The 59,431-nt window shown below is 39.4% G+C and overlaps 2 protein-coding genes across 2 annotated transcripts; one reads left to right on the forward strand and one right to left on the reverse strand.

Moving 5' to 3' along the window:
- The first annotated feature begins 5,828 nt into the window (after positions 1-5,828).
- Positions 5,829-8,653, forward strand: LOC121991923 (histone deacetylase 8-like). Its single transcript, XM_042546008.1, has 3 exons — positions 5,829-6,190; positions 7,325-7,905; positions 8,179-8,653. Exons 1-3 carry the CDS (start codon positions 5,905-5,907, stop codon positions 8,479-8,481), a joined length of 1,170 nt encoding a protein of 389 aa, XP_042401942.1. The 5' UTR covers positions 5,829-5,904; the 3' UTR covers positions 8,482-8,653.
- Positions 8,654-11,584: 2,931 nt separating this feature from the next.
- On the reverse strand, positions 11,585-13,987 carry LOC122021197 (probable fatty acyl-CoA reductase 4). Its single transcript, XM_042579315.1, has 10 exons — positions 13,875-13,987; positions 13,645-13,748; positions 13,362-13,564; positions 13,174-13,274; positions 12,838-13,045; positions 12,603-12,764; positions 12,437-12,518; positions 12,111-12,368; positions 11,870-12,000; positions 11,585-11,785 (listed from the first exon to the last, which is right to left on the reverse strand). Exons 1-10 carry the CDS (start codon positions 13,960-13,962, stop codon positions 11,650-11,652), a joined length of 1,473 nt encoding a protein of 490 aa, XP_042435249.1. The 5' UTR covers positions 13,963-13,987; the 3' UTR covers positions 11,585-11,649.
- Positions 13,988-59,431: the final 45,444 nt, after the last annotated feature.

A 59,431-nucleotide genomic window follows, 5' to 3' on the forward strand; every position in this document is an offset into this window, starting at 1 on the left:
TTGCTCCTTTCCTTACTTTTGCTCTTCTGTTTTGGACAGTCATCTTTGATATGTCCTTCTTCGTTGCAATTATAGCAACGAACCACCCTTTTCTTTCACTGGTGCTTTTTCGACTGCAATCTAAATTTGTTAGAATTTACAAATTTATTAAACCGTCTTACCAGTAGTGCCGCTTCGGATTCATCGATCGAAGCTTCGGAATCGGGATCGTCCCTCGCTTGTAGGGCGACGTTGAGGTTTGACTTCACTACTTCTTTAGGCTCTGCAATCCGAGACTCGTGAAGTTCAAAGGTAGAAAACAAACTTTCTAAGGTACTTACCTCAAGGTCCTTAGAGATGTAGTAAGCATCTACTAAGGACGCCCATTCCGGAGTCCTCGGGAAGGCGTTGAGCGCGTATCAGATGGAGTCTCGGTTCGTTACCGTTTCGCCGAGATTCGTCAGTTGCGTTATCAGCTCCTTGATCCGTGCTTGGAGTTGCGCTACCTTCTCGCCGGTGTTCATTCGGAGATTCGTTAGTTGTGTTCGAAGAATGTCGCGCCTCGCTAGCTTTGCTTCCGAGGTGCCTTCGTGGAGCTCTAGGAATTTCTCCCAGAGGTCTTTTGCGGAGTCGTAGCTTCCGATCCGACTTACCTCTTGGGGTGGAAGAACGCTGAGCAAGTGAAACTCAGCTTTTCCGTTTGCCACGAAATCCGCCTGCTCCTTCTTCGTCCATTGGAACTCTTCTTTGTCTTTAGGAGCTGCAAAACTGTATTTCATTGTTAGTAAGATATCGAACTCGATTTTGAAGAATACCTCCATTTTTCGCTTCCATGTAGCGAAATCTCCGTCGAACTTCGGGGGATGGATGTTCGCGCCGGCCATTGTCTTGATCGTAGTGCTTCAGTTGGCGGTTAATCCTTCTGAGGCGATCAGGCTCTGATACCACTTGTTGGCGCAGTGGAGACCGGCAATAGGGGGGTGAATTGCTGAAAACAAAAACAAACTATACCCTCCTCGGATTTCAACTCAGAATTTAAATCAGCAATAAAATAACAACAACTAAATTAATGAAACAGAAAAAGAAATAGGAACAGAAAAGACTCAGGGATTTAACCTGGTTACAACCAAGGAGGTTGTTAATCCAGGACAGTAGAAAAGAGCGCAGTAAGAAAAATCTCCTTCTCTGAAGGCGGAGAAACCTTTTACACTTTTGAAGCTCACTAGTTGCTTAGGAATTGCTTACAGATTGATTGCTTGAGTTGTTGTTGAATTCCTAGCTCCAGGGCCTTTTTTTAGCTCCTGAAAATTCTATCCCGAGGGTCCAAGGCGCCTCCAACTCGGTCAGCGGATAAAACTTTATCCACAGCGTAAACGGTCAAAACAGACCTGTTGAAGGCGCCTTCAACAGGGTTGAAGGCGCCTTCATGATGGAGGCGCCTCCAGCTGGCAGCACTGTTTCCAGCTTGGTTTTTCCAGCTTCTGACGCTCCGTTCTTTTGGGTGATTTCGGCCAACTGGAATAGGGCTCACCCGAACCCAATTCCCGGCCTTCTCCTCGAGCATCCTTCCGTTCCAGCTTAACGTCCCTCGAGCGCCGCGCACGCTCTTCACGCCCACCAGAGTACTCTTCCGCAGCTCTCTCATCCTTCGGACGCACAGAGCCTGTCGGCTCCCTTCCTGTGCCGTCCTTCTCGCTAGCTGCATTTTCCGCTCAACTTCCTGTGTTCCTAAGCTCCTGCACACTCAGACACAGAGATCAAACACAGTAGGACCTAACCAACTTGGTTGATCACACCAAAACTACTACGGGTCCAACAACGCCGACCCTAGGAAAGCAAGATTTACCAAAAACCAAAAGTGGATGGGTGGATGCGAGACTTTATATAGAGACTACAACAGGGACCTAGAGGAGGAATTTGCTTAGGTCTCCTGATGGGCTTGGGCTTCCTGTGTTCAGCCCGAACACTCAACTCAAGTCCATCAATAATAACCCATACCACTAAAGAGTTATTATTGAACTACCGCACCAATCCCATATTACAATATGGGCTCCTTCTTATCATGAGTGTGTTAATCTCCCTGTGTTTAAGATATCGTATGTCTGTTAATTAAATGAGTTACTAACAACTCAATTAATTAACATATGATTCCAAGAGTAGTACCACTCAACTTTATTATCATGTCGGACTAAGTCCACCTGCAGGGTTTACATGATAATCCTTATGAGCTCCTCAAGGAGACATCATCAGCCTAAATAATTAGGACACAGATTCCTTCTATAATCAACAACACACCATATAAATAGTACAATTTCCCAACTCATCGGGCCTATTGATTTAACAAATAAATCTCATCCATTAATAAGTTAAAGAAATAAATAGTAAGTATACGTGCTTGTTATTATATAGGGATTAAGAGGATGCGCATCCATAATAACAGAGGTTCTGTTCTTTTATGTAGTCAGTACAAATCAAACAACCTCAGACGATCATACTTAATACACACATAGGTTAGTAGTGTAATTTTATAATTAAGACAGACTAATACCAAATTACACTACAACTGTTCCAATGGTTTGTCCCAATCCATCTTGGTTGTGAGCTACTATTTATAATTTATAAGGAACCGATAACATGATTTTTTATGTGGCACCACACACCATGTTATCTACAATATAAATTAAATGGACAACTTACATTGACATATATATAAATATAAAATGCAAACATTTAACCAAAGTGATTCTCATTTCAAAATATTTCAAAAACAGATGTTCATACAAAAGATATGCTTATAGTATACATCCCAACAGTAGCCGCTCGGCCAGGACTCCTCCGCTCCATCGATGGTCAGGTCCCGATGTTAGGTAGAGTGGGTAACCGCTCGGCCGGGCTGGGACTCCACTCTGTCAGTCTCAGTTGCTCTTCCCTGCGGTGACTGTGCAGTAGCAGTACTCCTCGTTCGGATAAATTCTCTGGTCTCTTTGGCGTCCTATTGCTCTGCATTGAGCGTTCAATTATTTTATCATATTATCCCAAGCTGGACGGGTGGTCCGCTCGGACATTGTTGGTTAGTCCTAGGAAAACGTACCGGTTCCACTGTATAAAAATTTTTGTACAAGTGTCGAACCTTTCCTTAAATAACCTATTGTGTTCTTTAGAAGTTAAATTAGGAATCGCAGACGGAACTTAATATCATTGATTCCAAATTTAACTTATTTGTTCTTAATGGTTTAAATTTGAATCGCAAGCGAAACTTAACACTATTGATTCAAATCTACCTAAGTTATTAATTTCATAAATATTAATTTCCAAAATTGGCTTCCAGGACTGCATGGCGAGGCACATGACCTTTTTGGATATGAAAGCAACCACCACCGCCTAGGCAAAGCCTTTTAAGGAAAGCTAATATTTATTTCCTTAAATAACTCTAGGTTAACCAAAAAGAACAATCGAATCACAAATTCGAAAAAAAAGAAAACACAAACTCGAAAAATAAATTCGATAAACTAGATCTAATTGCCTATTTTATTTAGAATTCTTACAAAGAAAATAACTAGTATGATGCGGAAGAAAATTACTAGTTATACCTTCTCTTTGTAAGCTAATGACCTCGAGATCTTCTACCGTATTCCTCGCCTCGCCTTGGACGTCGTGTGGGCGACGATCCTCCAAGATGAATACCACCCAAAAGCTTCCTCCTCTTCTTCTAAAATCCGGCCACCACCACCACCAAGAAGAAGAAAGCAAAGGGAAAGGGAGAAGGGAGAGGGCCGACCACCAAGAGATTTCCAAGCAAGAGAATAATAGTTGTGTCTCATGAAGCCCCCTCATCCCTTCTTTTATATTACTTGCCCAAGGCAAATAAGGAAAAACTTTTACAAAAAATAAAATCATCCAAGAGTTTTTCCTTTTCCCTTTAAATTTTTCCTTTTCTTTCCTCTTGATTGAATCAATCACCAAAATTAATTTTTGTGATGATTTTATATTTTTTATTATGGCCGACCCCTTGCTTGGGCACCAAGCAAGGTGGCCGGCCACCTCATCAAGAGGAAAAAGGAATTTATTTTTTATAAAATTTTACAAGAAAAAACTCTTATAAAATTTTACAAGCTCTCTTTCCTAAAGTAAGAGTTAAAAAAGGAAAGTTTCTAAAAATTAAAACCATGTTTTAAAATTTAAAAATTCTCTTATAAAATTTCCTTTTTTAACATGATGATAGAAAATTTTAATTTTAAAACTTATCTCCCTTTTTTTCTTAAACCACGAGGATGGTTAAAAAAGGAAAGTTTTAAAACTTTTAAAACTCTCTATTAAAACATGTGGCCAAATTCAAATAAGGAAAGTTTTAAAAAATTAAAATCTCTCTTTTAAAACTTATAGTTTTCTACAAAGAGAAGATTTTAAAAATTCAAAACAACCCTCCTATTTGAATTAATATTGGCCGGCCCCTACAAGCTTGGTCACCAAGCAATAGGCCCGACCCCTATAAGAGGATGTGGCCGGCCATTGCTTGGTCACCAAGCAATGGTCGGACTCCCTTCTTGGACACCAAGAAGAGCCTTACATTTGGATGGACTTGAGGCTATAATGAGGCTACGATAGGGACCTAGAGGAGAAATTGATTTTGGCCTTCCGATGACCTTGAGTATCCCGTGCTCGTCCCGAACACACAACTCAAGTTCATCGATAATAACTCATTCCACTAGAGAGTTATTATCGCACTACCGCACCAATCCCAAATTACATTATGGGCTCCTTCTTATCATGAGTGTGTTAGTCTCCCTGTGTTTAAGATTACGAACGTCCACTAATTAAGTAAGTTACTGACAACTCACTTAATTAATATCTAGCTCCAAGAGTAGTACCACTCAACTTCATCGTCATGTCGGACTAAGTCTACCTGTAGGGTTTAACATGACAATCCTTATGAGCTCCTCTTGGGGACATTCTCAATCTAGATGACTAGGACACAGATTCCTTCTATAATCAACAACACACACTATAAGTAATATCATTTCCTAACTTATCGGGCATATTGATTTATCGAGCTAAACCTCACCCTTTGATAAGTCAAAGAAATAAATATTAAATATATGTGCTTGTTATTATATTAGGATTAAGAGTACACACTTCCATAATAACTAAAGTCTAGTTATTTTACTAAGTCAGTACAAAAAGAACTTACTTAAATGGTCCTACTCAATACACTTAAAGTGTATCAGTGTAATTTATTAGTTAAGATAAACTAATACTTAATTACAGTACGACTATTCTGATGATTTGTTCCTTTCCATCTTAGTCGTGAGCAACTGTTTATAATTTATAGAGAACCGACAACATGATCTTCTTAGTGTGACACCACACTCCATGTTGTCTACTATATAAATTAATTGAATAATTACATTTAACAAATAAATGCTCATATTGACCAATGTGATTCTTTTATTTCAAAAATAAATGTTTACAAAAGTTAGGCTTTTAGTATACACTCCAACAGACATGTCTCCACCGGTTGAGCACTGACTGTCCCGACTGACCGTTGCAATCGTCCTTCGTTCGACCTTTTGACAGTCTGATGTTGACCATTTGGACTTTGACTTCCACATTAATAATTGATCTTGTGTCAGATGAACCTTCTTATATCGGTGTATCAGATAACTATTAACTATTAGTGGAATTGATAAGATATGGAAAAAAATATGCTGGGACGAGTTGGACCTTATATATCTGAGATAGGATGGTAATCTCCCCGATTAATGGGATAGTAAGGTTAATTATCTAGATTAATGATAAATAATAGAAAAAATAATTTCATAAGACCAACAAAAAAAAAAACACAGTAAATAGGTCCCCTTTCCCTCCTCCCCTCGCGGCCTCCTCACATCTCGTTTACTGTCCCGTGCAATCTATGCCTGAAATCGAATGGAGTCGCCGTCGACTTCTTCGCCGCTTCCGGAGTCTGCGCCGCCCCGCGATGTCATCCACGTCTTCTGGCACGAGGGGATGCTCGACCACGACACTGGCTCTGGCGTCTTCGACACAGGATTCGATCCAGGGTTCCTCGAGGTCCTTGATAAGCACCCGGAGAACGCCGACCGGGTGAGGAACATGGTCTCGATCCTCCGCAAGGGCCCCCTCGCCCCCTTTATCTCATGGCACTCCGGTCGCCTTGCCCATCACTCGGAACTTCACTCCTTTCACACGCCTGGTACTGCTTCTTCTTTACCTAGCTTATTCAGTCACTCGCCCCTGTGAATTATTTCGTATTTTGCATGTTTAGTTTGTCTTCTATTTCTCCTGAAAAACTTAAAAAGGCAGTTCTTTTAGTTAAAAAACGATAACTTGGAGTTTTTTGTTCTGAATATTGGTAGTGCTACAAGAAGAGAGGATTTTTTGTCCTTCATGCCTTTGGATGTATCTGATGACGTTAGCTCGAAACTTTCTTAATGTTTAAATCAAATATCATATTTTATGTTTTTTTAAGTGCATAATCCGAAACTGATAAATCTATGTCGATAATTACTTTTCACATAAAGATTATATTGGATACAAGTATAAAAAGTTGAGTACTCATATCTGGCGAGCAATGTAGTCAACTTCTCGCTTGGCTGTCATCCAAATTGCCTGGCCCTTTCTTGTTGTACACGATAGTAGCTGCTAGTTGATGCATGTTGCATGTTCAACTATCTCCATATGTTTACTACTTTCTAGCGGAAGTTCATTTATCTGATGCTAATGCTCATCTTGTCTATGAAACTATGTACATCACAATTTATTTGAGATGAGATGAAACGTAGTTGCACTCTGAAGGAAAATGAAAAGAACTAAGAAAAAAGATGTAACAGAAGCTGAAGGGGAAAAAAATGCTCGTGGATAAGAAGCCAAGATGCAGAGAATCAGATGTGTGGGTCTAGGAATGATAGCAACCTTTTCTATTCTAATGGTAGTGTTGATCATAGTGCTTAGTGATTGTTTAGCACAAGAAATGCATCCTCTCTACTGTCATGGAGTTTATGAGGTACAGAGAAGTGGAGAGCAGCATTTGCTCATCATCCATAGAATTTTCAGGATTGGAAGTGTTCTATGCTGATTTTATTCTTCTTAGTTGACATATGCTTGATATTCATTAATCTTAGACTAGAAGGGTGATCTGTTTTCTTGTTCATGTTTAACATAAATTAAACTATTTAACTGTTATATTTTTGTTTAAGACGACTTTATCTGTTACAGTGCTACAGATTGGCTAAAGTTATTCCATATAAAAATGACTAGCAAAGTAATTCTTATCAGTCTAGTTTATACACTTGAAATAGTTTTTTTCTTCAATTTCTGTATCCTTTAGAGTACATTGAAGAACTGGTGCAAGCTAATGTAGCTGGACATAAAGAACTCTGTGTGGGCACATTCATGAATCCTGGTTCGTGGGGTGCTGCTCTGTTGGCTGCTGGAACCACATTATCGGCGATGAAGCATATATTAGATGGAAACGCAAACCTCACTTATGCCCTAGTGCGCCCCCCAGGTCACCATGCACAACCTAGTAGAGCAGATGGTTACTGCTTCTTAAACAATGCTGGGCTTGCAGTACAACTTGCTCTAGATTCCGGCTGCAGAAAAATTGCTGTAATTGATATTGACGTGCATTATGGGAATGGTACGGCAGAAGGTTTCTATCACTCAGGCAATGTCCTTACAATCTCCCTTCACATGAATCATGCTTCTTGGGGACCATCACATCCACAGGATGGTTCTATCCATGAGCTAGGTGAAGGAAGTGGGTTTGGCTATAATCTGAACATACCATTGCCCAATGGGACAGGTGATGAGGGCTATGGTTATGCAATGACTGAACTGGTTGTTCCAGCTATTCAAAAATTTGAACCCAATCTTATTGTTCTGGTTGTGGGGCAAGATTCTAGTGCGGTGAGTTGTTGAATGGTGATACTGATGTTAGTAAACTTCATCATCTCCTTTTGCAACTACAACACTATCTACTGGCCTTCTCGATCTTCATGCTACCAATTTGATAATTTACTTATTTGTTATGTCGATTGTATATGAACTATGAACAATAGTGAACTGAAAAAGAAAATTTTCTTCTTGACGTTCATTAGATTAATCCGGGGAAAATTAATTATAGTCTGTTGGGCATATGTGATTTATCATTTTTCACTGATAGCTTCTGTTTTGTTTCAGTTTGATCCAAATGGAAGGCAATGCCTGACAATGGCTGGTTATAGGAAGATTGGTGAAGTAGTACGCATGTTGTCCGAAAGGCATTCAAGGGGACGCATATTAATTGTCCAAGAAGGAGGTTACCATGTCACATACTCAGCATACTGTCTCCATGCGACTTTAGAAGGTGTACTCGGCGTTCAAACCCCTCTACTTTATGATCCAATTGCATATTACCCTGAAGACAAGGCTTTCTCTTTTAAGGTTGTGGATGCGATCAAGCGATACTGGAAAGAATGTATCCCTTTCCTGAATCAATTCTAGCATCGCTTTCATGAACCGATTCTAGCAAGGTAATTAATTTGGCATTGAGCCTACCAAACTTGTGTGTTTCCTGTGAAGGACTGCTAACAGTTATGCTCTTAGTTAGTTTGTCAACCTTAAGCATTTTGTATGTGCTCTTAGTTCTCAGCTATCGATTTCCATATTTGAAGAATTTTCTACTTCCTCGTGGTTGCTTGAGGCCTTTGATAATTATGTTTAACTTTGTTCATGATTATTATTCCATTTACTCAAATTAACAGATCTGTGATATTAATTCTAATCAGCAGGTTGGATTTCACTTACATTTATGACAATGTGATCATTATAGTTACACACTCATGTTGAACAAGTAACACTGAACTAGGATGATCAGTCCGGCTCCACGGTTGTAGTTATGTACTCATGATAAATAGAGCAGAAGTATTTAACAAAATTTTGTCATAAATTAATATTATCTATTAAAATATAGTTTTTGAATATAAACTGTTGTTTTTATTTTTGACAAAATTAAAGATTTTGGCACTCAAGTTCAGTTTTCTAGTGGTGGTTCACTGCATTAGAAGGAGAAACAAAAGATAGCGGTAACAATATATAATGGGTTCTTTCTTCTGATTGGCGGGATCAATAGGTGGAGTAACAAAAATATCATTTGGAGTTATAGAATTACTAAAGTGCCTTTAAATTTTTTTAATCATTTATCATTTTACTCTATAATTCTTGACAATGTTAATTTAACTAACAAAAAATGTCATGCTACTTTTTTGGATTAATTAAAATAATGACATTAGTCGATTATGAGATATAGCCGGAAGTGCTGGAGGAGTTAACTCCGACAAACTGTTCAAGTTCAAGTTCAAATTCAGATTTTGGATCAAAACAGTCAGACCTTGGAGCCACGAGCTCCGTCTTCAAGTTACGTGCAGAAAGATAAATCGTAGAATTAATTTATAGTTGACCATCAAATGGTTAAAGGGTGGGAAGAATTTTTTTTTCTAAGAACATGCACTAAAAATTGATCTCTATCTCATTATAGTAAATTTATCACCCCTAATCATGTAAGGAACATTAATATAAAAGAATGAGAATGAGAATGAGAATACTTGTAGATTCCCTTGATATCCGGTTTAAAAATACAATTAGGAATCACATATGAAGAGAGCGAGAATGAAACAATGTGATATTCACCCATGATCATTTATATAGAGGTAAATTAGGAAATTGTATATGGTCTCATGGGAAGGATATATCCATGGCTTTTGTCAGGATTCAACCATTGCGCAATGTGCCAAGTCTACCGATGGTTACCATATCATTTACGTCTTGGGAACAAGTGAGGATGAAACAATGCAGTAAAAGGTCATGCGTTGATCTCGAACCCCCTCACACGGTTGGCTCTACGTTCGTATGTAGAGAAGTAAATTAGAAAACTATAGATGATCCCCATGGGAAAGGGTATCTATGGCTTTTGCAGGGATTCGAATGAAATAGAAAAAAAAAATGATGAACCATGTAATACCAAACTTGAGGTGGCCGCTAGAGTAAATCGGGAAGTGTGCGATGGACGGTTTAGAAGTCCAACATCCCTTGATTGTGTGCCCAATTTAAAAAAAAAAATTGTTGCAAATACGCTGCAGTTGGGGATTGAGTCGTGAAGTGTCTGGGTGTCAACTTGACGTCCTTCCGCTGCATCATAGCCTCAAATAGGAAGAATGAAACAATTGTAGCAAAAGATGATTATACTCACTCCGGAATCTCTCATAATCTGTTCTCAGATTACGTGAAGAAAGATAAATCAAAAGATCAATTTATAGACGACCGCCTAAGTAGAATACAGGGAGAATGAAATAAGAACTCTATAAGTGAGGAATAGAAAGCAAAAGCAGAAGAATCGTCCTTCACATTTTGTGGATCATTAGTAAAATATATATGGAGTTTTTTTTAGGTTGGAAACTCTTGACATGGTTGAACCAGTGATTGATTTGCCCCCAAAATAGACTATAATCCTCAAATTGATAACTCTGTATCCAACGAATATATCTTCTCCTCCTTCATCTGGTGTAATAATAAAATCTCCTTAGTTGAAGAAGATTTTATTATATGCTTGTTGGATGCAGATTTATCAGCTTGGGTATTATAGTTTATTTCTAGGTGAAAATCAATGTTCTATCATGTTAAGAGTTTTCAAATTTTCTTGGGCGGTCTAGTGGCTAGTGCATGAGATGTTATCACTATGAGATTTGGAATTTGAATCTCGGTATAGTCGAGGTAAATGTCTCCCTCATGCGTCAGTCACTATTTCAAAAATTAATAGTCATTCATGATTTACTTCCTCCTTATTGATCCTGGGATGAATTAACGAGGACATTGGTTTGATTCTTCCCTTCCCACCCATGAATCTATCCGAAAGGTGTTCTTTCTAGGCATGCAAAATTTTAATATTGCAAATGAAACTGTTGATTTTCTAGTCAAGGAATTTTGCTAAGTCTATTGCATGATCATTTGTCAATAGTTATTTGAGTTTGTCCTTCATCTTGCCAAGTAGTTGAGGCTGTTATTGGTGGCGTGATTGAGCTATTTAATGGAGTTATTCTCATTTACTTGCTTAAAATGCATTTTTATTTGCCTCTGTTATTGACTTAAAAATTAGTCTGGTTATGTATGCTTTTGAATTTTTTTTTGATGAAAAAAATTATTTATATGCTAATCACTAAACCGTCCACATGGTGGGCCTCCCACGCAAGCAGCATGGGGCGATTTAAAATTGGAATTTTCAAGTAGAATTCGAATTGAAGCCGAATTCATAATTAATTAATTAATTAATTAATGCATGCCGGGTCCAAACCGGAACTGAATTTTCAAGTGGTTGATGATGACGCAGCACTGGACCATACTTGGTTTAATATTTATATATTTAACTTACCACCGCCGTTTTCAACCTGACATTCCATTCGATAAACCAGTGGGCCAGGCAGACACTTATCCATCGTTGACTCATCATAAAGAAAAAAACAAAAAAAACACCATTTCTGATTCCTCCCACGAGGATTATTATTTTTATTAAAATATATCAGAGTATGCATTACAAAGCTAAAAAATTAATGCATGTGAATATATATAAAAATATATATTTCATAATTAAGATTTATAAATAGTTATAGTCATTTGCATTCATTCGTATTTGAGAATGCCCGGAATATGAATGCCGTGGAGATAAGAGTTCCACTCGATGTGCTTGGAGTCCATCTCAAACATCTCCTCCTTTCCCATCATCGCCCTTAATTTTTCCAAGTTGGCATCATCAAACCTAATTACACCAAAACAAGATCATGCATGCATGTAAACGAATCATATATAATAATTATTGTCGATCGATGAAAACAAAGCATACCGGCCTTTGAAGAAAGTGTATGGCTCAAAAAGATCGATAAGAAGCTTCAAGTATTTATACTTGCGGTTTAGATCATCGTATAGACGCCCAAATATAAACCCACAAGTTATAAAATGAATAAGGCCAAGTACCTAAAACACAGATATAATTACTCCGGGGATATATAGAATAATCTAATCATAATTAAGACTATTTGAGATGCATATATATATATATATATATATATATATATAATCAGTACCTGTAATAAGAACTTGTATACCATAATTAAGAAGGTGGTTCTAATGCTCGGATTCATCTTTCTAGTGATCTTCAGGGGGGTTCCATCCTTCCCTGTACGGGGATATACGGAGAAATAATCGAACCAACACTGCAGTAGAGAATCATAAGTAATAGGGTTTCTTGTGGAGGAGCCAACATGGTAGATGAACTCAGACTGCTGCTTTGAGTGAGCCACCGTGGTAGCCATCATAGCATTCACCACCATGTCTCCTGGTATCTGCATTCACGCATGATCAATTTAATTAATTAATTAATGCATGTATATGTAATTAAACTGATCAGTACCAAATCTACAGTCATCTGAGGGTCTCCTGGAAAACTTTGGAGCTTCCTGTCTGCATAAGCCATCATGAAGATGTCAGTTGTCCTGCACATCGATCGATCGCCAACAATTAATTAATGCACACATGACTCATGCAGATTAATAACTGAGTTGTATTGATTTGACGACCTTATGCCTTCTATCCAACCAGGCAATGGATCTCTGAGGATGCTCGTTATGATACTTGGTCTCACGATGACCAGAGGCAAGTTTCCCCGCGAGTGCCCTAGCACCATCTCACCCATTGCCTTGGTGAAAACGTAAGTGTTGGGCCACCCAAAAAACCTTGCTCTTAATTAGTTTTATAGTCAGTTAATTAGTTATTCAGAAATATTATACATATAGTTTTATTAATTAAATTAACCTTTGCATGCCCAACTCTTTCATGGCGAGTTTTTGGGCTATTGGAGTGAGATTATGATCAGCTTGCAGCTCCACTTTCTTCTTCTCTACCAAATCTATCTCAGCTTCGATGTCCAAATAACAAGAGTTTGATCCTGATCTGAGAGTTTCACCCATTGACAATCTCTTCTCTGGTATGAGTCCACTGCGCTCAGTACCAGATACGTAAGCTGGGGATCGGAGAAGAAATAAATAGATAATATAATGTATTAATTATTAGTTTAGATTAAATGATTAATTTTAGATATATGCACAAAAGAAAACGTAACAATAAGTAAAAATATATCTATATATATACCAGTTGAAACATGAAGAAACATTTCGAGTTTCACACATTGTTTTGCAAACTGCAGCACGTGCTTAGCTCCAAGCACGTTTATGTTCAAAGAAACATCATATCTGCATATATATTAATTAAAGTTGGTTGATTAATATTGATAGCCATTATCCATATATAATTAATTAATTAATTAATTAATTAATTACCTCTCGTAAAAGTTGGTGGTGGCAGCAACGTTGACAATAATTTGCACTTCCTTGAACAATTCATTTACAAGATTAGAATCTTGAATTCCTAAATTCTCATGAACAATGTCTCCAGCCACAGGCCACAATTTGCTCCTCGCAAATGACTGGAATCCGTCTCCATGTTTCTCTTTCAGGGCATTGAATAATTCCTTGCCTAAAATCTGAAAATTGCACCGATCGAGGATATATATCTCATGTCGATATGTATATTAAGATAAATCGTATACGTATACGTACGTACCTCATCTTCAAGGCGTTGCATGGCTGATGCAGCGTCGGCAGCTCTGATGAGGAGGAAGACCCTCTCCACGTCTGCCTGAACCCTCAGCAACTTCTCCACAAATACTAATTGATTCGTTCAAAAAAACAAAGAAAGAGAAAGTTAATTTAATTCTCTAGCTGTTTGCTTGTTTTTTCCTTCTTTTATATATTAATTTCAACTACAGTAGAAATTAATATAAAAATACATACTTTTGGCCAGAAACCCAGTCGATCCAGTGACGAGAATGGTCTTCGCCTTGAAAAACTCCACGATGCTTTTCTCTCTGCTGCTCTCCATCTCACACTTTTTTTTTTTTTTTTGGTTTTTGAAGGTTTATAAAGTGTTGAAGGGAGGTGGTAGTCGTAGTGCCATGTATAAATAGCCCAGCAAAGCTGCCCTCTCACTTTTGTAAAAATAAATAAATAAATAAATTTAATGAAAAGAGGGACAGCTCAGGACAAAAAGGGGGTGACACTCTCACTAAGGGAAGTGCCTTAAGATTTTGGGAGACGAAAGAGGGGACGGCGGGTTGAACTTGAAGGCCACGAGCACATGTTAAGTTAAAATACAGTTTTGTTTTAAAAATGGGCCATGATCATTAATTAAAATTATAATCTTTTGTATTTTTCACGCCAAATACTAACAGTATCATGTTATTACCGCTACTTAAATGATATTAAATAGTTATCATTAATTTTAAAATTGAGATTTTTTTTTTTTGACTATTTTAAAATTCTTTAAAAATTAAAAGATATTTAATTACTGTAAAAAGCATAAGGAAGGACCAGGGGAGTTAAAATATGTTTCAAGGAAAAGAAAAACTTATTCAGATATTTATTATTATTTTTAAAAAATATTGATTTCAGTGGAGTAAATTTTTTAAAAAGTTAAAAGTAATTAGTGGAAAAAGAACCTAAGCCTAATAAAATTGAGAGCAGATACTCTGATCCGTAAATTACGGATTAGGAGATGGTTCATTACATGAGGACCCTTGATTTGGATGGACTCTACCTATTTAAAGATGGGGTCCATCTAAATCAAGAGTCCATATCAATGAATCATCCCCTTATCCACAATTTATGGACTAGAGGATCCTAACGGAATAAAATTGTCATTTTAACAATTAAATAGAGATTATTTTTTACATTCCTATATTCGATTTAAAAACTATTTTATCGTTTAAAAGATTAATAATCATGGTAGCTAGCATTCTTTTGAATTAAGCAAATTGAAAAATAAATGGCAAATTACTAAACCAGGTAGCAGTTTAAGTTTCATATTATCCAAATTGATTTGTAGGTAATTACTTTTAAAATACTCAAATCGCATACACGATATCAATTTTGCACATCAACTCGTTCGCTTATGCTCGTATTGATACAGTATAACAAATAACAAAAATAACAACAACATAATAAAAATTAAATTTTATCCGATGGGTCAGTTATATGGATGATTTTATATCATTGAGATATATCTCCTATTATTTTATCGTCTATATTTAAATAAATTTTATTTTATTTTATTATTACTAACTAAGTCTTTTTTTTATCTTCCTCATTCTCGTTTGATATGTATGTTTGTCATTGTTTCACATTGTCTAACTAAAGCATTATATTTATTGGTCATCTAAGTATATGTCCATACCACTTATTTTTTATTCTGTCAATCTTCGTATTTCCACACATCCACCTTAACATTCTCATATCTACAACTCTCATTTTCTGCTCATGTGCTAGCTCGAGTCATAACTCAACATTCAGTTCCATATAACATAGCAGGTCTAACTACTGTTTTATAAAATTTTTCTTTAAGTTTTATAGGTACTTTATGTAAATACCCCGTGGAGATTTTGATGTGATCAACAAATCAAGTTAGGTCATGTTATTATTTTGATGCATTGTGTCTAACTGTGCAGGAACTTAGGAGCACATAAAGTTGAGCGAAAAACATAGCTAGCGAGAAAGAAGACACGGGAGAGAGTTGACGGGCTCAGTGCGTCTAAGGGATGAGGCGTCGCGGAAGAGTATGCTAGCGGATGAGAAGGATACGCGTAACATTTCCGAGGGACGAGAAGCCGGAGTGGAAGATTGCTCGAGAAGTTCGGAAAATGGGTTCGGGTGAGCCCTATTTTGGATAGTCGAAATCACCCCAACGAGCGGAGCTGAGCGAAAGATCCGGACGAAAAGTCAACTGGAAGTTGAATTTGGTCTGGGTGCTTGGAGCTATTCCATGCGCCCGGAGCTACTCCGAGCGCCCGGACCGGTGTGGTCCAACCGGTGCTCCTTAGCGAGGTGCCCCTGTGCAAAGGTAGTCATGGCACCCGAAACCCTTCCAGTAGGTTGGATCGGAGATTTTATCTAGACCCGTTGCGATGCGATCTATTGAGTTGTAGATAAAATTTTATCCACACTCAGGCACCCGGAACCCTTCCAAGCGCTCAGATCAGATATATAAATACATTCCTGATTTCTGTAGTTAGAACATCACTTGTAAACGAACTCTCCTTCTGTTCTACTACTTTTGTGAGCTATCAACGTTATATAGAGGCTACTCCGCTGAAAGAAGATTTTAGTGAACTTCACTTGTTTAGAATTAGCAATCCTCTGATTGCAAACCTAGTAAACTCTCTTACCTCTGTTTTAAATTTATGCATTTATTTTTTGTTATAATCCAAGTGTTTACCTAACTTAGTTCGAATATCGAGAAAGGGCATTTATATCTTTTTAGGGCTATTCACCCCTCCCCCTTCTAGTCGGTCATCGGGGGACCAACAATTAGTATCAGAACAAGGATGCTTCAGAAGGACTAATCACCAATCGAAGCAAAGAAATCAATGGGCAGACCAAGCCTCATCACACCAAAATTCGAGGGGGAGTTCGCACACTAGAAACGTCGAATGAAGGTTGATCCGGTGATAAGAACGGGGGACCCTCATGGGCGGAGGGTCAAAGACACGTGGAGGTCAACCCCAAGTTCGCACCGAACGGAAGCATGCCGGGCCGAACGGAAGGATGTCGCGCCGAACGGAAGCATGCCGGGCCAAACGGAAGCATGCAGGGCCGAACGGAAGGGTGCCGGGCCGAACGGAAGGATGCCGCGCCGAACGGAAGCATGCGGGCCGAACGGAAGCATGCCGGGCCGAACGGAAGGATGCAGGGCCGAACGGAAGGATGCCGGGCCGAACGGAAGGATGCCAAGCCGACCAGACATTCGGCCAGGAGCTTCCCGGGCCGGACAGAAGACAACCCGACCATGGGCGGGTTTCCGACGCTCATAGTGAAAAGAGTCACCGAGCCGAGCGGATAGCCTGCTCGGCCGAAGCATAAAGCATCGTTGTTGTGGAACACTCTCAGCCGAGCACCCGGTCGGACCGATACCTACGCCCGGTCGGACCTATGCCTGCCGAGCGGCCAAAGGAAACATCGGGGGAACATCTCCTGACAGCGGGTATGTTCAACGACCAGGCCATACGCAAGATCTTACAACAGAGGATCCCGCTGTCCCATCATAGATGTGCTCGGACTGTAGCAGTATGGTGTCAGGTAAGCTCTTCTGATAAGCCCATACCGAGGTATGGACAGAGGACACGTATGTACCTCGGTATGTGTGCCCGAGCCTCTTCACAGCTCTATATAAAGGGTCCTCACCCTTCGCCGGAGGTACGCGTTCTACAATATTTGGAGCCACTTCTTCACTACTCGCTTACCTGACTTGAGCGTCGGAGGGTCGTCGCCGGGAACCCCTTCCCGGCCCGACTTCTGTGCTGGTTCGCCGGAGCGCCGTCCGACCGGCCGAAGATCTACGTTAGCGACAAGGAGAGCGCCACGTGCCCAGCGTCCGTTGATTCAGCTTTCGGACAGGATCAATTTGGCACCGTGTGTGGGAACGCTCCTACATCCAATCGGAAGCAATGGACGAAGCTGGACGACAGCACTCGGTGATGCTCTCCACAGAGGAGCTCGACGCTCTGATCGAGGCAAGAGCGGTTAAACTTGTGGAGCAACAGAAACAGAAGGCGCAAGCCGAGCGGATGGAGCAACAAGCGACGTCAGAGTCAGGAGGCCGAGCGGAAGCCGAGTTTCAACCGGAGAGCATCTCACGAAGTGGCCGAGATAACGATCCGATCGGCATTCAAGGGGAAAGAGGATGGCCGAGCGAACCACCTCCAGCCGTACCGAGCTGGGTGAAAGGTGCGCCGATGTAATTCATTTTATGTATGTCTTGGTCGCCTGTGTCCTTTTAATGCAGGAAGCAAAGTGATAAAACGCATTTTGGAATTATTGGCCGAACGGCCGACTACATGAAGACCACGTGCCGCTCGGACCGTGTTGAAATTAGCCTTGAAGGCCGTCGAGCTCCGACGTTAAAAATTGAGAGACGAGCCGGCGTTTATAAACTCTCCGAGCAGAAGACCGTCGAGCTCCGACGTTAAAAATCGAGAGACGAGCCGGCGTCTATAAACCCTCCGAGCGGAAGACCGTCGAGCTCCGACGTCAAAAATCGAGAGACGAGCCGGCGTCTATAAACCCTCCGAGCGGAAGACCGTCGAGCTCCGACGTTAAATATCGAGAGACGAGCCGGCGTCTATAAACCCTCCGAGCGGAAGACCGTCGAGCTCCGACGTTAAATATCGAGAGACGAGCCGGCGTCTATAAACCCTCCGAGCGGAAGACCGTCGAGCTCCGACGTTAAAAATCGAGAGACGAGCCGGCATCTATAAACCCTCCGAGCGGAAGACCGTCGAGCTCCGACGTTAAAAATCGAGAGACGAGCCGGCGTCTATAAACCCTCCGAGCGGAAGACCGTCGAGCTCCGACGTTAAAAATCGAGAGACGAGCCGGCGTCTATAAACCCTCCGAGCGGAAGACCGTCGAGCTCCGACGTTAAAAATCGAGAGTCGAGCCGGCGACTATAAACCCTCCGAGCGGAAGACCGTCGAGCTCCGACGTTAAAAATCGAGAGTCGAGCCGGCGACTATAAACCCTCCGAGCGAAAGACCGTCGAGCTCCGACGTTAAAAATCGAGACGAGCCGGCGTCTATAAACCCTCCGAGCGGAAGACCGTCGAGCTCCGACGTTAAAAATCGAGAGACGAGCCGGCGCCTATAAACCCTCCGAGCGGAAGACCGTCGAGCTCCGACGTTAAAAATCGAGAGACGAGCCGGCGTCTATAAACCCTCCGAGCGGAAGACCGTCGAGCTCCGACGTTAAAAATCGAGAGACGAGCCGGCGTCTATAAACCCTCCGAGCGGAAGACCGCCGAGCTCCGACGTTAAAAATCTAGAGACGAGACGGCGTCTATAAACCTTCCGAGCGGAAGACCGTCGAGCTCGACGTTAAAAATCGAGAGATGAGCCGCCGTCTAAACCCTCCGAGCGGAAGACCGCCGAGCTCCGACGTTAAAATCGAGAGACGTCTATAAACCTTCCGAGCGGAAGACCGCCGAGCTCGACGTTAAAATCGAGACGAGCCGGCGTCTATAAACCCTCCGAGCGGAAGACCGCCGAGCTCCGGAGTTAAAATCGAGAGACGAGCCGTCTATAAACCCTCCGAGGGAAGACCGTCGAGCCCGACGTTAAATATCGAGACGAGCCGTTTATAAACCCGCCGAGCGGAAGACCGTCGAGCTCCGACGTTAAAAATCGAGAGACGAGCCTGCGTCTATAAACCCTCCGAGCGGAAGACCGTCGAGCTCCGACGTTAAAAATCGAGAGACGATCCGGCGTCTATAAACCCGCCGAGCGGAAGACCGTCGAGCTCTGACGTTAAAAATCGAGAGACGAGTCGGCGTCTATAAACCCTCCGAGCGGAAGACCGTCGAGCTCCGACGTTAAAAATCGAGAGACGAGCCGGCGTCTATAAACCCTCCGAGCGGAAGACCGTCGAGCTCCGACGTTAAAAATCGAGAGATGAGCCGGCGTCTATAAACCCTCCGAGCGGAAGACCGTCGAGCTCCGACGTTAAAAATCGAGAGACGAGCCGGCGTCTATAAACCCTCCGAGCGGAAGACCGTCGAGCTCCGACGTTAAAAATCTAGAGACGAGACGGCGTCTATAAACCTTCCGAGCGGAAGACCGTCGAGCTCTGACGTTAAAAATCGAGAGACGAGCCGGCGTCTATAAACCCTCCGAGCGGAAGACCGTCGAGCTCCGAAGTTAAAAATCGAGAGATGAGCCGGCGTCTATAAACCCTCCGAGCGGAAGACCGTCGAGCTCCGACGTTAAAAATCGAGAGTCGAGCCGGCGACTATAAACCCTCCGAGCGGTCTTAGATATATTCAGCCGAGCAGACTAGCTATACAAAATACTTCGTGAGAAATCCCTTGCAAAACGCAAGAGAGGTGGGATGAGAGGCGATTAACGAGGAGAAGCGGAGGATGGTTTCTTGATGCGCCGCTCGGCACTACGGGCGTCCAGTCAGTCGGACTATGCGCCTCCTTCGACTAGACTTGAAGGGGAGGCATGTGATCCGGTGGTAAGGACGGGGGACCCTCATGGGCAGAGGGTCAAAGACACATGGAGGTCAACCCCAAGTTCGCGCCGAACGGAAGCATGCCGGGCCGAACGGAAGGATGCTGGGCCGAACGGAAGGATGCCGCGCCGAACGGAAGCATGCAAGGCTGAACTGAAGCATGCCGGGCCGAACGGAAGCATGCGGGCCGAACGGAAGCATGTCGAGCCGAACGGAAGCATGCCGGGCCGAACGGAAGCATGCAGGGCCGAACGGAAGGATGCCGAGCCGACCTGACATTCGGCCAGGAGCTTCCCGGGCCGGACAGAAGACAACCCGACCATGGGCGGGTTTCCGACGCTCATAGTGAAAAGAGTCACTGGGCCGAGCGGATAGCCCGCTCGGCCGAAGGATAAAGCATCGTTGTTGTGGAACACTCTCAGCCGAGCACCCGGTCGGACCTATGCCTGCTGAGCGGCTGGCCGCTCGGCGTGGGAACAGAAGAGACAAGGACAAAGGAAACATCGGGGAAACATCTCCTGACAGCGGGTATGTTCAACGGCCAGGCCATACGCAAGATCTTACAACAGAGGATCCCGCTGTCCCATCATAGATGTGCTCGGACTGTAGCAGTATGGTGTCAGGTAAGCTCTTCTGATAAGCCCATACCGAGGTATGGACAGAGGACACGTATGCACCTCGGTATGTGTGCCCGAGCCTCTTCACAACTCTATATAAAAGGTCCTCACCTTTCGCCGGAGGTACGCGTTCTACAATATTTGGAGCCACTTCTTCACTACTCGCTTACCTGACTTGAGCGTCGGAGGGTCGTCGCCGGGAACCCCTTCCCGGCCCGACTTCTGTGCACGTTCGCCGGAGTGCCGTCCGACCGGCCGAAGATCTACGTCAGCGACAAGGAGAGCGCCACGTGCCCAGCGTCCGTTGATTCAGCTTTTGGACAGGATCAGAGGTATTCCTAAAAACTGACTTTGAAATTCTTTTAATAATTATAAGTATGGTTTTGTAGTTCTTAAAGATCAGCAAGGCATAGAGAAAGAAGTGTACCTCTGGACAAAGAAGGAGCAAAGCGATTTTGTATCCAACAGTAGAGCGGAATATCACTTATTAAGTGTATTACTGCCTCAAGAAGTAAATCGCATCGGAAGCTACACGTTGGCCAAAGATCTCTGGATCGGAAGAAGTTCCTGGAACTCCACGAAGGAACATCTAAAGCGAAGCTTGCACGATGAGACATTTTTCGGAGCAAGCTAACGAACATCCGTCTGGAAAAAGGTGATAAGGTAGCCTAACTACACATGAAGATCAAGGAGTTGATCACCGGACTAGTCAACCTCGGTGAAACGGTAACCAACTGGGACTCAGTACGTTACACACTCAATGCTTTTCCTAGAACTCTAGAATGAACTTCGATCATAAGCACCTACTACATCTCGAAGGACCTGGAGGTGAGTACCCTAGAGGAACTTTTTTCAACTTTGGAATTATATGAAACTCGATGTGCAAGTACATCAAAAAAGTCAAGCCAGAATATAGAAGGAGATTAAGAAGCTTACATGGTAAGGAAGTTTAACAAGTTTTTTAGTTCTAATAAATTTAAAGAAATACAGAACAAGAAAAATTCAAAGAATAGAAGAAAGGTTCGATGCTACCAATGTTAAAAAGAAGGACACATAAAAGAGGACTGCCCAAAACTCAAAAGGAAAAAGACAAGATGCCCAAGCAAAACAAGTACAAGAATCTCAAAGCCACTTGGGATGAAAGCTCATCATTAGAGTTAGAAATAAAAGCATACACTGGACTAGCACTGATGGCTAGCCACGAAGAATAAAGCACCTCAGAAGCCAGCATCGATGAAGGAGGAGCGACTTCAGACGAATACATCGAAGCAGGGGGAAAATCAAGCTGCAGATTTGATATGGTAAGTGAGGTATGTCTCTTACCTCCTGATCAACTATATTATTGTATTAAATCAATGTGCCAATTAAAAACTAAAAATAAAAAATTTTAAAATAGAGAATTTAGAAATAAAAAGAATCTTGGCAAAATCTTGCTTAAAAGAGGATCTTGAAAAATTGAAAATGTTAATTTAAAGGAAAAAATAAAAAATTTAAAAAAATTATACATTATCAAATTTTAGAGATTCTCAAAAATTAAATTGGATTATAGATTTCACAAGCACCAAATTAGAAAAGTAATAAAAACATACATCCCTAGAAAATACTTGATCAACCCGGTAAAAAAAATCGGATCCCAAAATCATGTGTAGTTTAAATTGTGTGTATTTCTAATTTTAATTTGGTTGATATTTGCCTTTTTAATTGCCAAGTGTGATAAAATAAGTTTCCTTTTATAATTCTGTTCAAAATTAATAGGTATTAATTATTTCGAAAAAGAGGATTTCATTTCCTATCGAAAAAATTTTTAATTTTTTTTTACTGTTATATATATTTTTTTATTTTTTTTTAAAATGTTATATTTTTTAATTTAAAAATATTTTATAGAGTTATTTTTATAAAGTTTATTTTCTTGTAAAAATTTATAATATTCTATGTCTAAAAAAATATTTTTGAAATTTTTGACTAATATTTAACTTGTTAGGATCGGTTGAGCTAGAGGGGGGTGAATGACTCACTTCGTTTTCTTGATCAATCCAATATTTCGCAGCGGACAATTGAAAGCAATGCTAACTCTTGTATTTACTTGGTATCTACCTCCTCAAGGAGGTGACTAGTCCAAGGATCCACACCACCGTCACCCTTCCATTATCAAACTTCTCCTTCTCGGACTAACACCGAAGGTGGAGAAACCTTACAAGACTTACAAGCCTCCCTTTCCAAGAGAAGAGATCACACTCACTACAATGAAGAAGAAAAGAAATATTACAAACTTGAAATGCTTCTTCCTTGTGGCGTGAATCTTGAAAACGTGGGGAGATGGAGAGCTTGATCTTTGATTCCTTGAGAGATCTTGAGCACTTCAAAGGTTGATGATCCAAGAGCAATAGAACAGTATTTTTCTTAAGTGTGATGTTGTTTCTTTTTCTTCAGCGTTTTTAAACTTTGAGAAAACTAGCCGTTTCTCACATCACCGTCGCCGTGGATCGATTGGGACTATATCTGAATCGATTCACAAGTATCCGTTGGAAGTCATCGCGTCAAGATCAACGGCGTAGATTACTTCACTTGAACTTGAATCGATTGGTGTAGTGCTTGAATCGATTCAGACACACGCTCGTGGAATCCAAAATCGCAGTGCCTCTGTGAATCGATCGGCCGATCGATTGAGTAACCTCAATCGATCGGCTGATCGATTCAGGAGGCTTCTGTGCTTCGCACAGAAGCTTCCTGAAGCACAGAAGCTTCCTGAAGCACAGAAGCTTCCTGGATCGATCGCTCGATCGATAGGTTCCCCAATCGATCGGTTGATCTATCCAGAAGCATTCTGTGCTTCGCACAGAAGCTTCTAGATCGATCGCTCAATCGATTGGATTACCCCAATCGATCGGCTGATCGATCCAGAAGCACTCTGTGCTTCGCGCAGAAACTTCCCGATCGATTGGCCGATCGAATGGCTTCCTTCCAATCGATCGGTTGATCGATTCAAAGGCATTCTGCCTCACAGCCATATCTAAATCGATTTACCAATCGATTTTTGCTAAGTGAGCTTAACACGCATCCAACCTTCTGATTTGCAGGAACTTCTTTCGCCAAGAATCCGGTCCTCGACCTTCTTGGACTTCTCTTGCCTTGCATCCGGTTTTTTGACCTGCAAGGGCTCCTTTGCCAAGAATCCGGTCCTCGACCTTCTTGGACTTCTCTTGCATCCGGTCTTCCGACCTGCAAGAAACTTCTCCTGCAAACTCACAATGCATGTTAGATTTACCGTATTAACCTAAACTTAAACAATTGTCAACACATTGAAACTTCCAGGGCATGATTGTACCAACAATCTCCCTCTTTTTGATGTTTGACAATCTATTTAAGTTTAGGCTAATTTCCAATATACCATAATAATACAATGATAAATAATGATTGCAACTGCGCTGAAATTTTTCTGAATTTAGCATAAGCAGTAAGCATGAACTTCAATTGTAATTAAATTAAACATAAACGTCAACATATCTCCCCCTTTGTCAAAAATTAAAAAAAACAAAGCTCCCCCTTAATACGGGCACTAAGCAACTACGATAAATCCGAGGGGTACTCCCCCTAAATGGATGCAAGAAGCAAAAACAATATACTAGAAGAAGACTCTCCCTTAAACCAAAACATCATAGAGGAATTATGTATACCATAGACTGAAATTAGTTTTGCCAAAACACATATGTTCAACCGGCAAGTCAAACCATGGACACAAAATACAAAATGGTGTCGTAGACGCACACTGACACACAACCAAACATCCATACAGAAAATCGACACTAGATGTCATAACGAAACATAAAACTCAATCATGTCACCCTCAGAAGGAGCAGAAGGATCTGCAACATCAGTAGGAGCAACAGGACTCCTGGAAGAAGCAGCAGGACCAAGGGGCACATCCTCTGTCGGAGGAGGGAGCTGAGGAGAACGACTTGATATCCACGAGCGCACCAGCTCGGTCAAAGACTCAACACTCGTCCGCAGAGTGGCAATCTCAGTGCGCATCTCAGCAACAGCTATGGACAGCTCCTCAAGACGAGTGTCCACAGTCTCCTCAAGCATCTGAATCTGGGTAGCGACAGCAGGATTTGGAGAAGCAGGTGCCTCAATATTCGCCGGAGGATCAGCAGCCTCTGGATCCGGCGCCTGTCCTGCCCCCCGAGGTCGAACTCGTGGTCCCTCACCAAGGGCACGTCCGTCAATCCATCTGATGTCATCCGGTCCAGCCACCATACCAGTCTTCGTGAAAGATCGCGAAGAGATGCGGGAATTCGAAACTGTCATATGCTGTAGCTTCCCTCAGGAGACATTTACCTCCATGGACTCCAACCACTCGGTAATGAGATTGCCAAAAGGCATATGAATGGTTTGCTGCACAGGCTGAGTGAAGTGAATGATGCAGTGAAAGATGTTCAAGGCTATGTTTACATCAAGGCGATGTCGCATGGCGTACAGCAAGAACATGTGAGGAGGTCTCAGAAGGGCTAAAGCACGAGAGACAATAGGCAAAAGACAATTTATAATGACTTTGAATAGGGCATTGTCCAGGGCAGATAACTCAAGAGACGAGAAAGTGGTGATATGTGCAAGTAGACCATCTGGACGAGGACGACCAAAAAGAGCCTGATGCATGGAAGCAATAGTGATATGCTCGAATGGCGGGGGCAAGAGCTCAGGCAGGGTAGGATAAAAGACGAAATCACTCGTGGAAGGGCGACACTCCAAAAACTCCTGAAGAATCTGATATGAGAAATCCAAGCTACGCTTGGCAACACGAGTGCGATAAAGAATTCCATCTGAGGTATGCAAGTTGTTATAGAATTCAGAAACAAGGCTAGGATTGACATTGCGTTCACAATAAACAATGGAGGAAAGTTTATAGTACTCTATCAAGGAAAACACTTCAAAGCAAGAGTCGTGATAGAATTTTTTTATCAATGGAACGAGGAGATATCAACTTGAAAGTGTTTCGGTGAAAGGCCTGCTGCAAGGCAGCATTTGGAAAATGCTGATCAGTAGGAGGCTTAGAACGTGATTGCATTCGAGAGGAACCCTCACCCAACTCTCTAACCTTTTGTTTCTTTCTGAAGAATGAAAAGAGATGCACAAGAACAGAAGCAAACACGATGGAACAGAATGCAAGGAGAAAATAAATGGCCGTGCACATGATGCATGAATGAAATGCACAAAAGAAACAACAGAATTAGCCACAATCAACTGACAGAATTAAAATAGAGAGGAGAAGAAGAAAAAAAAATTGAGGATTTACCTAGGGTTTGAGTTCGCCATCGTGATATGCGACAAGGAGACGAGGAAGACACACAACGAGCCTTAAGGAGCGGAAGTTGAGGAGAAACGGAAGAAAAGGGCACTGAATGCCGGAGACGACCGTCAGAGAGGGCGACCGACAGAGTGGAAGGATCGCCGAAGAAATCACCTAAAGGCGAGAGCACGGAAGGAGTCGGGAGAGACAAGAGGTGGAGTGAGAGAAAACCTAGGTTAATCGGGTTTAATATGGGTTTTAAATTCCCAATCGATCGACCGATCGATTGAGAACAAGTGAATCGATCGGTCGATCGATTCACGACGCTTCTGTGAGATTTTGAACAGGCGTCTCAATCGATCCAGTGATCGATCCAAACGCGCTGAATCGATCCATTGATCGATTCAGATGCCCTCTGGAAAATCGAAAAACGCGGTCCAATTGATCCATTGATCGATTGAAATGGTCTGAATCGATCCATTGATCGATTCAGATGCTCTCTGTGGGAAAACGCCAGCCTCCCAATCGATCAACCGATCGATTGGGAGGTCTGATATTACTGCACTTTCGAAAACTTTCAGATCCAAGTTTCAGAAATACACAAATAATTGCACACAACTCTAAAAATCACGAAATTTTGTGTAGACACTATAGATATCGCATATTATCAAGGAAAAATAAAATTCAACAAAAAGTGACACTCCCTAGACAAGACTTACACAAAATTAAAAATTATCGAAAACATCAATGATTCGAGTGAGTACATATCGAATTATCCAATGATTTGAGTGAGACTTATCAAGGTTTCAAAAATAAGTATTATATGGTGAGTTTAAAAATTTCCAATTATAATCGTAGAGCAACGTGCACATGATTTGTACACGTGCTTTCCCTATGATTGGACAAATGAATGTTTCATATGAACACAATTTTTCTTGACCAAAATAATGCATCATAACAAGCACTATGACCAAGAGAAATATACCTATAAAGTGATCATGGAGGATGTGATTTATTCAATACAACACATTCCTAATTCCCTTCTAAGAAAGCTAAATTCAACTTCGGGAAGAGGTTTAGTGAAGATATCGGCTAAGTTTGATTTCGACCCAACATAATTTAAAATGATGTCACCCCGAGTTACATGATCACAAATAAAATAATGTTTAACCTCTATGTGTTTCGTTCTTGAATGGTGGACGGGATTTTTAGTCAAGTTGATAGTACTCACATTATCACAAAGAACTTGAACATTGTTGTAGGTGAGTTTATAGTCCTCTAAAGTATGGGTCATCCACAATAATTGTGATACACACTTTCCCATGACAATATATTCTGCTTCGGTTGTGGAGAGAGCTACACAATGTTGTTTTCTACTTGACCAACTTACTAGAGAGGATCCCAGAAATTGACAACTACCACTAGTACTCTTGCTATCCAATTTGCATCCGGCATAATCGGAATCGGTATAGCCCACTAGGTCAAAAGTTTTGGTTCTAGGATACCAAAGACTAACATTTTGAGTTCCCTTAAGATATCGGAGAATTCGCTTAACGACACTCAAATGTGACTCCTTGGCACAAGATTGATACCTTGCACATATTCCTACGGTAAAAAGTATGTCGGGTCGACTAGCCGTGAGGTAGAGAAGACTCCCTATAGCACTACGATACACCTTGGAGTCAACCTCTTTCCCCTCAATGTCTTTATTCAATTTAGTACTAGTGGCCATGGGAGTAGATATTTCCTTTGCATTTTCCATTCCAAACTGCTTAAATAGTTCTTTGACATATTTTGATTGATGAATGTAAATGCCCTCTTTAGTTTGCTTAATTTGTAATCGTAGAAAGAATGCCCTACATCCGCCTTAGCGGAGAATTTTCCCAAATGGTCTTTGGTGTTTAGTATATAGACCTTGCATCCAAAAACTCTAAGATGCTTAATTGTAGGTGATTTACCAAACCACAACTCATGAGGTGTTTTTCCTAGAAACCTATGAATTAATGTTCGATTTTGCACATAACATGCCGTATTAATTGCTTCGGCCCATAGGAAACTATGAAGTGAATATTCATTTAACATGCTCCGAGCGGCCTCTTGCAAAACCCTATTTTTCCTCTCAACAACTCCATTTTGTTGAGGAGTACTAGGGGTGGAAAATTCATGTTTATAACCTTTTTCCATACAAAAACTTGTGAATCTATCATTTTCAAATTCACCTCTATGATCACTTCTTATCTTGTTTATCTTATGACTCTTTTCATTTTCTACTCTATTACAAAAAGCAATCAAGGTATCTAGAGTTTGATCCTTATGTTTCAAGAAAAACACTCATGTATATCTAGTGTAATTATCCACAATCACAAGGAAATATCTACTACCATTTAAAGAAATATGTCTACTACTATCAAATAAATCCATGTGAATGAGCTCCAAAGCACTTGAGCTACTTACTATGTTTTTACCTTTATGAGTAGCTTTGGTTTGCTTACCCATTTGACATGCATCACATATTTTGTCTTTTTGAAACTTCAACTTTGGCAATCCTTGCACCAACTCCTTCTTTGAAAGTCTTTTGATATTCCTCATGTTGGTGTGAGCAAGTCTTCGGTGCCAAAGCCAAGTCTCCTCCTCTTTAGACATGAGACACTTAACAAACAGTTCACTATGGGAATATTGATTAGGCATTGTCTTCGGTGCCAAAGCCAAGCCAAATAGTTCAACTTGATAAATATTTTCTCTTTTATGGCCTATGAGAATATTTGTGTTTAGTTCACTATGCTTGATTAGGCATTGAGATGAATTGAACTCAACTCCATAACCCAAATCACATAGTTGACTAACACTTAAAAGATTAAAGACCATGCCTTTCACTAATAACACATTTCTTATCACAAATTTTTCAGAAATTCTAATATCTCCTATTCCTATGACTTTTAATTCACCACTATTACCAAAAGAAACGATACCTTTACTTTTGTGTCTAAATGATGAAAAATTTGAAGAGTTCCCCGTCATATGCTTAGAGCATCCACTATCTACAAACCATGTTGTTGGATGCTCCCCCTCGGCGCATACCTATTTACACACGATGAACCAAATGTTTTGGTACCCAAACTTTGGGTCCGGTAGCATCAATAACAAAATGCTTGGGTACCCAAGCTTGAACAAACTTAACCCTTGAAGCATGATTTCTACTAATTAGAGACATGAATTTAACTTCCTTATCTTGTGATTTAAAACCTAGTCCTGCTTTGTTGTACACACCCCTTTGAGCTCCTAGAATCATGTCTAAATATTTTGAGCTTGAAGTAAATTTTTCTATAGCACCTCTAAGATCAACAACTTGTAATTTCAACGATGCATTTTCCTTCTTAAGATCATCAAAATCATTTTTGTCATTTTCATGAGGCGTGCAAGTTTCACCTGACACAATTTCATTTTTAAATAATTTCAATTCATTTTGCAAGTTTTTAACCTTCCCTTTTGATTTAGCTACTGTGTTGGTTAAGCATGCAATGGTGGCATACATCTTATCAAGCTTGGGAGAAATTACCTCATCATCACTAGATGATGACTCACTTGAAGACTCCACATCCTCTCCATGGTATCTTCATCTTCACTATCTTCAACATGACTTAACGCCATGAGAGCCATATGCTTTGAGCTCTTCCTTTCATCTTCTTCCGATGAGCTTGACGATGAGTCATCCCATGTGGCTTTCAAAGCCTTCTTCTTTTTCTTGGTCTTTTCCTCTTGCTTCCTCAACTTTGGACACTCCGTTTTGTAGTGCCCATTTTTCTTGCATTCATAGCAAATTACATCAGTCTTAATCTTAGAATCCACAAGAGATTTACCTTTTCTCTTTTCATCATTGAAATTTTTTTTAATGTCCTTCTTGTCAAACTTCCTTGAATGTCTCATCATTCTTCTAACAAAGTTTGCCATTTCACTTGATGATAGCTCTTCATCACTATCACTATCACTATCACTATCTCGCTCAGATTCTGAAGATGATTCCTTCTTCTCCTTCTTCTTTTCTTTGTGCTTCTTTTTGCTCTTTTCACCTGCAACCAAGGCTATACCTTTCTCTTTGTGGCTTGTGTTAGCTTGCTCATGCAATTCAAGTTCATAAAATAATTCATCCAATTTTACTACTGACAAATCCCTTGAAACCTTATAGGCATCCACCATGGATGACCATAATGAGTTTCTTGGGAAAGATTTTAAGGCATACCTTATGAGATCCCGGTTGTCCACACTCTCTCCAACTGAATGAAGACCATTTAATAGTTCTTTGAATCTCCCATGTAGTGAACTTACCGTTTCTCCATCCTTCATTGTGAAATTTTGAAATTGATTTATCAAAAGGTCTCTCTTTGCAATTCTTGAATCCTTGGTGCCTTCATTTAGCTCAATGAGCTTATCCCATAGATCCTTGGCGCTTTTGAAGGGTCCAACCTTGTTAAGTTGTTCCGAGATCAAACCACACTGGAGAGTCACAATTGCCTTAGCATTTGTTTGAGCCTTCAATCTTTGTTCAACGGTCCACCTTGATGATTCAAGCATCTTTCCATTTTCAGTTGGCGCCGTGAACCCCTCCGTGATTGAGAACCACATTTCAATTTCGGTCATGAGATAATGCTCCATGCGGCTCTTCCAATAAGAGAAATTACTGCCTTCATAGAATGGTGGTCGTGAAGTACTATGCCCCTCCTTCAATGACATCTTGTAGCTCTTTAACTTGTGCTTTCTTAGCGATGAATCCTCAAAAGCAAACCGTCTCGACAAGAGTTCAAGAATGAATTCTCGATTGCTCCAAAGGCCAATTGAAGAGGCAACAGATCATCATGAATTTTTTGTAGGACAGATATTTCCATCTCGACAAGAGTTCAAGAATGAACTTGTAAAGCATGCCATGGTTAAACATATGAGATATAACCCAGTTGACACTCAAAAAAATAAAGTAAAAGCTATCTGCTTCAATCAACCATGTAAGTGGAGAGTAGTTGCCCGGGGGGATGTAGAGTTCATTGTTACGAAATATAAAGGAATACCAATGTGGCACCATTAGGGAAAGTGCTGATCATCAAGCATGCTCTTCATCCTTTGTAGCTTCTTTTGTTGAAGAGCAATTTCTTGCTAATGAACAATACAAGCCAAGTATGATTATAGCAGATATAAAAGCCAGGTTCAGAGTGACCATATCCTACAGAAAAGCATACATAGCTCGAGAGAAAGCGATGAAGAAAGTTGTTGGAGATTATGACCAAGCATATAGAGATCTTCCACTATATCTACGTGAGTTAAGAGTCAGGGATCCTGAAACCTATGTGGCACTACACAGGAATGTGGTTAATTAGTTCCAATGCTATTTTTGGGGTTTTGGAGCTTGTAGAAGAGTATTCAGGTCTTATCTTCATAAATTAATTAGAATTGATGCCACACACCTAAGAGGTAAATATCCGGGTGTGTTGTTGATGGCTACATCAATACATGCTAATGACAATGTCCTCCCAGTAGCCTTTGGAATCGCTGAAGTTGAATGTGGGTCTGCATGGGAGTGGTTTCTGGATCATACGAAGAGATTCTTTAATGTTGGTCCAGAGTCAATGAGTATAGTATCAAATAGACATCGTGGCATTATAGCAACAGTTAGGATAGTCTACCCTACAGCTCATCATGCTTTTTGTTGCCACCACATGTCTTGCAATATGGTAACAGATATTGGCAGTAGGTCAGGTTTAGGGTTGTTTTGGGCAACAGCTCGAGCAAACACAACACTACAATATGATCTCATAATGCAGTCCATGCTTGAAAAACATCCAAATGCTCATAAGTGGCTTTAGAACATTGACCCTAAAAGATGGGCTAATGAACACTTTAGTGGCAGAAGGTATACAATGCTAACCACCAATTGTGTAGAGAGTTTAAATGCTTTGTTCAAGGAGACGCGTGAACTTCCGATAAACAGGTTAATTGATAATACCAGAAGAAAGGTAGCTCAATGGTTCTTTAACCGTAAGGAGGAAGCGTCGAAATGGTATGTTGCGTTGACACCTCATGCTACCAAAGAAATGGAATCAAGGAGGGAGAAAGCTAGACGATATAAAGTCCACCCCTACTCTCAATCCAAAATGGAAGTAGAGACATGGGATGCTTCATACATTGTTGATTTAGAGAAAAAATATTGTAACTGTGGGGAGTTTCAAATTTCAGGATTGCCTTGCTCACATGTAATTACTGTCATAATTCACCGAAACATGGATACACTCCCATATTGTGAGCATTATTTTCATTCACAGAATTGGAAAACGACATACATGGATCGTATTTACCCCTGTCGAAGCAAGGAATTTTGGCCTAGGGGAGTCAACAACATTATAGTGTTATGTCCCCGTAGCCTTGTGCAGCCTGGTAGGCGAAAGAAGGCAAGGATCGAGTCGAAACATAATGGGAAGGTAAAAATCAAATGCAGCAGATGCAAACAACTGGGTCATAATCGGAGGACCTGTAGAATGCCGCTAGCCCCTGGTTCTTGACTTAATTGTAAATTGGAGGAGTTGAGGCATATGTTTTGTATGAAATACATATATAGGATTGTAAGAAAAATAGTAGTGGAAAGCGATGTTTCTGTTATAGAGGTTTATGGAGTATTTATTTTGTGTTACAGTGTTATTGTAGGTATGAGAAGTGTAAACCATCACTTGCAAGGCAGAAATAATACTTTACACCATATCTCCATTGTGTAAAATAAAAATGCGATACATTTCAATTCAACAGGAAGGGGTTCGTAATTTCAAAGTCACGAAAATATGTGGTGAAATATAAATGAGATAAAACTCGCGCAAAGGGATTGTTGTAATCCTTACAAAATAAGATAGGACAGCATTTCTCGGTCATTAAAAAATAAAAGAGGTGCACTGTTACGTGGCAAATGGCACGGAGCTATACCTTCTTAGACAGGGGGTATAAATACGTTTTGACACCAGATATACCTTATCCCCAGTCAGAACTTCACAGGGAACATGATTTCAGGTAAATCCAAGTAGGGGAGGGTCATCAGTGGGTTTTGGTTAAAACCCACTGATGGACTTAGACACCTCTGATTCGACCCATTTCAGTTCGAGTGGTAATCTGGAGTTGCAAGGACTCCAAATCTACTGGAAAATCCTTATTTAAAGCTCTATAGGTGCTGGGAAAAAAAATAAAATATAATCAGCCTCTGTTGGGCCTGATATGCTTGAATATCAAGCCTAATGTGGGCCTGATATGAGTGCATATCAGGCCCAACGTGGGCCTGGTATCGTATCGTTTCATAAAGTTTGATTTTATCTCCCCCTAATATAAACTCCAAACATTCTAACAGGGGCCTGATAAAAAAAATTAAATAAGATCAATTTTAAAAGTCCCCTTCCATCGAGTTGAAAAGAAAAGTTGTGCACTGTTCTGTGCCAACTGGCACGGAACAATACCTTCTTAGAAATGGGGTATAAATATGTTTTGGCACCAGATATACCTTCTCCCCAGTCAGACCTTCACAGGGAACGTGCTTTCAGGTAAATCCAAGTAGGGTAGGGCCATCAGTGGGTTTTGGTCAAAACCCATTGATGGACCTAGACACCTCTGATTCGACCCATTTCAGTTCGTGTGGTAATCTGGAGTTGCAAGGACTCCAAATCTACTGGCAAATCGTTATTTAAAGCTCTATAGGTGCTGGGAAAAAATAAAATATAATCAGCCTCTGTTGGGTCTGATATGCTTGAATATCAGGCCCAACGTGGGCCTGGTATCGTATGGTTTCATAAAGCTTGATTTTATCTCCCCCTAATATAAACTCCAAACATTCTAACAGGGGCCTGATCAAAAAAATTAAATAAGATCAATTTTAAAAGCCCCCTTCCATCGGATTGAAAAGACAAGTTGTGCACTGTTCCGTGCCAACTGGCACGGAGCAATACCTTCTTAGAAATAGGGTATAAATATGTTTTGACACGAAATATACCTTCTCCCCAGTCAGACCTTCACAGGGAACGTGATTTTAGGTAAATCCAAGTAGGGGAGGGCCATCAGTGGATTTTGGTTAAAACCCACTGATGGACCTAGACACCTCTGATTCGACCCATTTCAGTTCGAGTGGTAATCTGGAGTTGCAAGGACTCCAAATCTACTGGAAAATCCTTATTTAAAGCTCTATAGGTGCTCGGAAAAAAATAAAATATAATCAACCTCTGTTGGGCCTGATATGCTTGAATATCAGGCCCAACGTGGGCCTGATATGGGTGCATATCAGGCCCAACGTGGCCCTGGTATCGTATCGTTTCATAAAGCTTGATTTTATCTCCCCCTAATATAAACTCCAAACATTCTAACAAGGGCCTGATCAAAAAAATTAAATAAGATCAATTTTAAAAGTCCCCTTCCATCGAGTTGAAAAGAAAAGCTGTGCACTGTTCTGTGCCAACTGGCATGGAACAATACCTTCTTAGAAATGGGGTATAAATATGTTTTGACACCAGATATACCTTCTCCCCAGTCAGACCTTCACAGGGAACGTGATTTCAGGTAAATCCAAGTAGGGTAGGGCCATCAGTGGGTTTTGGTCAAAACCCACTGATGGACCTAGACACCTCTGATTCGACCCATTTCAATTCGAGTGGTAATCTGGAGTTGCAAGGACTCCAAATCTACTGGCAAATCCTTATTTAAAGCTCTATAGGTGCTGGGAAAAAAATAAAATATAATCAGCCTTTGTTGGGCCTGATATGAGTGCATATCAGGCCCAACGTGGGTCTGGTATCGTATCATTTCATAAAGTTTGAATCTATCTCCCCCTAATATAAACTCCAAACATTCTAATAGGGGCCTGATCAAACAAATTAAATAAGATCAATTTTAAAAGTTACCCAAAATCATCACAATTTATTGTGATAATAGCGGTGCAGTTGCAAACTCGAAGGAACCACAAGCCCATAAGGCAAGTAAACATATAGAGCGCAAGTACCACCTGATACGAGACATCATCAAGCGAGGAGAAGTTGTCGTCACCAAGATAGCATCAGCAGATAACCTGGCAGATCCTTTCACTAAGGCCCTTCCAGCGAAAGCTTTTGATCAGCATGTGGAGGGGATGGGAATCAGATGTATGACAACAGATATGGCAGCTTAGACTTTTAGTATAAGTGGGAGATTGTTGGAGTGTATACTTAAAAGTTTAGCTTTTGTATACATTTATTTTGAAATAAAGAATCACATTGGTCAAATGTTTACATTTATTTGTTAAATGTAATTGTTCAATTAATTTATATAGTAGATAACATGGAGTGTGGAGTCACACTTAGAAGATCATGTTGTCGGTTCTCTATAAATTATAAACAGTTGCTCACGACTAAGATGGAAAGGAACAAACCATCAGAATAGACGTAGTGTAATTAAGTATTAGTTTATCTTGACTAATAAATTACACTGATACACTTTAAGTGTATTGAGTAGGATCATTTAGGTAAGTTCTTTTTGTACTGACTTAGTAAAAGAACTACACCTTAGTTATTATGGAAGTGTGTGCTCTTAATCCTAATATAATAACAAGCATGTATATTTAATATTTATTTCTTTGACTTATCGAAGGGTGAGGTTTAGCTCGATAAATCAATATGCCCGATAAGTTGGAAAATAATATTACTTATAGTATGTGTTGTTGATTATAGAAGGAATCTGTGTCCTAGTTATCTAGGTTGAGAATGTCCCCAAGAGGAGCTCATAAGGATTGCCATGTTAAACCCTGCAGGTGGACCTAGTCCAACATAACAATAAAGTTGAGTGGTACTACTCTTGGAGCTAGATATTAATTAAATGAGTTGTCAGTAACTCACTTAATTAGTGGACATTCGTAATCTTAAACACAGGGAGACTAACACACTCATGATAAGAAGGAGCCCATAATGTAATTTGGGATTGGTGCGGTAGTGCAGTAATAACTCTCTAGTGGAATGAGTTATTATCGATGAACTTGAGTTGTGTGTTTGGGGCGAGCACGGGATACTCAAGCTCATCGAAAGGCCAAAACCAATTTCTCCTCTAGGTCCCTGTTGTAGCCTCAATAAAGTCTCAAGTCCATCCAAAGAAAAGCCTATCTTGGTGTCCAAGAAGGGGCTGGTTCATTGCTTGGTGACCAAGCAATGTCCGGCCACATATTCTCTAGAAATGGCCGGCCCTTGCCTTGGGCAAGGGGGCCGACCGCAATATTTAAATTAGGAAGGTTGTTTTTGAATTTTTAAATTTCCTCAGATATTTACAATTTGTAAAAAGAGAGATTTTAAAAATTTATAAAATTTTCCTAATTTAAATTAGGCCACAAGATTTTAAAAGAGAGTTGTAAAATTTATAAAACTTTCTTTTAAAAAGAAATATTATTAGAGATGTTTTAAATTTTAAAACTTGGTTTCAAATTTTAAAACTTTCCTTTTAATATCCACATTAGAAAAAAAGAGAGAGTTTGTAAAATTTTATTAGAAGTTTTCTTCTTTTAAAATTTTATAAATTTTTTTTTTCTTTCTTTCCCTTTTAATAAGTGGCCGGCCACCTTGCTTGGTGCCCAAGCAAGGGGCCGGTCAAATAATTAAACATCAACAAATAGTTGTTTAATTAATAAATCAATCTAGGATTGATTAATTAAAAGGAAATAAAAAGAAAAAAAAAGGGAAATAGGAATGAGTCTAATTTTTTATAAAACTCTTTCCATAATTTTCCATTGGGAAACTAATATAAAAAGGGGGGAAGGGGAGGCCTTGAAGAACATAACAATTGATATTGTGTTATTGGAGATCATCAAGTGGCCGGCCCCTCTCCCTCTCTTCCCTTTGCTCTCTTTTGCTCCTTTGTGGTGGTGGTGGCCGAATTCTAGAGAAGGAGGAGAAGCTTTCCGGGTGGTGTTTGTCTTGGAGGATCGTCGCCCACACGACGTCCAAGAGGAGGCGAGGGATACGGCAGAAGATCTCGAGGTTTTTAGCATACAAGGAAGAGGTATAACTAGTATTTAATTTCCGCATCATACTAGTTAATTTTTCTTTGTATAAATACCAAATACAAGAGGCATTCGATTCTTGTTTTTCGAATTTAATTTCGATGTTGTGTTCTTTTTCTTTTTTCCTTGTGATTTGATTGTTCCTTTTGGTTAACCTAGAGTTATATAAGGAAATTAAATATTAACTTTCCTTAAAAGGTTTTGTCTAGTCGGTGGTGGTTGCTCCCATATCCAAGAAGGCCAAGTGCCTCGCCATGTAGTACTGAAAGCCAATTTTGGAAACTAATATTTAATTGAATTTATAACCTAGGTGATTTGGATCAAACGTGTTAAGTTCCGCAGGAGATCCAAATCTAAACCTAAACGAACATATAAGTTAAACTTGGAATCAAACGTGTTAAGTTTCGCAGGAGATACAAGTTCAACTTAAAAGAACACATGGTAGTTAGGAAATGTTCAGACCACGTACAAAATTTTTGTACAGTGGAGCCATTGGATTTTTCGAGTAGCAACCAACACAACCAACTCAAGAGACTCAGTTGGCTGAGGCTGGTTTGGTAGTAAATCTAACTCTGATTCTGCCGGAATTAAATCTACTAAAATTTTATCTGCAGTTACACGGTCTATCATTTTTTTGACTGTGTCAACATGATAGTTAGGCCACCTCCACCGTAGTATTCTTGGCAATTTTTCTAGATGGTCTGGATCAATAATGCTGATGTGCTCACACACCCATACCTATAATATGATTATAAAAACAATTTATAATATTTACAAATATCATGATATATATGTAATCGGACTTACAGCCAAAATATTTGGAAATCCCTTGAGCAAGGGGGCCTTGGGCGTTGCATCAGCAAGCTGTGGTTTTGGTCTTAATGTAAGCTCCAATCCAATGGAGTCTAATCATTGAGCCATGAAACTGTATACTGCATTGCACCAGTTAAACCTAGCTAAGTTGTCAAAATTATCTACACAGTCATTTAGGGAGAGCACAGGTATTCTGAGAACACTGCTACTCCCACAAAACAGAACAGTTGCAAAAAAATACAGGATATACAGCCAACAATACAACTTGTCATTTGATCTCGACTTCCTAATCAGTTTCTCCAAATGTCTGGCAGAACAATCCGAATCTCGGAAAAACTCTATGTACAGTGCGCTTGAAGCCTCATTTAAATCAAGACGAACTATCTCTCCATTGTCGGGTAGGCCAAGAATCAGTCCCACATCTACCTTTGTAAATTTGAGCTTCTTCCCATGGAAGATAAAGTTTTTTTCCTCATGATCCCAATTATCAACACTACAACAAAATTGTTAAAAGACAACACCATAAAGACAACGGTTTTAAAAGAAACTGTTGTTAATTTGGTTAAAGACAACGATTTTTGACAAAACCGTTGTCTTTGAGCGCCTGAAAAAAATAAAAGACAATAGTTTGTAAAAACCGTTGTTGTTGAGCGATTTTTTGTAAAATCAACAACACCTTTTACAACAGTTTTCTAAAACTGTTGTCTTTGACCCCTAAAAAAGCGCTTAAAGACAACAGTTTTAATAAATCGTTGTCTTTGACTTTATTCTTTCGTCGTTTTTTTCCTTCGTTGTTTTTGTTGTAGCACCCCTAAAAAAGCTTCCCTCTCTCAGAAAACTTGTTGGCGCTCTATTTTCCCCCCTTAACCTACCCAAACCCTAAACCTCTCCCCTCATACGATCTTTCTCCTCATACGGCTGCGCGACATGGCGCTGAAACCAAACCTTGATCCCTTCGGGGAGTTCATCAACAATCTGCGACTCCTTCCGCCGCCATCTGCTTCCCTCGATCAACCCCCTCCCCTACTCCGTTGCCGGCGTCATCAAGGACCAACTTCGTGAGTCTCCTTCTTCTTTCCCTCTTGTAGATCTGAGGTTTTAGGTATGGATGGCGGTAAAACTCAGATCTGAAAGAAAGATCTGGTTTTCCCTTTTTGATCGAGTTGCCCCTCGCTCATGAAGCTTGACGCCCTTCTCTCTCTTGGCTACGTTCTCAGCTCCGTGACCAATTAGGAGCCCCCTCGATCGCCGAGATGGACCGTGGATCGGCAGCCCAAAACTCCCACCTGGTGGAGGAGGTGTTCCGCGACATCAAGGGCCGGCGAGTCGCCATCATCAGGGCGCTCACCACCAGTAACTCCACTCTGCTTCTTTCTTTTTTTCCTTTCTCAACGATGTTATCGTCATTGACCTTTTGTTGTTTCCTGGTTATTCGCCTGTGCAGATTTCGAGGACTTCTATCAACAATGCGATCTCGGTTAGTAATTCCACAATCTTAGCTGCTGGTGGTCAACTTGGTTTTTGAATTTCAAGTACTTGGGAGTTTTATCTCAAATGGGATTACGGTGTGTTGGGAGGTGCTTATGGTGCTCTAGCTTCAAGGTTTCAGCAGGTATAAAGTACAACATGCTTCTTTAAGGAAAATGCGAAAGGCTCATTGTTTTACTGCATTATTTGCCTTACCTTTTGTTTCTCATATTTCTGTTCAGAGGGTTTTGCATATCTCATTTCGCCTACTTTGCAGTCTATGGCTTATGGAAGGGGACAGATCCCTACTGGCATGCCAATGGTGCCCATGGTCTTACCCGATGGACGACTTGGATATGTGCTGTAAGTGAGCTAACAATTGTTTCAACAGATAAACATTCTCGTGGAGTAACAAAAGCTCTTTGTTTTTTGTCTTCCATATGTTTTTTTGTCTTGTTTTGCAACTAAGATTGTTAAATCATCAATACATTCTCCATTTATCTTAGGCAACAGCCTAAAGCACCTGTCTCAAGACCGCAGCATGGGGGAAAATATAGTGGCAGCTCAAGTGGAGGTCAGAACAATGATAGTGGATGTGGACGCAGATATAAGCCATACTAAGTCATTTTGGTTCTCTCTTCTAATTCCTGGATTTCAAGCTGTATTGATTGGATCCCTATGAGTTCAACATTAATTTAAGTAGCTTACTTTTGTTACCTACTGTGTTTTCACGTTTTGAGTCAGTTTCGCCTACACAGTTGGAAGAGCATGGTTTTGAAAGCACGACTATCCGGGATGTTCTTACAGCTAAGGGGAAGAATGCTGATGGTTCCTAGCTATGGTGCACAACTGATGACACTGTTTATGATGCTATCAAATCTGTAAATGGCCATTGTGTCAATCTTGTTTGGGATTACCATCCAGCTTTAAATAGTTTTAACTGATGGCTTATGCTCTACTATTTCTAGATGACACAACACAATGTTGGAGCTTTAGTGGTGGTGAGACCCGGAGAAGAGAAGACAATTGCTGGAATTGTTACTGAGAGAGGTAATTGGTTGTCCATGTTTGTTTTTGTTGGCTGTGAAATTGTATTAAATGTGCTCATGGGTGCATGGATAAAGCTAAACATTTATGTGAAATCATAAGATATTTTCCAATTAGTTGGTAAATTTCTCAATTCTATGGCTGCTCCAGTAGATTCAACTGGGTAGATGATTTTCAGATGTTCTTTGGCAGCTTCAATTTTTATGGCAATCTTTTTACAACTGAGTGTATGCCAATGTGAAGTTTTAAATTTTAATTAAGTTAAAAATGATCTAATTATCCTGAAAGTTATTTTCATGACATTTTAATAATCACATTGTCTCAAACACAATCATTTACTTGATGCAAATCAATTGTGTGATGGTCCAATGTGTGTGCCAATTCTCTCTAAGCAGCAGATTTGTTTTTCACCTCTTCAAGACATTAGGGAAATAAGTTTAAGACAATTTTAACATCCTACAAGAGCAGTTGATTAGCAAATAAATTTGGTCTTCACCTCTGTTCAATATCTTTTTTGAAAACTAAGAACCAGTTTTGATAATGGTTCTTTTATGCAATTATACTTGCCGTGCACATTACTTGTGTTCTTAACGATTCCTTCTTCTTCAGATTATCTCTGGAAAATGATTGTACAGGGAAGATCTTCCAAGTCAACTAAAGTTGGTGACATCATGACTGAAGAGGTAAATTTCAATCTCAAGTTGTACAGACAATGTCTGAAAATTTTGAATTGAGTAGAAGTATTATTTCAAGATTTTGCTATTTTGCTTCCAATCTGATGCCGATTCTTTTCCTATATCCAGAATAAATTAATCATAGTGACTCCAGAGACCAAGGTTCTACAGGCAATGCAACTGATGACAGGTCTCTTTAGCAAGATTTTGTCGACAGATTGTCTAAATCAATTCAACTAGTTAATCTCTCAACATGTATTAAACTGCTGGTTTCATGCGTTTCAGTACAACTTTGTTGGCTATTTACTAGGACCACGTGGGAACTCCTTAAAAAAGAGTTGAAGCTTCAACTCAATGCAGCGTTTATATATGAGGTCGAGGTTCAGTGAAGGATTCTATAATGGTATGTGGATATCATGTAATATTTATCTTAATGAAAAATGAGTATATTCCAATCTCCCAAACCTTGATGTATTATCCTCACTATTAACTTTTTAAGGCCTACCTACATAAAAAATAGATCTTTGTCTTTATGTTTGAAGGGAAAATAATCCATGTTTTTGAATGTGATATGAGTTTCTCTTCTCTTATTTCTGCTAGAGTATGCTGTTCTTTGTACAAGTTACATCGACATTAAGTTAACCGTGCATTTTAGAACTTATGTAATTTCGATATTAGCATCCTATAATATGTCCTAATTAATGGATTGTTATTATCAACGCAAAAGCTAAGGTGCATTATTTCTTGTCTTAATACTCAAGTTTTCTCTCCTTTTTTTTGAACAGGAAGAAAGCTTATGGGATAAATCTGGATATGAACACTTAAACGAACCGCTGCACATACTATTGGAGGCAGAATTTACACCAGACATAATTGATGCTCACTTAAACTAAGCTGTTGCCACCCTTGAAGATCTTCTGAAGCTTGTGGCAACAAAAACTTTCACCTAGGTTGCATCGTCCTCATTGTTCTACAAGATGTCGACGCGAATGTTATTATCGAAACATAGTCACTATTCAAACTCCAAATCTTGCAGGACGAGTCAATGGACTACTATAAGAAGCAACAGCTCAGGGAGTTGGCCATACTCAACGACACGTTGAGGGAAGAGAGTCCACAAATGAGCCCACAAACGTTCAGGGAGTTGCCCCACAGGAAGCAGTTGTAGATGGAGTTTATTTGTTTATTTGTATTGGGATAAATTTTATTTGAATATGAGACATGTTTCTTCTTTTATGATTATAATTCTTGTATAAGTAACATTTTGAATGACATTGATATGGGGAATATTCTTTCTTTTGTGATTATAAGCTTTTATTATATATTTATATTGAAATATGATATATTGGTATTAAAAGACAATAGTTTAAAAGACAACGATTTAAAATTGTTATTATTGTTGTCTATCACCCTAAAAGACAACGGTTAAAAACCGTTGTCGTAGCCCCAAAAACTGTTGCAATTGATAGCAGCGTTATTAAAAGTGCTCTAAACAACAACGATTTTAAACCGTTGTCTTTTCATTTAAAGACAACGGTTTTAAACCGTTGCAAAACTGTTGTCGTTTCATTCTACGACAACGGTTTTAAATCGTTGTCGTAGCCCCCACTTTTAACAACACTGCCAGTTACAACGGTTTTAAAGGGCCTACGACAACGGTTTTTAACCGTTGTCTTTTAATGTTTTTGTTGTAGTGCAAACATATTTTGTACCTGAGTTCTTACAAAAGAACTATCAAGGAGGTCGAGGATCCACGAAAAAGGTGTGCCTCGAATCTTCTGTTCCTGTTCTACAGTCGGGTTAACAGAAGAGAAAAACTTTCTGAAGTGGTAAATGGTACTTTTCAAGTTCATTCTTTTAGTTCTTCCTCTGTTGACATAACTTGGATAATTTGGTCGATCAACACTCACATTTGTCGACGCTTCTTTTGTTGCCATTGCGAACCTAGCTACTGTATAACCACACCCAGAAAAATAACTCTTAGATCACGTAATAACGACTACGCTCTTATTCTAACACACCCACACAAACCCTAGGTTAAACGGTTATAGAAAGCATAACTATATGAGCAACCGATCTACGTACGAAATTGATTCTCGAACGCCGATGAAGGTAGAGTCACGCCTCGAACGGAGCTGCGTAGAATGGCTTCGAGAAGAAGATGACGACCGAAGCAGGAGAGTGTGCGCTTTTGCAAATTGAAACTTGGGCCTGATATCCCATTATTTTATTTTAAATTTAATTGACTCGATTTATGTGTAAGATTAATTATTATTATTTTGAAATAATACTCTTTAATATCAGGCCCCACGTTGGGCCTGATATGGAAGAATATCAGGCCCACGTTGGGCCTGATATTCAAGTATATCAGGTCCAACGGTGCCTGAATTTATTTTTTTTTCATCACTTGCCAGCACACCTATGGAGCTTTAAACCATGATTGGATAGTACCTATGGATTCCTTCGAACTCCAGAATACCACTCGAACTGAAATGGGTAGAATCAGAGGTGTCTAGGTCCATCAGTGGGTTTTGACCAAAACCCACTGATGACCCTCCCCTACTTGGATTTACATGAAATCACGTTCCCTGTGAAGGTCTGACTAGGGAAAAGGTATATCTGGTGTCAAAACATATTTATACCCCATTTCTAAGAAGGTATTGCTCCGTGCCAGTTGGCACAGAACAGTGCACAGCTTTTCTGAAGGGGACTTTTAAAATTGATCTTAATAATTTTTTTGATCAGGCCCTTGTTAGAATGTTTGGAGTTTATATTAGGGGAGATAAAATCAAGCTTTATGAAATGATACGATACCAGGCCCACGTTGGGCCTGATATGCACTCATATCAGGCCCACATTGGGCTTGATATTGAAGCATATCAAGCCCAACAGAGGCTAATTATATTTTATTTTTTTTCCCAGCACATATAGAGCTTTAAATAAGAATTTGCCAGCAGATTTGGAGTCCTTGCAACTCCAGATTACCACTCGAACTAAAATGGGTCGAATCAGAGGTGTCTAGGTCCATCAGTGGGTTTTGACCAAAATCCACTGACGACCCTCCCCTACTTGGATTTACATGAAATCAAGTCCCCTGTGAAGGTCTTGGTGGGGAGATGGTATATATGGTGTCAAAAAGAATTTATACACCATGGATTAGAAGGTATGACTCCGTGCCAGTTGTCACATATTCCACTTATGGCCATGCTATAGACTTAAACCCTATGGTAGCACCTTCTAATTTTATTTATTTTTTATTTTTTCATAAGGATCATGGTAGGACATTTTGAGTTTATAGAAAGGGGGAGATAGTATAAATTTATAAGAAAGGATACCATACCAGGCCCACTTTGGGCCTGATATGCTCTTATATCAGGCCCACGTTGGGCTTGATATGCACTCATATCAGGCCCACGTTGGGCCTGATATTCAAGCATATCAGGCCCAACGGTGCCTGATTTTTTTTTCCATCACGTGCCACCATAGCTATGGAGCTTTAAACCATGATTTGCTAGCACCGATGGAGTCCTTAAAATTACAGAATCCCACTCAAACTTAAATGGGTCGAATCAGAGGTGTCTAGGTACATTAGTGGGTTTTGAACAAATTAAACCCACTGATGGCCCTCCCCTACTTGGATTTACATGAAATCAAGTCCCCTGTGAAGGTCTTGGTGGAGAGATGGTATATATGGTGTCAAACAGAATTTATACACCATCGATTAGAAGGTATGACTCTGTGCCAGTTGCCACAGAATAGTACATCTTACAATTTCAGGACCAAGAACCAATTTTTTTTTCTCGTAACTTAGTTACTTTGGTGTTCCATATTTACATGCCTAATTCAAATTTCAAAGCCTACCTTGTGCTCTTGAAACCGAGTGTTGGTCTGATCCTATTTGATTTTCTAAACAATCCCAATCGTTACCATGTTTTTAGTTTTGAGAAGATAGATATGGTGTGCAGTACAACTTATATACATTATCTCTCTTTTCACTGATAAGCACCAACATCACAATTTGGATGTCACAGGATATTGTGACTTATATTTGACTAATCACTATGCAATATAATTAATATTCCAATTCCAGTTTATCCTCTTCTCATATAATACATATTACTGTATTAAACAACAAAGACTACATACAAACATATAAAACTATCTACACTACGTAACTTAATTTACATTCTCTACAAGTTTTTGCCTTAAAATACTATGGATATTTAATGTTTTATGAAACGATATGATACCAGGCCCACGTTGGGTGTGATATGCACTCATATCAGGCCCACGTTGGGTCTGATATTGAAGCATATCAGGCCCAACGGAGGATGATTATATTTTATTTTTTTCCCAGCACCTATAGAGCTTTAAATAAGGCTTTGCCAGCATATTTGGAGTCCTTGCAACTCCAGATTACCACTCGAACTAAAATGAATCGAATCAAAGATGTCTAGGTCCATCAGTGGGTTTTAACCAAAACCCACTGATGGCCCTCCCCTACTTGGATTTACCTGAAAAAACGTTCCCTGTGAAGGTCTGACTGGGGAGAAGGTATATCTGGCATCAAAAACTATTTATACCCCCTGTCTAAGAAGGTATTGTTGGTTGCTACTCGGAAAACCTATAGGTTCCACTGTACAAAAATTTTGTACAAAGGTCTGAACCTTTTCCTAGCTACCATGTGTTCTTTTAAATTAAATTTTGGATCGCCTGCGGAACTTAACACGTTTGATCCAAAACTTAATCTATTTGTTCTTTTAGGTTTTGACTTGGATCTTCTGCGGAACTTAACACGTTCGACCCAAGTCTCCTTAAGTTATTAATTCCATTAAATATTAATTTCCATAATTGGTTCCCAGTACTGACGTGGCGAGGCACATGGCCTTCTTGGATATGGGAGCAACCACCACCGACTAGACAAAACCTTTTATAGAAAGATAATATTTAATTTCCTAAAATAACTTTAGGTTAACCAAAGAGAGCAATCAAATCACAAGGAAAAGAAAAACAAAAGAATACAACTTCAAAAAACATATTCGAAATTCTAGAACGTAAGCCTCTTGTATTTGGTATTATTTCCATAAATAACTAGCATGATGCGGAAAAGGAAAAACTACTAGTTATACCTTCTAGAAAGACCTCTTGATCTTCTACCGTATTCCTCTTCTAACCTCGGACGTTGTGTGGGCAACGATCTACCAAGATGAGAAACCACCAACCACCTTCTTCTCCTCCAAGCAAGGTTCGGCCACAAAGGAAAAACTTCACCAAGGAGGAAAACCAAAATACTAACCAAGCTCCAAGAGATGCTAGCTTTCTCTCCTTCTTCTTCTTCTTCTCCAGTAGTATCCGCCACCACAAGAGCTCCAAGGGAGAGAGAGAGGTTCGGCCACCACAAGAGGAAGAGAAGGAGATGATGGACGGCCACACCAAGGAACAAAAGAGGGAGAGAAATAATAGATGTTGTGTCTCATGAAGGCACCCTCACCCCTTCTTTTATATTCCTTGGCCTAGGCAAATTAGGAAATTTAATTACAATAAAATTTCCTTAATTTTCCTTGACATGAATTAATTGAGAAAAATAAAATAAAATTTCCCAATCAACTTGTAATGGCCGGCCACAATCAAAAGGAGCAAATTAGGAGAGTTTCAATCAACAAATTAAAACTTCCTAATTTGTTTCCGGAAATTTAAAAAAATAAAATTTCTCTTTAAAAATCTCTTCATGGTTAATAAAAGGAAATTTCTATAATTTTAATTTTATTAACATGTGAATAATTTTAAAGAGAAAATAAAACATCTCTCCAATCTACAAATAAGGAAAGAGATCTAATCTCTTTCTTTAATCTTTTGTAGATCTTTTACAAGAGAGATATTTTAATTTTAATTCTCTTTAAATTATATCTTCCACATAATAATAAAAATTAAAATTAATTTTTTTTTTAAATTTAATTTGGCCGGCCCCCACTAGCTTGGGTTCAAGCTAGGGCCGGCCACCCAAAATCATACCTAGGCCGGCCCTAGCTTGGTTCCCAAGCTAGCTTGGCCGACCCCTTATTGGTGGGTATAGAAAGTGGGTATAGGTGGGTATAGAACTCTACAAATAAGAGGCTACGATAGGGACCGAGAGGAGGAATTGGTTTTGGTCTCCCGATAAAATTAAGCATCCCGTGTTCGCCCCGAACACACAACTTAATTTTATCAATGATAATTCATTCCACTAGAGAACTATCATTGAACTACCGCACCAATCCCAAATTATATTTTTGGGCTCCTTCTTATTATGAGTGTGTTAGTCTCCCTGTGTTTAAGATATCGAATGTCCACTAATTAAGTGAGTTACTGACAACTCATTTAATTAATATCTAAGTCCAAGAGTAGTACCACTCAACCTTATTATCATGTCGGACTAAGTCCACCTGCAGAGTTTAACATGACAATCTTTATGAGCTCCTCTTGAGGACATTATCAACCTAGTATCTCTAGGACACAGTTTCCTTCTATAATCAACAACACACACTATATGTGATACCATTTCCCAACTTATCGGGTTTATTGATTCAACGAACTAAATCTCACCCATTGATAAATTAAAGAAATAAATATCAAATATATGTGCTTGTTATTACATTAGGATTAAGAGCACACACTTCCATAATAACTGAGGTCTTTGTTTCTTTATAAAGTCAGTATAAAAGAAACGACCTCAAATGGTCCTACTCAATACACTCTGAGTGTACTAGTGTAATTATAAAATCAAGATAAACTGATACTTAATTACACTACGACCTTCTAATGGTTTGTTCCTTTCCATTTTGGTCGTGAGCCACTGTTTATAATTTATAAGGTACTGATAACATCATCTTCTGTATGTGACACCACATACTATGTTATCTACAATATAAATTAATTGAACAACTACAAACAAATGTAGATAATTTGACCCAATGTGATTCTTTATTCAAAACAAATGTTTACAAAAGCTTAGGCTTTCAGTATATACTCCAACAATCTCCCACTTATACTAATGACTAAGCTGCCATATCTTCTACCATACATCTGATTCCCATTCCCTCCACATGCCGATCGAAAGCTTTCGCCGGAAGGGCCTTAGTGAAAGGATCTGCCAGGTTATCCGCTGATGCAATCTTGGCGATGACAACTTCTCCTCGCTTCACGATATCTCGTATCAGGTGGTACTTGCGCTCTATATGTTTACTTGCCTTATGAGCTCGTGGTTCCTTCGAGTTTGCAACTGCACCGCTATTATCACAATAAATTGTGATGATTTTGGGCAAACCAGGAATCACATCTAAGTCCATTAGAAAGTTCCTGAGCCATACTGCTTCTTTAGCTGCCTCAGAGGCTCATACTCAGCTTCCATGGTTGAGTCCGAAACGCATCTTAACACTCCTCCATGAAATGGCTCCACCTCCTAAAGTAAACACATAGCCCGATGTAGACTTCATCATATCCCTATCCGATTGGAAATCCACTGTAACCCATAGGAGCAAATCGTCTGCTTGATAAACTAGCATATAATCACTAGTCCTTCTCTGTACTTTAATATATGCTTTACCGCAGTCCAATGTCCTTGTCCAGGTTACTTTGATATCTACTGACCCACGACAAAAAGATATCGGTCTCGTACATAGCATTGCATACATTAGGCTTCCTACAGCCGAAGCATAAGGAACTGCTTTCATGTCCTCTATCTCTTTTGATGTCTTTGGAGACATCTCTTTAGATAGAGCTACTCCATGTCTAAAAGGTAAGAAACCTTTCTTGGAATCCTGCATGCTAAAACGAGCAAGGATTGTATCTATATATGAAGCTTGGGACAGACACAACATTCTTTTCTTACGATCCCTTATAACTTTAATCCCAAGAATGTGTGCACAATCTCCTAAGTCCTTCATATCAAATTATTTGGACAACCATACCCTTACGTCTGATAATACCTTGACATTGTTGCCAATTAACAAAATATCATCTACGTATAGTACAAGAAATACCACCACGTTTCCGTTACACTTCTTGTATACACAAGACTCATCCGGACACTGAATAAATCCATATGACTGGATTACTTCATTAAATCGGATGTTCCAAGATCTTGAAGCTTGCTTTAGTCCATAAATGGACCGATTGAGCTTGCACACTAGATGCTCTTTGCCTTTTTCAATGAACCCTTCTGGTTGCTTCATATGGATGTTCTCTTCAAGACTTCCATTAAGGAAAGCTGTCTTGACATCCATTTGCCAAATCTCATAATCCATATGAGCAGCAATGGATAAGAGTATCCGGATAGACTTAAGCATGGCTACCGGTGAAAAAGTTTCCTCATAATCGATTCCCTCTTTCTGAGTGTACCCTTTCGCAACAAGCCTAGCTTTGAAGGTTTCTACCTTCCCGTCTATCCCTCTTTTCCTTTTGTAGATCCACTTGCATCCAACGGCTTTTATACCATCAGGTGGTTCTACAAGCTCCCAGACCTTATTAGAGTACATAGACTCTATTTCAGAATTCATTGCCTTTTGCCAAGATGCTGCATCTATATCTTGGAGTGCTTCGTCATATGTTCGTGGATCAGGTTCATGTTTACCCGGGATCAAGTCCGAAGACTCTCCCAAAAACATGAATCTATCAGGACTACGACGAGGCACAGTCTGTGGTTGTGTATCATGTGTGACACGTGCTGCAGTCTCTTGTGGTACTTCATCTTGTACTGTTGGTACTGAAGTAGACATGTCCTCTCTAAGTTCTTCTAAAACAACTTTACTACTGGACTTGTGATCCATTATATAGTCTTCTTCTAAAAACTGGGCATTGGTGCTAACAATGACCTTCTGGTCTTTAGGACTATAAAATAAACCTCCTTTCGTTCCTTTGGGATATCCTACAAACACGCGAACTTCTGTACGAGATTCTAACTTATCAGCATCTGGTTTTAGCACATGTGCTGGACTACCCCAAATCCGAATATGTCTTAGACTGGGTTTTCGCCCATTCCACAATTCTATGGGAGTAGTAGAAACTGATTTAGAAGGTACTAAGTTCAGAACGTATACTGCTGTTTCCAGAGCATATCCCCAAAATGAATTTGGTAATTCTGAATAACTCATCATCGATCTAACCATCTCCATAAGAGTCCTATTCCTTCGTTCTACTACACCATTCTGTTGGGATTGAATCCCGGCCTCTGATAAGTAATTCCTAAACTCTCCTAAGAGGTATTCGCCACCACGATCAGACCGTAGTGTCTTGATACTTTTACCTAGTCGTTTCTCCACATCAGCCTTGTACTCTTTGAACTTATCAAAGCACTCGGACTTGCGGCGCATTAGGTAAATGTATCCATATCTTGAATAATCATCTATAAAAGAGACAAAATATTCAAAACCACCTCTTGCCTGGACAGACATAGGACCACACAAATCAGAATGAACCAATTCTAACACTTCTTTGGCTCTATACCCCTTGGCCTTGAACGGCCTCTTGGTCATTTTACCTTCCAAGCAAGATTCACAAGTTGGAAAATTTTCCAACTCTAATGAACCCAAAAGTCCATCGGCTATAAGCCTCTGAATCCTACTTAAGTTAATGTGACCAAGCCTTAGATGCCAAAGATATGCTTGGTTCATTTCCGAAGGTTCTTTTCTCTTATTTGAGTTAGAAGATGAGTTATAAATTTCCATGTTTTGCTTTGTGGGAGAAATTGGATTTAAAGTATACAAATTGCCAACTAATGTACCAGAACAGATAATCACTTTATTTCTCTTAATAACTACATCGTTACTAAAAGAGACTGAATATCCATCTAAAAACAGTTTAGAAACTGAAATTAAATTCTTTCTAAAACTGGGTACATAAAGACAATTTCTTAAAACCAAATTTCTATTTCTATTAAAAGACAAGTAGACATCTCCCACTGCAACAGCCGCCACCTTAGTAGCATTGCCCATGTAGACTATAATCTCTCCTTCAGTTAGTCGTCGGGTTTCCTGGAACCCTTGCAAGGAATTGCAGACATGATCAGTGGCTCCCGTATCTACGCACCAGGTACTGGTAGATAACACCGCTAAACATGTTTCAACAACTAGAGCATGAAGATATACCTTTGTTTTGACTCCTACGAGGACAGTCCGCCCATGCCCGCTTGCAGATGAAGCACTTGCCTTTCGGCTTCTTCACTCCAACTTTAAATCCCAGACTGAGATTTATTCACTTTCTTTGCCGCACCTTGTTTCTTCTTCTTCTTTCCTCTCGTTTAGAAGTAGAACCATTTTCAAGAAAGTGAATTTGAGAATTATGACGAAATAATCCTTCTGCGCTTGAAGTTCTGTCAGTAGTTTCCCTAATGAATAAATCCTCTTATTCATATTATAGTTCAGAGTGAACTGCTCAAAACTTCTAGGTAGCGTTTGGAGGATCATATCGATCTGGGTTTCCCCATCAATTTCTCCTCCAAGGATCTGTATCTCCTTCAGATAAGCCATCATCTTTAGGATATGATCCCTCACAAGAGTACCCTCTTGCATGGTGGCTGTCATTATCTTTCTCATAGCTTCTTGTCTAGAAGCTCTATCCCGATGACCAAAGAGTTCCTTGAGATTGTTCATAATATCATAAGTCGTTGGTAAATCTTGATGTTGATGTTGCAATACATTTGACATTGAAGCCAAAATGTAACACCGCGCCATCTCATCTGCCTTTACCCATCTCTTATGATATTCAATCTCCTCTTGGGTAGATTCACCGAGGTGCTTCAGGGCATGCCTCTGTAAGTACAAATTTATAGCTTTCAGCAATTAAGACAATATCCAGGTTTCTTTTCCAATCTATGTAATTTGGTCCAGTAAGTCTATTTTGTTTAAGTATGATGGATAGTGGGTTGAAAGTCATCCTAAGAATCACAAAATAAACTTTGGTCGAGACTCTAAATTTAGAATAATATTGATTCCTCAAACAATACTATTTTAAATTAACCAACACCTCATAACACCGTGAATTTTGTATGCCACGTTAGTGTGGACGATACAATTTCAACATTTGTAAAGGAGGTTTTAACCCATTAATTTTATTATCTTGTCAACCTAACTTTTGACAAATAAAATTAATAGTTGGTATTATTGGTCACACAAATAATAGCAGTGACTCCGTGGGGAGGATACTATTAGATGTGTCTAAGTGTACACCATTACTTGACACTAAGTCCATTAATAAGATTATGCCCCTTCCGCTGGGGAAGATCACACGCTTAATTAACTTCCTATAGTTATCCAAAATGGAAGTCCGTTCTAGTGATCCGCAAACAAGCTCATCCGCATGGAGGAAGGCACTCGAGCCAACGCAAGCTTGTTTGCATCACTTACAAAACAGAATGGAGACCATGGATTTACTTAAAATCCTCTCCCACTTAGTTATTTATAAATGAGGAATTTTAATTATGCTAGCCTACTAAACTTGTAAACTAACATGCACAATATAAAGCAATAAATAGAAAATCTAATTTTCAACTATTATGGCTTTTATCTTTAATTGTTTTCCGTGCGTTGTCATCCGAAGCTGCTGCCATATTTGGCCACCGCCACCGGTATCGCATCCATCTTGCTCCTAGTTCCACTGCGCCTCTGGTCCTTAGAAGGTTCCACGCTTTGCAAGATTCGATCCATGACATAAATAGAATTTTACATTTTGATCCTATATTCCATAAAAGGAATGTACATGTATCTAGATCAAAAATAAAATCCTAATAAAACTAAATACAGCTCCTGCTGTATTTTAATACAATCATGCACACATATAAATGCCCTTGACATGTCCAAGGGTCCAATCACACATAATAACTAAAAGCCATAATAGTTGGATCCTGCATCCATAGAGTTAGCACATCCTACTATTAACCTGCCTAAATTATGTATGACATGTGCATAATTAACCTAATACCAAATACACAGAGGCAAAACCCTAGCTCTGATACCAATTGTTGGTTGCTACTCGGAAAACCTATAGGTTCCACTGTACAAAAATTTTGTACAAAGGTCTGAACCTTTTCCTAGCTACCATGTGTTCTTTTAAATTAAATTTTGGATCGCCTGCGGAACTTAACACGTTTGATCCAAAACTTAATCTATTTGTTCTTTTAGGTTTTGACTTGGATCTCTGCGAAACTTAACACGTTCGACCCAAGTCTCCTTAAGTTATTAATTCCATTAAATATTAATTTCCATAATTGGTTCCCAGTACTGACGTGGCGAGGCACATGGCCTTCTTGGATATGGGAGCAACCACCACCGACTAGACAAAACCTTTTATAGAAAGATAATATTTAATTTCCTAAAATAACTTTAGGTTAACCAAAGAGAGCAATCAAATCACAAGGAAAAGAAAAACAAAAGAACACAACTTCGAAAAACATATTCGAAATTCTAGAACGTAAGCCTCTTGTATTTGGTATTATTTCCATAAATAACTAGCATGATGCGGAAAAGGAAAAACTACTAGTTATACCTTCTAGAAAGACCTCTTGATCTTCTACCGTATTCCTCTTCTAACCTCGGACGTTGTGTGGGCAACGATCTACCAAGATGAGAAACCACCAACCACCTTCTTCTCCTCCAAGCAAGGTTCGGCCACAAAGGAAAAACTTCACCAAGGAGGAAAACCAAAATACTAACCAAGCTCCAAGAGATGCTAGCTTTCTCTCCTTCTTCTTCTTCTTCTCCGAGTAGTATCCGGCCACCACAAGAGCTCCAAGGGAGAGGGAGAGGTTCGGCCACCACAAGAGGAAGAGAAGGAGATGATGGCCGGCCACACCAAGGAACAAAAGAGGGAGAGAAATAATAGATGTTGTGTCTCATGAAGGCACCCTCACCCCTTCTTTTATATTCCTTGGCCTAGGCAAATTAGGAAATTTAATTACAATAAAATTTCCTTAATTTTCCTTGACATGAATTAATTGAGAAAAATAAAATAAAATTTCCCAATCAACTTGTAATGGCCGGCCACAATCAAAAGGAGCAAATTAGGAGAGTTTCAATCAACAAATTAAAACTTCCTAATTTGTTTCCGGAAATTTTAAAAAATAAAATTTCTCTTTAAAAATCTCTTCATGGTTAATAAAAGGAAATTTCTATAATTTTAATTTTATTAACATGTGAATAATTTTAAAGAGAAAATAAAACATCTCTCCAATCTACAAATAAGGAAAGAGATCTAATCTCTTTCTTTAATCTTTTGTAGATCTTTTACAAGAGAGATATTTTAATTTTAATTCTCTTTAAATTATATCTTCCACATAATAATAAAAATTAAAATTAAATTTCTTTTTAAATTTAATTTGGCCGGCCCCCACTAGCTTGGGTTCAAGCTAGGGCCGGCCACCCAAAATCATACCTAGGCCGGCCCTAGCTTGGTTCCCAAGCTAGCTTGGCCGGCCCCTTATTGGTGTTGGAGTGTATACTAAAAGCCTAGCTTTTGGTATAAACATTTATCTAGAAATAAGAATCACATTGGTCAAATGTCTACATTTATGATAAATGTAGTTGTTCAATTAATTTATATTGTAGATGACATGGTGTGTGGTGTCACACACAGAAGATCATGTTATCAGTACCTTATAAATTATAAACAGTAGCTCACGACCATGATGGAAAGGAACAAACCATTGGAAGGTCGTAGTGTAATTAGGTATTAGTTTATCTTGACTATATAATTACACTAGTACACTCAGAGTGTATTGAGTAGGACCATTTGAGGTCGTTTCTTTTATACTGACTTTATAAAGAAACAAAGACCTCGGTTATTATGGAAGTGTGTGCTCTTAATCCTAATGTAATAACAAGCACATATATTTGATATTTATTTCTTTAATTTATCAATGGGTGAGATTTAGTTCGATGAATCAATAAACCCGATAAGTTGGGAAATGGTATCACTTATAGTGTGTGTTGTTGATTATAGAAGGAAACTGTGTCCTAGAGATACTAGGTTGATAATGTCCTCAAGAGGAGCTCATAAAGATTGTCATGTTAAACCCTGCAGGTGGACTTAGTCCGACATGATAATAAGGTTGAGTGGTACTACTCTTGGACTTAGATATTAATTAAATGAGTTGTCAGTAACTCACTTAATTAGTGGACATTCGATATCTTAAACACAGGGAGACTAACACACTCATAATAAGAAGGAGCCCAAAAATGTAATTTGGGATTGGTGCGGTAGTTCAATGATAATTCTCTTGTGGAATGAATTATCATTGATAAAATTAAGTTGTGTGTTCGGGGCGAACACGGGATGCTTAATTTTATCGGGAGACCAAAACCAATTCCTCCTCTCGGTCCCTATCGTAGCCTCTTATTTATAGAGTTCTATACCCACCTATACCCACCTTCTATACCCACCCAATAGGGGCCGGCCAAGCTAGCTTGGGATCAAGCCAGTGTCGGCCTAAAGACGAGATTGGGTGGCCGGCCCTAGCTTGAACCCAAGCTAGTAGGGCCGGCCAAAATAAATTAAAAAAAAAATTTAATTTTAATTTTTATTATTATGTGGAAGATATATTTTAAAGAGAATTAAAATTAAAATATCTCTCTTGTAAAAGATCTATAAAAGATTAAAGAAAGAGATTAGATCTCTTTCCTTATTTGTAGATTGGAGAGATGTTTTATTTTCTCTTTAAAATTATTCACATGTTGATAAAATTAAAATTATAGAAATTTCCTTTTATCAACCATGAAGAGATTTTAAAGAGAAATTTTATTTTTTAAAATTTCCGGAAACAAATTAGGAAGTTTTAATTGTTGATTAAAACTTGTCCTCTTTTGTTATCCAATAATGGCCGGCCACTTGAAATTAATTGAGGAAATTTTATTTTATTTCTCTCAATTAAATCATGTCAAGGAAATTAAGGAAAATTTATTGTAATTAAATTTCCTAATTTGCCTAGGCCAAGGAATATAAAAGAAGGGGTGAGGGTGCCTTCACAAGACACAACATCTATTATTCCTCTCCCTTTTTTGTTCCTTGGTGTGGCCGGCCAACCTCTCCCTCTCTTCCTCTTGTGGTGGCCGAACCCTACCCTTCTATTGGAGCTCTTGTGGTGGCCGGATACTACTCGGAGAAGAAGAAGAAGAAGGAGAGAAAGCTAGCATCTCTTGGAGCTTGGTTAGTATTTTGTTTTTCTTCCTTGGTGAAGCTTCCTCTTTGTTGGCCGAACCTAGCTAGGAGGAGAAGAAGGTGATTGGTGGTTTCTCGTCTCGGAAGATCGTTGCCCACACAATGTCCGAGGTTAGAAGAGGAATACGGTAGAAGATCAAGAGGTTTTTCTACAAGGTATAACTAGTAAATTTTATTTCCGCATCATGCTAGTTATTTATGGAAATAATACCAAATACAAGAGGCTTACGTTCTAGAATTTCGAATATGTTTTTTCGAAGTTGTGTTCTTTTGTTTCTTTCTTTTCCTTGTGATTTGATTGTTCTTTTTGGTTAACCTAAAGTTATTTTAGGAAATTAAATATTAGCTTTCTATTAAAGGTTTTGTCTAGTCGGTGGTTGCTCCCATATCCAAGAAGGCCATGTGCCTCGCCACGTCAGTACTGGGAACCTTTATGGAAATTAATATTTAATGGAATTAATAACTTAAGGAGACTTGGGTCGAACGTGTTAAGTTCCGCAGAGATCCAAGTCAAAACCTAAAAGAACAAATAGATTAAGTTTTGGATCAAACGTGTTTAGTTCATAAGCGATCCAAAATTTAATTTAAAAGAACACATGGTAGCTAGGAAAAGGTTCGGACCTTTGTACAAAATTTTGTACAATGGAACCTATAGGTTTTTCGAGTAGCAACCAATAATTGGTATCGGAGATAGGTTTCCTCTGCGTATTTGGTATTAGTTTAATTATGCACATGTCATACATAATTTAGGTGATAATAGTAGGATGTGCTAACTTCTGGATGCAGGATCCAACTATTATGGCTTTAGTTATTATGTGTGTGATTGGACCTTGGACATGTCAAGGGCATTTATCCGTGTGCATGATTGTATTAAAATACAGCAGAGCCAGATTTAGTTTTATTAGGATTTTATTTTTGATCTAGATACATGTACATTCCTTTTATGGAATATAGGATCAAAAATGTAAAATTCTATTTATGTCGCGGATCAAATCTTGCAAAGCGTAGAACCTTCTAAGGACCAGAGGCGCAGCGGAACTAGGAGCAAGATGGATGCGATAACTAGACCCGGTGGCGGTGGCCAAATATGGCAGCAGCTTGGGATGACAACACACGGAGGACAACTAGAGATAAAAGCCATAATAGTTGAAAATTAGATTTTCTATTTATTGCTTTTATATTGTGTGCATGTTAGTATACATGACTAGTAGGCTAGCATAGTTAAAATTCCTCGCTTATAAATAACTAAGTGGGAGAGGGATTTTAAATAAATCCATGGTCTTCATTATCGGTTTGTAAGTGATGCAAACAAGTTTGCTCGTTGGCTCTGAGTGCCTCCTCCATAACGGATGAGCTTGTTTGTGGATCACTAGAATGCACTTCCATTTTGGATGACTATAGGAAGTTAATTAAGAGCGTGTGATCTTCCCAACGGAAGGGCATAATCTTATTAATGGACTTAGTGTCAAGTAATGGTATACACTTAGACACATCTAATAGTATCCTCCCCATCGGAGTCACTGCTATTATTTGTGTGACCAAATGAAACCAACTATTAATTTGTCATAAAACTAGGTTGACAAGATAATAAAATTAAAGGGTTAAAACCCTCTTACAAATGATTGATTTTGTATACGTCCACACTAACGTGACATACAAAATTAACGGTGTTTGAGATAATTTTATTTGTCATAAAGATACGTTGACAAGATAGTTAATGGATAAAACCCTCCTTTTACAAATGTTGAATTTGTATACGTCCACACTAACGTGGCATGCAAAATTCACGGTGTTTGAGGTGTTGGTAAATTTAAATAATATTGTTTGAGGAATCAATGTTATATTAAATTCAAAGAGTTTTGACCAAATATTTGATCAAAGACAGATCAACTATTAATTTTATTCGTCATAAAGTAAAGTTGACGAGATAATAAAATTAATGAATAAAATCTCCTCTTCGATTTTGTATACACAAAATTCATGGAGATTTTAAGGAGTTGATCTTGACCAAATGTTTTTGTGATTCTTAGGATGTTTGTCAATCCCTAGTAGTCATACTATAGAAAAGACTTAGTAGTCCCAATTGTAATGATTGAAAATAGGACTTGGACATTAAGGTAGACTGTCTTCTTAGAACTAAGAACAATTTAGGTGTATTTAATTCATTAGTTGAAACATGTCTAGTGGTGTTATCTACCAGAACCTGGAGTGTAGATACAAGATGTCATTAATCATGTCTGCAATTCATTGCAGGGTTCCAGGAAACCCGACAACTAAATGAAAGGTAAATCACCGTCCACATGGGCACTACTGTAAAAGTAGTAGCTATTGCAGTGGGAGATGTTTATCCTTTGATAAGAATAAAATATGGATTTTAAGTAATTGTCTTTACGTACCAAGTTTAGAAAGAACCTGATTTCAGTTTCTAAACTATTATAGATATTGTGTCTATTTTGATAACAAAGTTGTTATCAAGAAAAATAGGAAAGTTATCTATTCTGGTATGATGGTTGACAATTTATAATCCAATAACTCCCACGATGCAACAAATGGAAATTAGTAACACATCTTCTAATTTTAAGAGAAAGCAACCTTCGGAAATGAACCAATTATATCTTTGGCATATAAAGCTAGGTTATACTTGAGTAGGATTCATTGGTAGCTAATGAACTTTTGAGTTCATTGGTAGTGGAAATCTTTCCAACCTGCGAGTCTTACTTGGAAGAAAAATAACCAAGAAGCTTTTAAGTCCAAGGGGTATAGAGTCAAAGATATGTTGAAATCGGTTCATTCTGATTTGTGTGATCCTATGACTATCCAGACAAGAGGTAGTATTTGTAAGACCGTTAGATTCGATAGAGGGGGGGTGAATATCGATTCGAAAATATCGAGTATAAGCGCAGCGGAAAAGTAAAGTAGACACAGTTGTTTTTACTTCGTTCGGAGCCTGTGACGACTCCTACTCGAAGGCCCGTGGTCCTTGACCACTTTCGTTGGGCAATCACTAGCAATTCGAATATAATTACAAAATGAATACAGGAAATGCTAATGAAACAAAGTAATACCGACAAGGAAATTAAGAAAAACGAAGAAGCACTTTGTCGGAGCTTTGTTAGCGTCGCAGGAACGTAGAGCAGCAGGACCAACAGTCGAAAAGTTCTCAGTTGATGATTGATTCTGAA

This window comes from Zingiber officinale, chromosome 1B (assembly GCF_018446385.1).
Source record: "Zingiber officinale cultivar Zhangliang chromosome 1B, Zo_v1.1, whole genome shotgun sequence".
Taxonomy (NCBI): Eukaryota; Viridiplantae; Streptophyta; class Magnoliopsida; order Zingiberales; family Zingiberaceae; genus Zingiber; species Zingiber officinale.

What these genes read in the sequence shown, in the direction of transcription:
- LOC121991923 (XM_042546008.1), top strand. Translation starts at nt 5,905, where the DNA reads ATGGAGTCGCCGTCGACTTCTTCGCCGCTTCCGGAGTCTGCGCCGCCC. An exon ending in TCACTCCTTTCACACGCCTG is followed by an intron (nt 6,191 to 7,324) that starts GTACTGCTTCTT and finishes TGTATCCTTTAG; the next exon opens with AGTACATTGAAGAACTGGTG. An exon ending in TGGGGCAAGATTCTAGTGCG is followed by an intron (nt 7,906 to 8,178) that starts GTGAGTTGTTGA and finishes GTTTTGTTTCAG; the next exon opens with TTTGATCCAAATGGAAGGCA.
- LOC122021197 (XM_042579315.1), bottom strand. Translation starts at nt 13,962, where the DNA reads ATGGAGAGCAGCAGAGAGAAAAGCATCGTGGAGTTTTTCAAGGCGAAG. An exon ending in TGCAACGCCTTGAAGATGAG is followed by an intron (nt 13,565 to 13,644) that starts GTACGTACGTAT and finishes TGCAATTTTCAG; the next exon opens with ATTTTAGGCAAGGAATTATT. An exon ending in GTTTCTTCATGTTTCAACTG is followed by an intron (nt 13,046 to 13,173) that starts GTATATATATAG and finishes TCCGATCCCCAG; the next exon opens with CTTACGTATCTGGTACTGAG.